General features: G+C 43.4%; 1 protein-coding gene and 1 long non-coding RNA gene across 2 annotated transcripts; both read left to right on the top strand.

Annotated features, from left to right (window-relative positions):
• The first annotated feature begins 27,844 nt into the window (after positions 1-27,844).
• Positions 27,845-42,337, top strand: LOC131479211 (rho GTPase-activating protein 20-like). Its single transcript, XM_058659759.1, has 8 exons — positions 27,845-27,977; positions 29,720-29,863; positions 32,002-32,043; positions 32,695-32,779; positions 35,859-35,936; positions 38,675-38,741; positions 39,275-39,454; positions 42,306-42,337. The coding sequence occupies exons 1-8, from the start codon at positions 27,850-27,852 to the stop codon at positions 42,335-42,337; spliced, it is 756 nt and encodes a 251-aa protein (XP_058515742.1). The 5' UTR covers positions 27,845-27,849.
• Positions 42,338-55,576: 13,239 nt separating this feature from the next.
• Positions 55,577-59,626, top strand: LOC131479210 (uncharacterized). Its single transcript, XR_009244774.1, has 3 exons — positions 55,577-55,617; positions 57,684-57,721; positions 59,456-59,626. It is a non-coding gene; the product is annotated as an uncharacterized LOC131479210 (long non-coding RNA).
• Positions 59,627-72,089: the final 12,463 nt, after the last annotated feature.

Raw genomic sequence — 72,089 nt, forward strand, 5'->3', positions numbered from 1 at the left:
CCTCTCCCAGTGCCAGACATTGCTCCGAATGATGGGTCCATGAGCCAGCCCTACTTAGTCCACCTCCTGTGCTAGCAGGAACAGTGACCTTTCTTGACTGGCCTTCACCCATTCCAGTTTTTACTTTTGGGTGTTACTGTCCAGCCAAGCCTGGTCCACACCTAGGCACAGCTCACACATGGCTCATCAGGGGCAAAGACTTAGCCCAGCCTGTCCCACGCCCCCTCCTGGTTCTCACTAGCACCAATTTGAATCTAGCCCTGTCTGGCACACACTAGACCCAGTCCACACGCATGCTGAGTGGCACTGCAGTGGTGTTCAGATCTGGCAGCAGCCCCCACTCTGGTCCTTGCAATTAGTGGGAACCACAACGCAGCCAGGGTATCCCCTTTGCTCTTTGTATAGGCCTGTTCCTTGCAATAGATCTTGTTCATGTTAGTGGTTGTTCTGATCCAGCTTAGTATAGCTCCACACCTGTCTTGGCCTTTGCCTTCTGGTGCTGTAGCCTGGCTTTACCTGACCTGACCTCAGTCCCAATTCTCACTAGTGAGTGCTAGAACCTAGCCCTGCTCAGTCTGTTCCGATCCCTGGCTCGTGAAACCAATAGATGTAACAGCCTAGTCCAGGATGAGCTGCTCTCCAGTCTGGTTTGTGCACTTGCCAATCAGTTAAGGTTTGTTTGGTTCTGCCTGGTCTGCACTCTTCCAAAACCAACCCATCCATTTGCCAACAGATGGAACAACCTTGCCCAGCATTCCTAACTCCCAGGTCTAAACCTCATGCTCACCAGCGGGAGCTATGGCCCACTAGGGGCATTTCCAGCAATCCCCCACTCGGCCCACTGCCACACCCAGATCTCACTCATGCCAGTGGGTGCTAGGCCCTTGCCTGGAATAGCCTGCCCCATCACTCTCCTGGATTTGTATGAGCTGGTAAAGGTTATGGCCCAGCCCTCCCCACACCCTGTTTAAGGATGCACATGTGGATGCTGCAGCCTGGACCTCCCCAGCCTTTTCCCAGCTCCAATAACCGTCAGTGCCTGCAGGTACCATGGTCACACCTAGCTCAGTCCATCTCCATTCCAAGTCTTGAGCTAACCAGTGGGATTTGTATTTTCACATGGTTGGACCCACATATCCCCCACAGAATCTACCTGTTGACCTGGTTCTCTTGCATGCTGGCTAGTGTCATGGCCCTGCCTAATGTGACCCATCCCTGTTCTGACATTCAGTCAGGCACTGGGCTCCCTGCTGGACAGTTCCACAGCCCTTGCTTTCATGTGGACCAGTGTGTGGTATCAGCGATGTTCCATGCTAACAAGCCCATCTCAGGACTCGTTGTGGGCTGATGCATCGTTCTGACCCATAGAGATCTGGTTTCTCCCCTCCAAACTCCCAGGTATTAGTCCCGTTGCTTACCTGCAAGTACAGTGATATTGTCATTGAGAGTCCTTCAGGATTCATTCCTCACCTACACTTACATTGGCCTTATCCATAGATGTCCTTAGACAGTAATTCCATATCCCCAAGTCCCCAGAGCACCACCAGGAGCCAGAAAGCAAAGCCCAGTGCCGTTGGTACTCTGGCCATCCAAGCCAAGGTTTTGCTGGCCACCAATAAGCAGCCTGACTAGGCTGTGTGTTCCCCTCCCCACAACTAGCCAAAAACAGCCAGCAGGGCAAGGGGTCCTGTTGTGTGCCAGCCTTCCCAGCCCAAGCCAGGATGTTGCTAGCTACCCCCAAGTAGCCCAGCTAGGCTTCATGCCCCTCTTCCCAATCTAGCACCAAACGGCCAGCAGGGTGAGGAGTCCTGTTTGCGCATCCTCTTTCCTGGCCCAAGCCGAGATGTCAGAGACTATCTGCAAGCAGCTCAGCCTATTTCTGATATTCTGATATTCTTTCTTCTGCAGCATTCATTTGTTGGGTGAAAGAACATTTCTATTGTGTTCTTTAGCCCTAGTATTTCATTTTGGACCCGTTTTATCTCTGTCATGATGTTATTCTTGAATTCCCTGAGTCCTTCCCACCATTTTTTATTGTCTCTAAAGTTTCATGATGACTTTTTATTTGTATTCCCTATGTTGAAGTTCCTTCATCTTGCAATTCTCAGACTGATGGGATCCTTTTGGTCAGTTTTGGGGAAAGTGTTAGGTCCTTCATCTGTATCATTTCTTTTCCTGCTGCCTCTTCCCATGTCTTTATGCTTTCTTGTCACTTTGTGTGTTTACCCTCTGATGTGCTGTTGAAAGTTTCTAGGATGACTGTGTCTGTCTGATGTCCTGGGGTTTGCCAAGGCAGAGGGACCCATGCTGTCGCTGCTTGTGAGAAGAGAGGAAGGTATCTCTCTGACCTGTCTTCTTTAGGCAGTGGATGGTTCTCAGGAATGCCTTTCAGTCCTCACTCACCAGTCAGAGGAGCAACCTGAATGGTGACCAGCTGTTGCCACTTTGTGGACAATCAGTGCACTCAGTCTCCTCGGCACCTGAGGTCCCTCACCTGCCCCTGTCCCCTGCAGGCAGGAGGGAGGATCCTACAGCTTCTGACTGCAGGTCAGCTAGTCAGTATGAGTATGTACTAGCCACTGCTTTGTGTGTGAGCAGCAGACTCACTCTCCACTACTCATTGCTTGGCATCAGAGGCCCCTCACCTTCCTTTGTCCCTGTGGGGTAAGTGGCTTGGCACCAGAGGCCCCTCACCTTCCCTTGTCCCTGTGGGGTAAGTGGCAATAAGTGTGGTTCAGCCACGGCTTTTATCACTCCAGGGTTCTTTACTTTTATTGCTTGACATCTGAAGATCCTCTGACTGAGGGATTCTGTGTGTCTCTCTCTCAGGAATTCCAGTCTTCCTCTTGGGGGCTCAGGGTTCAGAGCCTTCAGGTGTGGGTGGATTCAGATTTCACCTCACGTATCTCTGTCTCATATGGTCCACTCCCCAGCTGCCCTCTTCCCAATGGCATCCCCTCCTCAGGTAGAGGTTGCCCAGTTCCCATGCCTGTGGATTTATCCTCTGGCTATGTTTCTTTCACCAGTGTTCTGCCCTGTCGGTTCTTCTGCCTGCCTCTGTCCCCTATGCATAGATGAAGACTCTTTGGGATTCTCCCTGTGTTGGTTCTGCACTCACTAGGCTTTGTCTGAGTCCCTGTTTGCCCTGAATGACATCTGCATTCACCTTCTCAGGCTGCAGGTTACAGTCTTGGGTGTTTTGTGTGGCTTTTCCTTGCCTGCATGGCACCTTCCTCGATCCTGTAGACTCTAGGGTGTTTGGGACACCTTTCCCAGCAACTCTCTTCTAGCTCTTTGCTCCACTATATCCTGTCCCTATCTTTCCACACACTCAGCTACACCAGCCTTCTGTGATCGGCCATCTTGAGAAACCCTCCTGCCTTGATTCTTACTCTCACTTGCAGGGACAGTGTCATGATAGAGAATTTTTCCAAGCTCCTCTGTCAGGTCTCCCAGTTCAGATCTCATGCACATTGGTGGGTTCTTAACACAAACTGATTTAGTTTGGCTTGTGTCATGACGGGAATGGTGGCCTTTTATTGTTGGGTGTTTTTGCCCAGCCACAACTGATCCACACCCAAACACAGCTCTCATGTGTTTCAGCAGCAACTGAGACTAAGCTCAGCCTATCCTACACCCACCTTGGCTCTCATGAATACCAGTGGGTGCTGGAGCATAGCCTGGTCTGACATACCCCAACCTGTACACATCCTTGCTAAGGGACACTCCCATCATGTCCAGGCTAGATCAATGCCCCCATTCTGGAAATTGTAGTCACCAGTGGAAAGCATCACCCAGCTGGAATGTCCCCTTGGCTCTCCAACCAGGCCTGTTCCCAGCCATAGATTTTGCACATGCCAGTGCCTTTGCCTTCACCTGCTGCAGCCTAGTCTGTCCTGGCCCATCCCCAGTCCCAACTCTGGCTGGTGGGTTCCATTATGCTCACATCCCTGGTTCATGAAAATTGGCAGGTGTGATAGACTAGCCCAGCATGACCTGCACTCCAGCCTGGCCCTTGCACATGCCGGTATGCAATAGTTTCGCCCAGCCCTGACTGGTCTGTCCCACCTCCCCTCTCAAACCAACCCACACACTTGCTGACATGTGGAACTTGCCTGGCCTGAACAATACTCAGAGATGAAACCCATGCTTACCAGCAGGAACTAGAACCCACTATGGAGTTTCCCAAGGTCTCCCTCCAGGCCCACTCCTAGACCAAGTTCTCATACATGCCAGTGGGTGCTAGGTCTTTGCCTGGCATAGTCTTCTCCCTCTGTCCCAGCCTGTGTATGAGCTGGTGGATGTTGTATCCTGGCCAGCCCCACCCCCTATTCTCGGGTGTGCTTGTGGATGTGGCATCCTAGACCAGCACAGCCTTTACCCAACACCAATGCCCATGATCTCATAGGGTTCCATGGTAATGCCTAGCTCAGCCTGTCACTACCATTAGCTCTTAAGCAAACCAGAGGAAATTGCATTTCTACAGGGGTTGATACATGTACCCCCACAGAATGTGCACCCAGACCTGATTCTCATGTGATGCTTTCTCATGGCCAACCTAACATTATCCATTCTCTGTTACAACTCACTGGTGGGCACTGTGATGTAGACCTGCCAGTAGGCCCGCAGCCCTAGCTTTAGTGTATGTCAGCGAGTGGTTGTCAGTAGTAGTCAATGCTAACTATCCCAGCTCAAGTCTCCCATGTTGGTTGGCGCATTAGTCTGACCCTTAAAGGTCCTCCCATCCATACTGCTCAGTCTCAGCCCCCTTAGCTGCAAGCACAATGGCCTTGTCAAAGGAAGTCCCTCAGTATTCATTCCTCACCTACAACATATTCCTTCAGCAGTCCTCCCTTCCACACATCCATATACTCCCTCCCCTGGGCACTGTGTGCTCCATCCTCTACTATGGTATCAGATGTCCTTTTCAGGCCCCAGTGGACTGCCAGCCACATCCTCTATGTGCATGTGCATGTGGATATGATATCCACTGCTCTGTCTAAACCTCTAAGGAGGCGCAAATCTGCAAGGACAGTAGCCTTGTCAATGCAATCCTCTCAGAGGCCATTCCTTACCTGAACGTGAGCCCCAATTCTGCACACCCCCCCACCCGTGCCATCTTCCAGGCCTCCCTCAGTCCCGCATCCCCAAGTCCTCATGAGCACACCACCAGGCAACACAATAGCACCCCAGGCCATCATACCTGGGACATACACAGACTCTTACGTTGCTTTGTTGTGTTGATAGTTGGATGGCTTAAAGTAACCTAACAAGGGAGTTCAGCCTGAAAATTCCAGTAAAGATGGAAGAAGCACAGTGATGCCACTTGGAAAACCCAGAGAGAAAGTGAACAGTCAGGAGCCTGGAGAGTTAGGAAGAGTGAGCAGATGGAAAGGGAGACAGGATTTGGGCAGGGTGGATACAGGCAAGTGGTCCTGGGTTTTCAATTGCTTTCTTCTTCCTCCACTGTCTCCTGGCCTGTCCCACAAGGCAGATCTACACTGCAGGTGTGGTGTGAACACAAAACCCCTAGGAGGAATTCTGCTCATAGGGCCTGGAGGTTTTTGTTCCACGTGTGTCAGATGTGTTCTTTGCTATATCATGAGGTAAAGAAAGTAAAGAACATGCATTTCTTTTTTAAGATTTATTTTTTCTTATTGGAAAAGCAAGTTTACATAGATAAAGACATAGAGACATGTGCGGCACCAACTTGAGCTGAGCCAATCTGAAGCCAGGAGCCAGGAGACAGGAGCCTCTTCTGGGTCTCCCATGTGATTGCATGGCCCCAAGGTTTAGGTGGTGCTCCACTGGATTCCTAGGCCACGAGCAGGGAGCTGGAAGGGAAGTGGAGCAGCTGGGACATGAATTAGCATTAATATGGGATCCCAACAAGTGAAAGGTGAGGAATTTAACCATTAGGCTACCATGCCAAACCCAAGAACATTCATTTTTATGGGAAGTTATACAATTTGGCTTTAACAGACTTTCTCAGGATTATCTTGATAGTCCAAATATAGTTCATTTGATACTTGCTTCTCAGATTGAAGGACCAGGCACAATGAGTAAATGCTCACCTCGCAAGTGCCAGGATCCTATGTGGGTACCAGTTTATGTCCATGATGCTACACTTCCTATCCAGCTGCTTGCTTGTAGCTGAAAATGCAGTAGAAGATGGCCTTAGGACCCTGTACGCATTTGGGAGACAGAGAGAAAACTTCTTGCTCGTTGCTTCAGATCCACTCAGCCCCAGTGGTGAAAGATTTTTTCCTTCACAAAAAGGGGCTGTGCCTTAAAGAATCAACAGTAGGCCCAGCAGAGTAGCCTGGTGGCTCTAGTTCTCTCTGGCCATTTACCAGTTGAATCAACCCTGAGCATGTCGGACAACACCCGCTGTATGGGTTGGGCAGAAGACAGCTCAGGGTTGGCAGAGGGTGAGGCACAAGTGCTCTGCCAAAAGCTTGATGTGGCAAGAGGTGACAGGACAAAGCTGGTTGAGTGTGCCAGTTTGGCGCCAGCCTTCTTAGGTGTTGGAACTGGTTTCAGAAGAAAGGACAGCCCTTGGGTATACTTTTATAGGAGCTATTTGCACTCCATGCAAACAGCTGCCTCTCCCTTCAGGTATCCTTCCTGTGAGCAATCCAAAGGGGAAGGTCAAGGGCAGGCGGGAGAAGGACAAAGGGGTGTGGATGGTGTACACATGGGATGCTCTTATCCTACCTCCCTTGCTGACATTCTGCTTGTATTAAGAGAACAAAGGTGGTTAGATGGGACAAAGTCCAGGACAGTCAAAGAATGAAGCCTCTGCATGTGAACCCAGGCTGTGAACAACTGGGAAGACTCTGAAGCCATCGCTTAGATCAACTGTAAGTCAAGCACTCATGTGATCTTCCCTAAGGTTAGATCGGCAGCAGGGTCTTATGGAGAAGCTTGGAAATTGAAGCTGGCAGTGTCTATGAGGAGAAAAAGAGGGCTCAAGGCTGACTTCTCCTCTCTGATCATGCGGCCAAAGCATCCCTGACTGTGCTGGGCTTCCTTGGTGCTATGAGGTGAGGCTGTTGGTGTCCAAAGGGTCAGGGCACACCGTTCTGTCCACTGGCCTTCTGGAGTGCACCAGTGCGTCTTAGAATCAGCCTTGCCTTTCGTGTAGGGGCTCAGCAGTTGTCCAGTTGAAAACAGGCTTACAGAACACTTACAGTGTCCAGGCTGGAGAGCGTGTTCCCACACCATGCCCAGAACTGTGCTGCTGTGGTAATTCCTAACTGAGGATGTTGGCATCAACAGTTAAACTGACCTCAAGGACTGTCCTTTTGTGCCATTAAAGCAGCTTGCTCATGTCAAGACTTGGTCTGGTCCAGCATGCCACAGCTTTAGCTTGGAAGTATGTGTTTTAGGTTCTGGGCAGAGAAGACTCTGAGGTTTGGGGAAAGGTGCCTCTGGTCCTGTTGTTGTCCTGAATTCTTCTGGGTTGGCAAGGAGAGTTCATCACACATGTTTGTCCCACCTCAATGTTCGTGCCTCCTCCGCACACTAATCTCTGCTTGCCCTGTTTGTGCATGGCCAGCCACACTCTGTGTCCATGGAGCAGATTAAATTCTGTCTGCCCCAACCTGCCTGGGGCTGTCCTCTCCCAGGTTGGAAGTCCTTAAAGGAAAAAGAAAATAATCTACTCAAATACCCAGTAAGCATGAGTCCACAGATCTCTGAAGTGGGATTCATTGCTAAAAGCACATTTATGGTAGTCCAGACTCCACATTAATTCACTCTGTACCTCCCATGAAGTTGAAGGTTTCTGGGGAATTCTTCCTGGTTGGGGTCAGATTAGAATTGGCCACTGGCTCATCATGGTATTTCTGATATGTGACACCTCTAGCAATACAGGTGATACATCCTGTTTGATGTTAGGATCACCTGACCATGTTGGTCTCATCTAATAAATCGCAAGTGTCTTCATGCTGGAGTGCCAGCACCTGCCTAGCACAGTGTGTCCACTCTGACTCCAGTGGACGGGAAGAATTATGCCCTGCCAACTCCTTAGGAACCAGAGCATCAGGCCATGACGGGGTGGTAGCAGTGTGGCTGCAGCAATGCTGGCCAGGACTGCTCAGGTGGGCAAAGCTTTCTGTGGTCATTGACCTAGGAACCTGCTACCATTCCTCATAGATCGAAGTGGTGTGCAGCCTGTTTTCAGCTCACTTCAGAGTTCCGTGGTTTTCTGACTCGTATTCAGATGGAGCTGGGAATGGGGAGTATCCTAATTTGTACATTTAAAATGTTTCTTTAAATTTTTTTTCCCTCCAAGTCGTAGTCTTCAGAGAGCTCAGGGAGGTAGGCACACTCTACAGCTTAACTGTGTGGTTGGTAGAATTGCAGAAGTGGGAGGTGTGTTCTTCCCCATCTTGCTTTCAGCAGTCGCACACCTTTGAGATTCCCATCATTGGAGTTGAGATGTCAAGATTGGAGGATTCAGCACCATGGCCAGAGCCAGAGAGACAAGGACTGTGGACCTAAAATGTATCTTCACCATGGAATAATAAAGAGGATCTTTCAGAAGAGACTTCTGTCTTCCCCAACTCTTGTGGCCTCTGAGCCAAAACTCAGGTCAGTCAGAGAGGAAAGCTTGGGAGGCCCCAGCTCCATGTGGTGGTGGAGGCCACATTTGTGTCCAGGTACTGCCTAGAACCCCAGTCTAAACTCCTACTGAGGTCTTGCTAACTTCAGAAATATTTTTTTTTTCCTTTTCTTGATTTCCTTATGTGCTGATCTGCACCATGGAGGACACCAACTTGTGTCTCTTAGCTGTGTCCCTGTGAGTGGTGGGGCATCTTCCTAGACAGAAGTTAAGGGCTGACCTTCAGGGTTCTAGCCTGAGAGTCACTCCCCTGCCCTCCACATGGCTCTTGTAAGTGAAGGGCTGAGCTTTGCAGGTTCGACAGTTCTGGAAGGCAGGTGGCATTGGAGGACCAAGGGAAGAGGTGCCAGCATCCGCTCAGTAGCCCATTTCCCAATGCCAAGTGTGGACTTGTCTCGCTCTCAGCTTCACAGAGGGTTCCTTTCAGTGGGTGCACATAAACAGCCTTGCCGTGGCAGAGCTCTTGAAGTGGCATACAAAGGAACAAGGATTGAAGGCAGTTTGAAGGTACAGTCTGCTGGGAATAAAATCCTTAGCAGTTCTGTTAACTGCCCTTGCAAATAGAAATGCAAAACTGGTACTAAGCACTTAATTTCACAAATCCCACAAAATCACTGGGAAACATAAATACTATCATTACAATTTTTGAGGTTAAGGAATGGAAATACGGAGTGACATTGCATTGTGGCAGGGTAAGCCACTGCTTGCAACCACAGAATCTCACAATGCAGTTTGCTGTGGACTAGCTGGTCCACATCTAATCCAGCTCACTACTAATACACTCAAATGGAGTTCTGGGGTGCTGGCTTTGGCCTGGCCCAGGCTGAGCCATTGTGGCTCAACCTGTTTGGGGAGTAACCCAATGGATATAAGATCTACTTCCCTGAGTCTGTCTCTCCCACCACTTCACTCTGTCTTTCAAAAGCAAATACATATACATAGTTTTTTTTTTAAAGATTTATTTTATTTTTATTACAAAGTCAGATATACTGAGAGGAGGAGAGATAGAGAGGAAGTGGAGCTGCTGGGATTAGAACCAGCAGCCATATGGGATCAAGGCGAGGACCTTAGCCACTAGGCCACGCTGCCGAGCCCATATACATAGTTTTTTAAGTCAAGCAACTGCAGCAGCAAAACAAATGAAAATCTGGCAAGATCATTTCACTCAGGGTTCCACCATTACTAAGAAACAGGGCAGATCTGAACTCGGATCTCTGGTGTCGGTAGATTTCTGTGTCATCAGGGATAAGGAAAATCACATTAGAAGTTGTCTTGGATGCATAGTGGATGGAAATATTTTATAAGAAAAGTAAAAGCAGGCAGAGTTACTACACTCATCTGAATCTGTCACCCTGCAAGACAGGGAACAGAAAAAGATCAAGTTGGCGGCTGAGTGCTTTGTTCCCTGGTCTGCCCGCCCTGCCATGTCACCGCAGGGCATGCAGCTTCTTGCAGCAAGAGAACAGAGCACACACCCTTCAAGTGATTGGCTTATTTCAAGTTTAGAATCCGGTAAAAAAAAAAAATGGAAGGAACAGCACCATGGGATAGAGCACTAATTCTCTGCCTACGACACTGGCATCCCCGTAAGGGCGCCAGTTCTAATCCCAGCTACTCCACTTCCGATCCAGTTCCCTGCTTATGGCCTGGGAAAGCAGGGGAGAATGGCTTAAGTCCTTGGGGCCCTGAACCCTTGTGGGAGACATGAAAGAATCTCCTGGCTCCTGGATTTGGACCAGCCGATCTCTGGCAGTTGCGGCCATTTTGGGAGTGGGCCAGCAGATGGAAGAGCTGTGTTTTTCTGTACGTGTCTGTCCTCTAACTCTGCCTTGCAAGTAAAAATAAGATAAATCTGTAAAAATGAAAAAAAAAAAAAACAGTATCCAGGAAAAGTTGCAGGAAAGCTTAGACCAGGAGTACAACATGGGATGGAAATCTGCAGGGAGGAGATGCGAGACCTCTCTGGCCTGTGCTAGAAGCAGATGCCAGATTCAGACAGCAACAGCGAGCACTCGCCTGATAATGAGACACAGCTGCATCTCTGTTGCCATTGAGCTGATGGAGACACTGCAGGTGTGGTCTGCGTCCCAGGGGATCTCGGCATGGGGATTGGCAGCTGCAGGTGTGGTCTGCGTCCCAGGGGATCTAGGCGTGGGGATCAGCAGCTGCAGGTGTGGTCTGCGTCCCAGGGGGTCTCGGCTTGGGGATCAGCAGCTGCAGGTGTGGTCTGCATCCCAGGGGGTCTCGGGGTGGGGATCAGCAGCTGCCCTCCCCAGCACAGGCTCCCTCACCAGATGTGCTCATCAGATGGTTACTCACTGTCAGTTGAGTGTCTCAGGGCATTCTTCAAGACTCGGTCAACTTCTCCCTTTCTGGTCCACTTGCATGTCCCACATAGATGCTGCTTTTACAGAACAACTTGATCACTGTGGTCTCCCTGCTTCCATGTCCAGGCCGCCTCCTTCCCACCAGTGGGACAGCATTCGGCTGAGGAGTTGGCCTCCGATTGTGGCCTGGCCAGCCCCCGCCCACTCTGACCAGCCTGCATACCCTGCTGTGTAATCTGACCTTGAAAAAGGCAGTCATGAATGTGTTTATAATGTGAGACAGTGAGAGACTTAGCAATGAATGAGTGAGAATCAAGATTCCGTGTGCCTACTTGATCTCCAGTTCTAATGTTTTAGTTTTTTTTGTTGTTGAATTAATGAAAAAGGAGAAAAAGGAGTGAAAGTTACAGGGGCTAAGGTTGTGGCACAGAGGGCTCAGCCACTGCCTGAGATGCCAGCTTCCACATGAGCACTGGTTAATGTGTGGCTGCTCTGCTTTGGATCAGTTCTCTGCTAACGTGACTGAGAAAGCATCAGAAAATGTCCCAGGTCCTTAGGAGACTCGGATGGAGCTTTAGACTCTTGATTTCAACCTGACCGATTCCTGGCTGCTGTCACCATTTTGGTTTACTTGTTTGAAAGTCATTTATGGGGGAATCTCAACTGAACTTGAGCTGTGGTTATGCAACAAGGTGGAGGAATCCACCATGGTGGGAGGGTTTGGGGAGGGGTGGGGAGAACCCAAGTATCTATGTAACTGTGTCACATAATACAATGTAATTAATGAAGTTAAATAATAAATAATTTAAAAAAAAGTCATTCTCACTTCTGCTTTACTCACCTAATGGCTGCAGCAGTCAAGCCTAGGTCAGTCCGAAGCCAGGAGCCAAGAGTTTTCATCTGGGTCTCGCACATGGATGGCAGGAGCTCAGGAACTTGGGCCATTCTCTGCTACTTCCCAAGATGCATTAGGAGGGAACTGGATAACTCACATGGGATGCTGTTGTCACTGGACAACAGTGCTCACCCCACCAACCCAACCTTTTATAAATCTTAAGTTCTCTCTCTAAATGCTCAAAGTTGTGTATTTCTTTTGAATTTGGAGGAAAAAAAGCCATGCAACCTAATTTTGTTATCTGGTCTTTGAAATTCCATAGTAGCCTGTTAATGCTCATTATGATCAACTAGAGACAGACAAATTCTGGTCACTACTGGAATTAAGCATAATAAAACACACTAAAATGTTCATTACAAATGAATAGTCATTCGATCTCAGAAAAGGGAAGCTGTGTGGGAAGTCTGTGGAGTAGATCAGTTAGATTGGTAACAATCCTTGCGCATGATGCAGCATATTGGCAAGGCGGTGAGGACCACAGGTCTCAGCCTACTGCCGGGTGGGTGAAGAGCCGCTAGGTAGTAGAGATTTCCACTTCCAGTGAGCACACTGTGTGTTCCACAAGTGCACACGACACACACTTGTGCAATGTCCTCCTGCAATGCTGTCTTCCATCATAACTACTAGGGGAGCATTGGTACACGTTAGGATGGCTCCACTGCTGTACCAGCAGCCAGAAGACAGCAAAATGAACACGTACGCCAAATACATGCCCAAATGCCATGGGCAGACAGAGGATGCTGTAATGGGCTTACCAGGGCCAGAAGTTAAGATCTCTGGACTGGTGTACATTGGTTGATACTACATTACATTGCAGCTTGGGATAAGCCATGTTAGAATAATTTACAACAAGGAAATAGACAAAAGCTGCATCCCTGTCCTGCATGGCCAGAGCTAGTTGTTAAAATTTACTCAAATATGTACTAGCACGTCGACAGATTTAAAATCAGTACCCCTTAGCGAGCTGCATTGCACATTGTTTTGGAAATGATCGGGCGGAGTTAGCCTGAGTTGTCACAGTTAATAAGTTTGGTTTTCCTCCTGTCTTGAAGACTCTTTCTTAACCCTAAAAAGGCAAGATAAAATTTACCTGTTAGGGAAGTCAGCTAAGAGCAGGATGCCACATAGCACGTTGCAACCTGAAACACATTCAAGAATGCAAGGGGACAATTAGAAAAACTTATTTTATTTGAAAGAGTTATAGAAAGAGGAGACCCACACGTGCAGAAGGAGAGGGGGAAAGAGAGGGAGAGGGCAGAAACATGTCATTGCAAGGCCGCAGCTGGCTGGCACTTCCCTATGGCATGGTGACAGGCACTGTTTCACCTGCCGGGGGTGAGGACTGCAGGGACAGCACTGTGTAGGGGAGCAGGGAGCAGACCTTCCCTGTAGCCGTGGCAGGATACTGCCTGTGATACAGGGACGGAGTGGAGGGCCCATGGCAGGCAGATCACAGTGAGGGTGAGGCCAGGATGATGCAAAAGCAGAGCCATGCAGAGAGCTAAAGCAAAAGCAGTTCTGATTGAGGCACCCAGCCTTGGAGAGGGACTGAGTTTGGAGCACAGTGGGGGCTGGTGAGGAGGACTGTAAGAGACAGAGTGGTCAGAAATACAATCAAGGGGGTTGGCAAATGCCAGCGTGGTAAGACTAGACTGGGATTAAGAACCTGAAGTCTATTCCCGTGCTACCATTGGTGGGTCTGGACAGAAGGATATCACGATACCAGATGCCTTTTTTTTTTTAAGATTGTTTGAAAGAGCTGCAGTAAGAGAGAGAGAATCTCCCATCTGCTGCTTCACACCCTCCACCCTATCTGAAATAGCCAGAGCTGGACCTGTCCAAAGGCAAGAGCCCAGATCTTCTTCCTTGTCTTGCACATGTATAAAGCTCAAATGCTTGGGCCATTCTCCGCTGCTTTCCCAGATCACAGGCAGGGAGCTGGATGGGAAGTGGGGCTGCCGGGATTAGAACCAGCATCCATATGGGATGTTGGCATTGAGGGCAGCAACTTTATGCTAGCTCTATACAGATGAAGTTTTATGGAGACATTTTGCTATGTGGAGCTGTGGAACCACAGAATCCCTTAGAAAACTTGTAATAGTGAGAGAGAATGGAGTTTCTTGCAGGCAGGGCCGTTCCAAGTTTTGTAGGTACATCTGACAAAATCTGCAGAAAGATGGAAAGTAGGGTGTGTGAGGACTGCTTTCTAAAGGGACAAACACAAACAGGTGTGAATGGCGTTTAGCTTCAGGTACCTGTTAGACACCCAAATGGGGAGGGGATGTGCCAGCTGGGAGGGAATGTGCCAACTGTCTGTTTTCAAGCAGCTCTTTTGTCAAAAAACTAAATAAAATTCAAGATCACTATGAAACCCAGCAAACTCACTTGTAGGTATATACCCAAAGAAAGTTAAAAAGCCAGGCCCAGCGCAGTAGCCTAGCATCTAAATTCTTCACCTTGAACGTGCCTAGATCCCATATGAGTGCCGGTTCCAATCCTGGCAGGCCTGCTTCCCATCCAGCTCCCTGCTTGTGGTCTGGGAAAGCAGCAGAGGACAGCCCAAAGCCTTGGGACCCTGCACCCGTGTGGGACACCTGGAAGAGCTCCTGGCTTCAGATTGCCTCAGCTCCAGCTGTTGTGGCCACTTGGGGAGTGAGTCAATGAATGGAAGATCTTCCTCTCTGTCTCTCCTCCTGTTTGTATATCTGACTTTGCAATAAAAATAAGTAGATCTTTAAAAAGTTAGAGCAGCCTCTTGAAGATGCCTGTACTCCCCTGTTGATCACAGCTCTTTTCAGTAGCCAAGACATGGAATCAGCCAAAGCGCTGGCAGATGACTGCATGAAGTTACATACACACATGCAAGGGAAGCTTATTCTGCCATTAAAAACCCGCAAAATCTTGTCATTTGCAGTCACGAGCACGGGACTGGAGGACGTGCTAAGTGGAATAAGCCAGCGGCGCCGCGTGCTTTTAAGCAGGAAATGTTGCTGCTGAAAAAGGAAAAAAGAATTGTGGTTCCTAGAATCAAGGATGGTTTAGGGAATATATAGATAGATTGCACAATAAATACCAAAATATGTCAGTGGAATACATTCTAGTGCTAACACAACACAGTAAGTTGCTGAACTTAAAACAGCAATGTGGTTTTTTTTCTGTGGAGAATCAGGAAAGAAGAAATTAAAAATGCTAAATAATAAATATTTGACCATTACATTATATATATATATATACACACATATATAACACACTGCACTCTTAAAAGTATTTTAAATTTTATAAACAAAATCATTACCATTCCAAAAGCTATAATATCACTTTAAAATTAGATTTTTTTCTGATTAAACTTGGATAATCAAAAACATTTAAAGATCATTCGACAGTGAAAATTCCATCAAAATTAATCTAAACAAATAACTTGAAAATAAGTATATAAGATATTTAAGCATTATCTCTAAAACATATTAGGCATAAGTAAAAGGGACATTTTTAAAGTTACAAATGAACAAAAATGAAGGTCATAACAATGTGGACAAAATATTCTTAAATATTATTTGTCATTAGAGAATCAAAGTATAACATGAATATGTAAATATGCCCACATAGTGTACCACTCACTGGATTCTCACAAAGTGGATATGCCCTTGCAACTATCAAACAGCTCAAAATCCAGTATTAGCTCATCAAAAAACAAGCAGTTCTTTCAAGCCAACGGAAGACGGTGGTGTTGAGCTGTGAAATACAGGCGGCACCTCAAATCCTCAATGTCAACTACTCTTCCAGAAAGGAAAGGCTGATTCCAATCCGTGGGAAACAGACAGCTTTAGAATTCAACTATAGAAAGAGTATGTGGAGTAAAAGTCAGCTGGTGGCAGTTTCTTTCCACAGAAAACAGACCAGAAATGGATGCACATCACTGGCCTGAATTAAAATGTTCTTAAATATTTATGGATATGCAGAGCCACATTCCGAATCTTGGATCAGGACCAGATAAGAACCACACAGCAGCCAAGTCACACGATCTGGGAGAATATAAAATGAGGATCTTGCAGTAGCAGTGGGAGAAATTTGTACAGATTGTCCTGCAGATCAAAATAATAGATCCCATTGACAATAGAAAAATCAAATACTGAAAGGCACTAGAGAATAGGCAGAGGCAGAAGTGAGAGGAAGAAGGGAATGGCATCAGTGTGCAAGTTCCTGTCCGACTTTGTGGAGTCGGATAGAACTTTAGTAGCAACGCATGATCTTACTGACTTGAAGAGTTAACAGAATTGGCCACCACCCATGATGCAGCATGCTGTATGGGATCACCAGTTTGAGTCCTGGATGTTCTGCTTCCCCATTCCAGGTCCCTTCTGATGCATTTAGGAAGGCAACAAAAAATGGTCCAAGTACTGGACTCCTGCCACCTGCAGGGGAGACCGGCTGGAGCTCCTGGCTCCTGGATTTTGCCTTGCCCTGACCCAGCTGTTGTGGCCATTTGGAGAGTGAGTCAGTGGGTGGACATGTGTCTCTCCCTCTCTTGGAATCTCCTTTTAATCATTTTACTTGCTGTTTTTAATATTATTTACATAGTTGAGGTGGGTCTCTGGTTAGGGTGAGGAGGGTTGAGATATGGAGGAAAGTGGGTGGATAAATGTTTCAGTTGTTTTGTTTTTGAGCTGCTGGGTGGTGGGGCAAGGAGAGATCTTCAGCCCAGTGGTTTACACTCCAGTGCCCACAGTAACCATGGCTGGGCTTCAGGACTGAGTACTCACTCTGCAAGGAGCGAGGAACAGAGGTGTTTCCGTACTCACTCCTGCTGTCACCAGCTGCAGCTTGCTCTGGGGTACGGGCAGCTCTTCCAGGAGCCCCCTCCTGTTACTATGGCAGGAAGCCTCTCTTCTCTATCCCCTCTCTCCTTTCCCATGGTCATCTTCCCCTGCCCTGCTTTCTCCCACTTACCCATGGTTTTGCCTTTCCCACTAGTAGGAACTGTTGGGTTTAAATTTGGGGTTCAGAACAAGAAATCCACACAGAATAAAAGTTCAGCTCAAAGTAAGGTATATTGAGAGCACTCTCCAGTGAAGTTCACCGTCTGGCACAGTGCCAGGCCAGAGAACTCGTGCCTGGGGGGTTGTGGGGAGGAGATGGCAGATAGGTGGTGGAAGGAGAGAGAGAGAGAGAGAGAGAGCCTGCTCCCTGGTGGGAGACAGCCCAGGACCACATCCCCATGGCGGGGTGACCCATGAGGGAGATGGCCGCCCAGGCTACACAGCACTGGGCTGTTCTACGTCTCAGATGTGGGGGATGGGGAAGGTGGCAGCTCCTGAGTTCATGCATGCTTGTGGCCTTGGCGTGTCATCATGACAAGTGGTGTTCTGTGCAGACCTTTTCCTTGGAAGCATTTCTGGACGACAGTGTGCTTGACCTCGGCAGAGATGGAACTAAAGCTAGTGAAGCTTTTTTGTTTGTGGCCAGAGGGAGGCAGCAAGGAGAGACAGCACCGGGATTCAGTTGCTGCTGGTGTTCCAGGGTAACCAGTGTAGAGTTGAAAACGAAATGGAGTAAGATGGCTCATCGCTCACTGCAGTACTTTTCACTTTTACAATTTCTGCTTTGCTTGCTTGGCTGTGAAACTGTGTGAGACTGTGAACTCACAGATTGAGCTGTCTACATGACCTTCAGCATGAATAGTTCTCAGTTCCCAGGAATCGAGGTCTGAGTCTGGTTTTCTCACAGGTGGCTTCAAGGCCTAAGTCTGGTTATCTTGACTACTAAGCCAGAGAAGAGCCAGGCCCAGGCTCCAACCACAACAAGCTTTAGTAAACTGTCCCTATAAACACTCTATGAATGTGCTGCCCGGGGCTGCATTCTGTTACGGGGTGTTGGTCCCACTTGGTTGGTTGCCTGGTTGGTCGGTCGGTTGCCTTGCCTTGCATTGTAATAAAACTTGGTTGTGATGGTCGCTGGTGACTGTAACACTGTTTTGGCAGTGGAGTGCATGCAGCACCAGGGGTTCCTGGCTTGCCCTTTGATGCACGCAGCGCCTTCAGGAGCTGCTTCTGCTTAGCCTAACAGAAACATCACTATTTTGTCTTGTTTTTTGTCTTCTATGTCATGGATGTGCATGAAAGTCATGATTTATTCCCTTTTACATTATTGTGCGGGTAGTTTAGGGAATTCTCATGACATAGGTCTTAAGATTTATTCCTGTTTTTGTGGGGGGCGATGAGTTAATCACAGCAAGATGTTAATTTTCCTAAGGAATTGTTATTAGACTTCATTTTAACGGGAGTGAGAAAGTTCAGTTCAGATACAAACACATTACCATGCTTTCTTTTGGCAAGGGTGCAGTGCAGCCAGACTTGCCAGTACAGCTGGGTCAGGCCCTTGTCAGGGTCCTTTCTCTAGTGTGGGGCACGAGACTGGCCGGGCATCGCCATGATTGCAGCCGGTGCTCTCAAGGCCTGAGAGCAGCCTGAGCTTGCACAGGCATTAGGAGAGGAGTCCAGGAAGACCCTTCCTCCTCAGACAACATCTATTCTTGTATACTACAAATACAAGTCTGACTCTGAGGGTTGTTTTGCAACTCTCCCGGCACCTAGAGTAATACAATGTTGCAACATCAGCTTCCCTGGAACATCCTGTGAAAAACGGCTTGATTAAACTTTCCGATTTTCTGGGGCCTCTACCTGTGCTTCCTTCTTGCCACGAACCCAAAGTCTCCCTTTGAACATAAGCTGTCAAGGAGCTATACTTTTTAGCTAGCTTTGTGGGTGGGGTGTGGACGCCCCCCCAGAGGAGCCCTGGATGACCCCCACGTGTGGGGAGGCACCTTCATTTCCTGCCTCCCTCTCCTCCTTCCTGGCCTGCACCCGCATCCCTGAACAGCTACCCCCACCTGCCTGAGCCCATTCCATGAGCTGCTGCCCTCCTCCAGTTGAGCGGCCCGCCTGATCCTGAGCCCTTCAACGTCCGCAGTTCAACCCACTTTCTGTTGGTGACATGGTCTGGGCCCCATGATCAGCCACCTCTGCCTGGCACCACCAACCCCGCAGCTGGCATGTCTGCATGCCACCCATCGCCCACATCGCCTGTTGCTGCCAGCACTCTTCAGCCGCTGGAACCACTTTAAATGTCTGCTCACAAAGGCCAGCAGCCAAGGCTAGAGCCGCTACCGGCTCCCCTGGCGGGATTCCAACAGGCTCCCTCGGCCCAGCCCTGCTGCTGCGCGGCTAACTGCCGCCCTTGCTGCCCGGAGGTGCTGCGTGCTGCCAGATGCTGGCCCTGCCACCAGCCTCTGGACTCAGCCCGCACCTTCAAGGCTGAGTTAAGACACCTCTGGCCGCCGCCAGCCGTCTGCACCCAGCCTCTGGCAACCTCCAAAAGCGGCTGGCGTGGCCCCGCCGCACTTAGCCTCTGCCGGTGGCCACCAGCATCCAGCGCCTCCTGCCTCTGCCTGCATGCCTGTCCGCCTGCATGCTGATGCTGGGCACCACCACAAGCCTCTTCCGCCCCTTGTCACCTGTTGGTGCCAGATCGCTCTCGCTGCTTCGCGGCACTTTAAGATGCCTTTGCCTGCAGTCAGCAGTCACTGGGGCCCAGAGGCCGCCTGCTGCCCGCGCCCGTTGGCGGCTGCCCAAAACTCTCTAAGCCGCCTGTGCCATCGGACATGGATGCCAGCCCCGCTGCCCATGTCCACCTGCTTGCTGGGTGGTGCTTTAAGCCGCCTCTGCCCACTGCCACCTGCCACCCCAGTCCGTCCGCTGCGCGCCCCGCCCCTCGCGCCACGCGCCTGCTTTAAGCTGCAGCTGCCGGCTGCAAGCAGTGCCTTCACTTGTGTCCCAAGATGGGTTCTGCCCTCTACGTTCAGGATACCACCTCAGGAGATCCATCGCCAAGGTCAAGGTAGGAGTCCTGTCATTGGAAAGGAGAGGCAGGGGAGAAGTGTGGGGGCCTTTGTTTGCATGGCTGTGTGACTTGCACAGGGCTGGGAGGACCCTGAGTGGCATCACTCTGATAGACCGGGGGATGGTGTTGTGATGGAGGCTGGGGGTCCAGGTTGGTCCTGGTCGGTCCAGGTTAGCTCAGGTCTGAGGCCCAACAAGCCCGTGGTCCTGAGGGATCTGTGTGTGCACTCCAAGTTTAGAGACAGAAATGAAAATGCTCTGAAGTTCAAGTGCAACCCTCCCTGACTCAGTTCATCAGGCTTGTTGAACCTGCTGTTGGAGAGTCCTGGAGTTTCCTTGTGGTGTCTAAGAGCACAGGTGTCAGGAGGATTTTTGTGGATATTTGATAGCTTGTGCCTTTTTTTTTCCTTAGCCCTGCTTCTCAAAGTAGGAAAATATGACTTGAGTTGAGGCAAGACGATCACATAGACAAGTCAGTGCACTTGGAATGCTGCTTTCATGCCAAGGTGGGGCGTCAGGCTAAGTTGTTTCCACTGCAGGTGATCTCTAGGCGTGTGTACCCTCATCCTGGGATTGGGAATGTTCCGGTTCTATGTAGATTTGATAGGATGTGAGAGGAGAGCCATCCAAAGTACTGGCTGGAATTGGTAAGATAGAATACTTTCAGAGAGACTGACCTATTGTATCCAATTTGTTGATGAGTTTGATGCTTTTCAGACATGTTTTCTGTCTCGACTGTGAATCAGGCTGAATGACTGAATAATGAAAATTGTCAGTTTAGTCTTCACATTCTTTGGGTCAGGCATGCTTGTCAGGATAACACGCTTTGATTCCAGTTCACTCTCACAAGTGTTGAAGAGGGAAGGTGGTTTACTGCTGGCCTGAACATCTGCATAAATGCTTATGTGCACCTGTTGTTCTAGTTACCCTGATATAATGGCTTTATGTTTTGCTTTGAAAACTTTTTTGTTTTGTGTCTGAGGGAACTAGAACAAATAATGTAGGAGTGGGTCCCATGTCCTTTAGAACACTGTCAGCTTGCATGTAGCCGTGACTTTCTGAGTACACGTTTAGCATCTTAGTGAATAATTGTTAAAGTGGAAGACACTTGTTTTACCTTTGTGGATTTCATGACCTCTGCCTGCATGTTGGAGAGAGCCAAGAGAGCCCAGATAGCCAAGGTGGTAAGAACAAAGCAATGCTAGTTGGAGATGCCATGCTGATGCTAGATGAAGAGGAGGCTTGGCAGCTGCTGGCTGTAATCATGACTTTGACTGTTGCAGTAACCATTTCGACACTGGTTGTGTGCTTCTGAGTTGGTCTTCCAGGGTAGCGGTTAAGACACAAGCTCTGCCTCTCTCCTTTGCTGATACTCAGATTGGCAGGGGAAGTGTGGAGGAGGGCTTGTCTCTGGGCAGAGATGAGGACTTCAGCTGTGAAGCCTGGGTGTGTGGAGGTGGAGGTACTTCCAGAGGAGCAAAGAAGGCTGGGTCTGGGGGAAAGCCACGGTGTCGAAACTGAAAGGACTTAGCCACGGCCAAGGGGCAAAGTCTTTTTAATGTCATGCTGTTGAATTTGGAAATACAGAAGTGGGGTTGCTGCTTATGGCCTGGGAAAGTTGTTGAGCCTCTGCACCATGTGGGAAACCAAGAGGAGGCTCCTGGCTTCAGATTGGCTCAGCTCTAACCACTGCAGCCATTTAGGGGTTGAAACAGCAATTGAAAGATCTCTCTCTTGATATTTTCCTCTGTAACTCTGCCTTTCCAAGTAAAATAAGTAGATCTTTAGAAACAGTTGTGGTCTGCCATGCTGGCCTCCCGTACGGGAGGTGGTCCGTCTGCTGGCTGCTTCAGTTCCAGTGCAGCTGTCTGCTGTCAGCCCAAGAAAAGCAGTGGAAGAAGGTGCAAATGCTGGTGCCCTGGCATCGTCTGACAGTCCCAGAAGCAGCTCTGGGCTCCTGCCTTCTGCCTGGCTCATCCCTGGCAACTGGTGACGTCTAGGGAGTAAATCTCTGTCTCACCCTTTCTCTGTATCTCTAAGTTACAAACCAATAAATACTTTTTAAGCAAACCATGATTGATTTTGCAATCAGTGGATGAGAAAGAATGAGAGAGATACATTCCATCTGCTGGAAATTCCTTCCTTCATTCCTCAAAGAGCTTCAATTGCTATTGTTCCAGGCTGAAACCAGGAGGCTCTTTGGGTGTCTCATGTGGTGGGGATGACACTGAAGCACCTGCTGTGTGTTCCACTGGTTTCCTAGGCACATGAGCAGGAGCTGGACCTGAAGCCGCAGCCACTCATGGATGTCTGGCATCACAGTCAGAGGCTTAACATGTTGGGCCACAGCAGTTGCTCCATCTCTTCCGTGCCTTAATGACTTATTTTCCCTGAAAAGGTATTAAGTAAAGTTTTTCTGTAACTCCCAAGTATGAAGTTTCTGCGTTTCATAATGTACTGTATGAGATATTGCATGTTTGGTATGTTCACTGTTGTCTTAGTCTGCCTTTGTCTCTTTCTTTAGCAGGGTGATGCTGCACGCTCCAGGCCCAGGGCCCACCAGCAGGTCCTGAAGCACCTTTGTCGGTGCCTGGGCCTTGAGCACCGTGACATTTTCTGCCTGCCCAGGCATGATCAGCTGGTGTATCTCCTTGTGCTTGAGTAGCTCCAAGTTCTAGTGGAACCTGTGGACAAGGTAGCTCAGACGCAGGATAACCCGCCGTGTTGTGAGCTGTGGTGGTGTGCTAGCACACAGTGCTTGGAGAAGCCCTGCCACACTAGGGGTAGGCAATGACCCTCATATATGTGGCTGCACCAGGCCTTGGTCTGCTTGGAGCACTGTGGAAACTATGGCTACAGAAGGCACAGGACAAGAAATTCTTGCATGGTTGATGGACAGTGGCCCTTGAAGCCGTTGCTGCACAGCAGTGTGGCTTCTTCTAAAATATGTCGTTTCAGTAATGGCGACTAGAACACGTGGAGCACACCAAACATAATTCCCACTTCTCTCTTTCCCTGGTTTTCTTGCTTTAAAAAAAGTGCAGCTTTTGATTTTAAAGAGGAAAGAAAATTGGATGTCAGTACCTTAGGTAATTACTTAATTTCATAATTTCCCTGACAATATTGTGTGGTTTTTTGAAGAATCTACGTGCCCATTGAGGGTAGAGAATTTTGCTGTAATCTACATTTTCCTTTGTAAGGTTTCAGGCTAGTATTTTTTTACATGCAAATAAACCTTAGCAGAGGTTAACTTGGAGCAAGTTGTGTGTCAAAAATAGCTGCAGATGTGACACAGGCGAAGGTGTAGTTATTATCATATTTTATATTTTAATGATTAAATAAAAGAACTGGTTTTAATAATTACGAAAATGTAATAAATGGCCTTTAAGACACATAGATACAGATAGTCCTAGGTAAAAGTTAAAGAAGGAAGTTGTGTGTTGAATACCTTTGTTGATAGTCTGCTTGTCATTATGAATGCTGTTTCCAGGGAGCCTGCCAGAACCAGGGCCATGGCTCATTTGGGGAAAGAAAAAAGATGTCTCCACTTGGATGGTGTGACGTTTGTAGCAAATGGAAGGTTGCTTGCTGGCTATATCAGACCAGACACTGGGAAACATTGCTGGCCAGTGAAGATGCAGGAAGCATTTGTGACTTGGCAAGGAGACTGAGAGTAGCCGCGATAAAGGTAAGTCACATTCTTTAACTTTAACAGCTGAGGGACTAGTAAACCCCACGTTCTGACTACAAGCTGTGCCTTGATAACAATCCCAGACAAGAGACAGTGTCCAGTTCCTTGTTCCTTGTGTTGCCAGTTGGTTCTTGGAAAGCTTGCTTACATGCAGCTCATAAGGGAATGTAGGAATCAGAAGTAGGACTGCAGACCGAAAAACCACTTAGCTCTTGAGATTCTGTAATCCCATGTATTATACAAGTTATATAAAAAAATTGAAACCACCTGTTTGAAAGGCTTACAATGTTTTCTGTAGCTTGAAATGCCAGTCATGTTGTCGCAGACCCGAGGGGTGCATTTTCTGCAGTGTCTCTGAGCTGGCATCATCATTGATGCCAGAACTTTACTCTGTGCTTCTCTTTATATGTGCTCTTAATCATAGTACACTTCTTCAAATGGTAACTAGGTTGATAATGTGACGAATAAGCTCATTAGGAAGATTGTTTTTCTGGGGACTTCTGGATTTTTAACTGCCTATAGGAACAGAAACCACTGTAGTGCAATTGGAGCATTCTTGCATTTGATTTTTTTTTTTTGTTGATATAGCAACTTGACAAATTTTCTGATGAAGAAAAACATTTTACAACTAAGATATAAGAGTGTATATAGGACCTGGTGCCATGGCCTAGAGGCTAAAGTCCTCGCCTTGAACACGCCAGGATCCCATATGGGCACTGGTTCTAATCCCGGTGGCTCCACTTCCCACCCAGCTCCCTGCTTGTGGCCTGGGAAAGCAGTTGAGGACGGTCCAAAGCCTTGGGACCCTGCACCCATGTGGGAGACCTGGAGGAGGTTCCTGGCTCCTGGTTCCTGGCTTAGGATTGGCTTAACACCGGCCATTGCAGCTGCTTGGGGAGTGAATCAACAGAGTGAATCAATCTGTCTCTCCTCCTTTGCATATCAGACCTTCCAATAAAAATAAATAAATCTTAGAAAAAGAGTGTGTATAAATGTTTATAGTGTGTGTGAGTCTTGAACAGTTACTGGGAGTCATATTGAGGCATTTTCTCTTAAGGTATTAAACACCTCATTTCTCTTCAATTTGTGCTCCTTATATAGACTTGCACAAAGATTTAAAACTGTTTTGGATTTTTCAAAAAATTTCTTAAATGTTGCTCATGTATGTAGTTACTTTTGTATCATATTCTCAAATTTGGTATGTTAGTATTCACTCATCTGAATGAAGTTGCCAGTCTGATGCCAACAGCCTGGGAGGTGAAATATTACAAGTAGTTCTGGACAGCAGAGGGCAGTAAAGAGCAGTGAGCAAATGGTACTTGACATCAGCTGATGGGGATCCTTTCCTTGGTGGAGGCAAAGATACAGACGTCCAGAGGGCCAGCTGCAGGAAGGATCATTGCAGTGACAAGGGCCCAGGAAGGAAATCAGGGTAAATGAGATGTGTAAAGGGTTGACTTATGGAGCCCTAGCTGAAAGTGTTGCATCTGCCCTTGAGGTGGGCAAGAGTAGACATCAGAGAAAGCACAGATTAGAACTCGCTGTTTTCTGATTGCTATTCCAGTCTGTTCAATGCCAGGATCTGACTGCTTCATGTAACAGGCCTCTAAAGGTAGTTCTGGGAGCTAATACAAACTGGCTGTCTGAGAGTTAGCAGAAAGCTTCGCACGAGGACTGAGGAGTGCAGAATCAAGGCTGTGAAGAAGTTGTTGGAAATGAGCGTCATATGCAGCTGCAGAAAGTGGAAAAGCTGCAGGTCAGTGTCAGGAATATGATCTTGCCACCTACCTGAGCAGGGTGTGATTTCACGCTGGGATGGTGATTTTCCACTTTTATATCTGGGAAAGCTGCTTGTTTGTAGGGAAACTGTGTGGATTAGAGATTAGACAGTCCTCGTTCTACTAACTCTAAGTCTCTGGTCCCCATGAGGCACGATTCTCTTTAGCTTCGTTTTCTCCATTTGCAGATTGTTCCTGTCTCAGAAGCTGATGTTGAGGCCATGAAACACTGTCTGTAAGGTGCCTTGCAGCATCTTCTTGTTTGGTGATTGCTCATTGGGCTGTAGTGTGTGATGTATTCTCCAGCATTTCTCTTTGTGCTTGGACAAACATCCATAGTATTGTTGATTATGTCAAGACTGTCTTCCTGTCTTCAGTAAGCATACTTGAAGCTACTAGGAGAGTGCAATGTGAGTTGGCTTGCTAAGTTTTCTATTATTTTACACTCATGAAAGTCCTCTCAGGTGCTTAAACTGTCACCTGTGCTTTGGAGTGGAGACACTGAGACTTTAATAAAATTGTGGATTTTACCAGTGCCCTGTACATGGCAGATACTGAATAGGGGTTCAAGAGTCACATGGTTTGATTGCCACGATCCTGCCATGACCACTATGCAACCTTCTCTCCTATATAGACAGTTCATTACTCATCTAAGAACTGAAGAGTAGAAATAGGATAAATAAGTATTTTATGTTTGTGATATGCTGAAATAATATTGCAGCAGCTAGGCATCATCTTTACGCCATTTCTTCTTTTTGGCATTTAGGGTGGAAAGTCCAGAGTTCAGTGACAGAAATGAAAACAGACTGCTGTGGGTTGAGTCCCCCACCTCGTTCCCACTTTGGAGCCCTGATCTGTCTTTCCTTGCTGCACAAGGACACAGTGTGAAGGTGCTGGACCTTGAACCGGGAAGAGCAGCTGAGTCAGTGGGGGGAACACGATCGCGGACTTTGAACCTTCAAAGCTGTAAGTGACATGAACTTCTTCTGACAATTCACCTAGTGCCAGGGAGTAGAAAACGGGGTTAAACATATGTTGCTTATACTAATTGTTATCTACAGTATTATGTAATTTCACTATGAAAATGACACAGTAATAATATTATGGTATAGTTTAGGGAAATATTGACACTTGGACAAACTGAATGAAAGGTTTATTCATCTATATTTCTTACAACTTCATGTGCAGGAATGATTACCTCAGATTAAATTGGAGGAATCAAAAGTCAGGGCCCAAACACAGCAGACTGGTGTGTGAGTTTGTCAGTTGGTCAGCTATGGCATGAGCCTTAGAACTCTGACATCACAGTGGTGGGCTGGCCTGGCTACTGCAGAACCATCACTTGTCCTAGTGGTGTGCCCAGCATCTGTGTGCTAGTCTAGCCACGTCTCTCCCTACGGCCAGCATAGGGAACGGGAATGTTTCTAGGAGCCAAAAAGGACTCCACTCCTGGAATTCGTCCACAGGCCCATGGTTCTGGGTAATCTTCTCATCCTCTACTTGTGATCACCCAAGCTGACTAGTAGTCCAGGAGGAGTTGTGAACTTGTTAACCCAGATGGCGAGTAACTGGTCATTTTGTTGTTGATAACATGTGAGGATACTCAGGTTCTGCTGATATGGCACTGCTGACCTCCAGAGCAGGCTCTGTATCATCAGGGAGACAATTCTTTAGCTCCATGGGAAGCAGTTTCCCCCTGAAAAGCAATCTACAGAGGAGCTTTCCTGTTTAGGAAAGAGTTTTGTGTTATTCCCAGGCCATAGGTTTAACTTTTATGGCCACATACACCTGTTAGAGATGGTCCTAACTCAAGTAGTTCACATCTAAACATGGCTTTGTGTTAAAATTTAGATACTTGCAGTATGATCTGGTGCTTTTTAGCACTGCCACACTGCCTTAATGAGAATACTGATTTAGGTAAGATGGGGAGCCTATTTAGTGTATAAATAATCATGCCAACCTGAGACCCAATTGTAAGTATGTCTTGACAAACATCATTAAAAAATGCTGGATGACAGCTCTGATCTGGAGATCCCACTTGATTAGCTTAGGCCTACTAGGGCAGTCAACCCTATGTGAAGGTTTTTCACACTTTTTCAATCTGTACTCTCTTTTTGCAATTGACATATTCCTAGGTTGTCATATAGTGTTTAAGACTTACGTTTTGGGTGGGTTGATGGGGGGACATTCTGCCTACCAGCCTATCTAGCAAGCACTCCTTCCGTCACTCCACCAACGGTTGTCCAAGGTTACCAATGGCCTTCGTGTTACTGAATCCGATGATCAGTGCCTGCTGATCTCACACCACACCTTCCACAGCATTTGATGTGACCAGTGGCTTCCACCTTTTCTTTCTGCTCTGACTTGCTGTTTTCTGGTTTCCCCTAGATTCTCCCTTGAGGGTCTTCCCCATCTGTCTGCGTCTCTGACCTCTGCTCTTTCAGGCTTTTAAACACAGAACCCCATTACATTTAGTTGGAGATCCTTTTTTGGGAAAGTGAGGCTATAATTTGGTCATGTGTCACCCCAAATGTTTGGCATAAAGCTCATTCTGTCAGTTGTTTTATCATGGCTCTGTGGTGTTTGATGTTGAGCAGGCCCAACCGTGGTTGTAAAACTGATGGCCCAGCAGCCATGACTTCACCGGAGCCCCCCCAACGCCGCCTCCTGCTGCATGGACCTGTGAAGCTGGCCAGTAATAACCAGGTCAAGAAGCGTCATGCCTTTCTGTACAGTGATGTGCTGCTCATTACAAACAACAAGTAGGTGCATTCCAAGCATGCTTTCCTGGTTTAAAATCATTTTTGTGTACTTTCTCTAAGTAAACAGAGTGGTTTAGTTTGGTCTCTGCAAATGTTTTGGGCTTCTCCCTTAATTATGAATTATTCTGTGAAGATTTATTCTGCATCTTTTGCTTGTAGAGAATGCAATCAAGAATAGGAGGGTCAGGGTTCCTCTTTTCTTGGGATTCGTACATATGATAAAATAGCAAGCAGATAATTGAAGGTTCTGGCAAATGTAGACTGTGTTCTTATAGGAGGATAGACGTGGTGCAGAGAATAAGGTAAAGTGTCAGAGAGGAGTCCTTGCAACATTTAAACTGCCTTTGGCATGAGAAGCAGCCGCCTGTTCTAGACTGAGTGCCCCAAGCTGCCTGACTCAGGTGACCAGAGGCCCTGCTGTGCTAAGGCTCCTTCCTCCAGGATGTTATGGGTCTTTCCACACGAGGTCTCCTGTGTTGCATGATTAGATGGACTCCAAGAGTCCTACACTGCTGTGCCCTGAACCCTGAGCATCTTTCTTCAGGCTTGTCACTGCTTGCTTCTATAATTCACTTGAAAGTTAGAGTTGACAGTGAGGAAGACAACATGTCAAAGTGAAGCTGGGTTGGGCCACACCTTTGTCCAGCAAGGACACTGCTGAAGCTGCTGATCACCCTGTGACTGTAGCAGAAAAGTGTGAGCCGTTTTCTGCACTTACTCATCACACTCTGAGCACTCGGCTCGGATGCATTTTGCATTGTGGTTGTGATTTGGCTGTAGACTGTCGGCTATGGCAGTACAGCCTTAGCCACAATCGTTGAGGCACGTTGTTTGAACCAGACCTTAAGAAGGGAAATTTGAAATAAGCTATGGTTATTACAGCGGTGAAGAAACTTGTTTTCTGCCGGGGGCCATTTGAATATTTATAACATCATTCATTGAATGAGTCAAAGTGCCAACATTAAAAATTATGAATTTATTGCATTTTGAATCCAGCCTGCAGTTGCCTTGACCAAACTATCCCAAATGACTTTTCTGTCCTCATACAGCCTGGGAACCAGATGCTCCCCACTCCTGCTCTAAAAACTCGAGATTCAAATGTATTTGAAATCTTTCCGCACTAAAGCTATTCCAAGACTTGAGTCTGTCTCTCTTATTTGGAAATAATTCATGTAGTATTTAAGGATTTTTTCCAACTCCCCACAATACTGTTGAATTCAGTAAGATATAGATAACCAGGGAATGAGTTTAAAATGTAACATTTTTTAAAATGTAACATCTTTAAGACAGAGTTTGCTGTGTACTTACTGCACTCAGTATTAAGAAAGGAAACCACCCAGCGATGGCCCATCTGTGTTGTAGGTGCCCTGGGTCATCCCTCACTTAGGACACACCCAGCAATGGCCCTTCTGTGTTGTAGGTGCCCTGGGTCATCCCTCACTTAGGACACACCCAGCAGTGGCCCATCTGTGTTGTAGGTGCCCTGGGTCATCCCTCACTTAGGACACACCCAGCAATGGCCCATCTGTGTTGTAGGTGCCCTGGGTCATCCCTCACTTAGGACACACCCAGCAGTGGCCCATCTGTGTTGTAGGTGCGCTGGGTCATCCCTCACTTAGGACACACCCAGCAATGGCCCATCTGACCCTCACTTGTACTGTGCACTAAGAGGGAATATGTGGGAAAGAGCTGTCCCCATCACATTTAAGAAACAAACATCTCATTTGATAATCTTTCTCTAGGTACAAAAAGCAGTTCAAAATCAAACTCCGGGTTCCAATAAACAACATATGGCTTGCTAAAAATACTGTGGAGCATGGTGACAGTCCTGAATTAAAATCACTGAAGTTGGGATGGCCTTTGCAAAATTTTACGGCTAAGTTCTCGTAAGTACCACTTCTGAATCCTGTAATATCACTTTTTTTTATGAATAGTAGTAGTCATCTTTGCCTAGCCCAGGAAATATACAGATGTGTAATTAAATTCCCCACAAACGTAATTTTGGGAAAAGGAAATATTTTGATCTGATTCTATAATTACCACTGACTTGCAATGCCTTCAGTCATGGCATTTGTGTGTCTTCTACTTTGTCAAAGTTTTTTTTCATTCACTGGTGTATTTCTGAATGCCTTTAACAGCTGTGGCTGTGTCAAACTGGCACCAGGCCTCACAATTCCTTTTAGATCTCACTTGTGAGTGGTGGATGTACAAGCACTTATGCCACCACAGGCTACTTCTCAGATGCATTCATAGGAAGCTGATCGAAAGGGTGGAGTAGCCAGGACCTAAATTAGTTGCCTTGAAGTGAGGTGCATTTATTTCATCATACCCCCACCCCCTTACACTGCTTTATTCATTTTAATACAGCTGTCAAATTACAGGCAATGTATTCAAAATTGGATTGCGTATCTAGGTTAACAACAGTGATTTTAAAAAACTACAAGATGAGTGTTTAGCCTAGCACTTAAGAAACTTCTATCCTACGTTGGAAAACCCAGGTTCCACTTCTAGTTCTTACCTTGACTCCGGTTTCTTGTTAATGCAGACCTTGGGAAGCAGTGGTGTTGTCTTCAGGCACTGGGGTTCGGCTACCCACAGGAAGAGCCTGCATTGAGTTCTCAGCTCCCAGAGACATATTTGGTAGTTGTGGACAATCAGGAGGTGAACCAGCAAATTGGAATTCTGATTGTCTCTCACATTCTTTTTATTACATTTAAAAATTTATTTTGTTTTATGATATAGACACAGGCTCTGGGGTTGCCTGTGCCCTTCCCCAAGGTCTCTGTCTTCCCCATTGATTTCCCCTCTAGTACAGTGGATGTCATTCATGAACAGTCACAAGTCCATCATGCTGTTATTGAAGTGTTTCCCTACAATGCAGGCATGGACATTGTCAGCAAGTCCATCAGCTTACTGTTTGGATGTATTCAGTTCTTTCACTGGGTATCCATCTCTGGTCTGTATGCACAGAGACACAGAGTGCTTTGTCTCCATATCTGAATGGATCAGTCCCCACTACACTTCCATTATATATCCCCTGAAATACAGAGCCAGTGAGCACAGTCCACAACAGGGGAAAATGATAAAGTTTCATCAGCATAAAGTTAAAAACACATGCTGCAAAAATAAACATGCCTCTCAAGATTGGTGAAAATGGGAATGGAAAACCCTCTTGTAGGTATAGATGTTAGTGCGTGACGCTTGTGGTGCTGAGGGAATTACATGATGTGGTGTAGGATCTGGTGGCAATGGGGAATTGGGATGGCTGCTTACTGAGTTCAGAGTTTATTCTTGGGATAATGAAAATACTCTGTAACAAAATATTATTACAGAGTTTTGCATGCACAGGATGGTGAATGTACCCAGTCTCACAAGTGCTCGATTTTATGTGATCTGTAGTTAGCCATACCTGTTCTGATGCTAGCAATTTATAAATCCATGCGTGTTTGATCCTTAGCAGATACATCCATGATATTTCAGAAAGGATTTTAAGCATTTGTCTTTTAGCAGTAGGAGAGCTGACATTCCTCACACATACTTCTGAAAAATGTTTCCTATGTATTTGTTTAACATACGCTAATTCTACAATCCCTATGAACAATTACAGTAATATGGATTCCACACGCCCACCCCCCACAAGTTATATCCTTATTTCTGAATTGAGTATTCCATCCACATGGTAGTTTCTTCATTTGGACTTAACCTGAGTCATAGTGTATTTTACATTTATATAACACTTCAAAATACAAGAGCACTCAGGTTTAATTAGTGGAAACTTTCCTGTGGTCACTGAGTAAGCATCCCACTGTTGAAACTCGGGCTTTAGTTTCAGATCAGTTTCTGCTGTGGAAGAGCAGAATCCATCCAGAGCCCACGTGTAGAGGCAGGGAAAAGTAGCACTTACACCTGAACTACTGTTGCTGTCGAATGCCTGCTAATATATTTATCTAAATTGAAATTCTAAATCACATGGAATCAATTTTTTTACATAGTGTAATATTTTCTCCCTCTTCTCTGTTTGCAGGTCTGTGGAACTGAAGGATAAATGGCATCGCTTTCTGGAAAGGTATTTCTGCAGGATACACATTTTGTGTCTTTAGTTTGTGATCAGAGAACATAATCTCTGGAAACAATGCCACCACATGAAACCTCCTTAATAACACTTCAGATCATCTTCAGACTGTTTCTCCCTTGGATATATTCATTGTTGAGGAAGTTCTAGATGCACCCCTCATTCTTTCTCTGCCTAAAACCTTTTGAATGAAGCAACCATGGTCCTCAGTATATAGTAAATTCCCGTAAATCCAGGCTGCTGTGCTGGGTGAGTCTCACAGCAACACTGCCTGTTACCCTTTTTAGGTCGTGTGTTGGTGATGTCAGTTCCTTCAGTGCAGGCAAGAATGCTCAGTTGACATATCACAGAAATTATTTTCAAGACCACATGTTCCTTTCCCAAATTACTTTCCTACCCATATTTTGACCTTGGTAAGGCACTCTAAATGCAGATGTTTTCCATGGATACATCTTATAAGAGTAAAAATGCTACAGATATATGAGCATAGACATGCATAGTCTACAAATATGTGTCTTCAATAACTCAAACAAAATTTTCACATATAATGAATTATATATATATATATATACATATATATAAACATGGGTTGATTTGAAAAGAATGATTGGCTAATTTATTTGTGTATTTTATGGATTTTATTAGATCAATCACCCAAAGCCAGAAGATGGATGGATTGCAGAATACTCTGGTTAAAATCACTACCAGTAATATTAATAATTCTTCCAGTGTAAGTATGCTTTTCACCAAAAAAATTTAAACTACAATTATATGACTTAGCCATAATGAAAGAGACACAGGGATAGGAGGGCTGGAGAAAGTGACAGGAGTGAAAAAGAGAGAAGGGAGGAAGAGAGGAGAGGAGAGGAACTGGGAGTGTTGGAGGGTTAGTGAGAGCGTGATAGAAGAACCTTGTATTAATGTATCTTCAGATGTACATGCAATACTTCATGTGTATCAAGTAAGAGATTATGTGAAGCAATGGAATCTGGTGATTCAGTGCTTGTGCTAAAAACGAGAATCTCCTGTTGAATATCCATAGAATTTCATTCTTAAAAACATTATTTTTCTAAGGCAGTATTCTGGGAAATAAATCTTTCCCTCTGATTTTTACTACTTTCAGATGATGATTTCATTTCCAGTTTTCATGTTTGTTAAAATACTTTCATTTATTCTGATAGAATATTTTAAGAGAATGCAATGTACAAACTAGAGATGGGTATGCCATGCACCGTATAGGCTGTAACCCAGATGTGCCTGTTTGGTTGACATTTTGTCCTGTTTGGATTTTTAAAAATTTCTTTTCATTGTCCCTCTAGATAGGTGTCTTCATGTGCCTTTTCTGAAGTCAGTTCCATGTGGTGTACCCTTTAATCCTTGAACACCTGCACAAGCCTAAATAAAATCATATTCTTGTGCAGCCACCGTCCAGTCCTCACCTGGAAATTGAACACCAATTAAAACAATGCTTCCACCTGTTTTTCATATTCCAGTTGATAGTCACTTTGTGATGCTCCCTTTCTGGGACAGGACCCACTCCAGGGTCAGCTGCTGCTCTGAGCTACTTACACCTAACTTCTACTTTGCCAGAACTGAGTAGAATTCTGAAGGGATGAAGCATTTAGGAGAGCAGAGTGTGTCTGCCTCATTTTTTTGAATGCTGTTGGAAGGAGCAGTTTCAATGGGATCACACTTGATTTCTGAAGTTAGGGTACACTAGCCAATATGTCATTGGGTGTGACCAACACAACAGATGTACTCTGTGCTTTATGCCAGTGTCAGATCACACAAAATGCCATTGCAGGGGAAAAAGATAGTTCAACAGAGTTGTTTGCAGCAGATATTCATACAACACCAATGCTACTCATTCATATTGGGAGATCTGTTTCCTTCTAATGTTCATTAATTTTATCTCACAGAAACAATCGTTTCCTATAGTACATTCCAGTTCTAGTGCATGTTGAGTTCCTAAAGTTCTTTCTCCTGAAAATGGATGTTTCCAGTTCACTACTGAATGGCACTTTTTGACGAATCTTGAAAAAAGATGTTTTAGCTGATATTTTCTTCTGCACACGTTTTGCTCCACTGCCTGTTGTTCCACATGCTTTCTGGTGACTAGTCTAAGCCTCCTCTACTGATCACCTGTGTGTACGTCTTTCCTGCTTCCCATCCTGTTTTCAGTATCTTCTGTTTCTGGTGTGGAGTAATTCAGCAATACTGTGTTAGAACAGTCACAGGGTGCTGAAGCTCACCTCAGGTCTTTGAGTCTCCCCTGACTGCAGAGAACAGAGTGATTGCCAGCACCAGCAGCCTATGAAGGCCCTCTCTTGGTATCTTGTGCCAACGGCCTGTAGAAGGGTGTGAATCTGGGCACCTCACAGTTCCAGACCTGTGCACCACCCCCTTCCTGGCCACTAGCCCAGGTTAAACACCAGTTGGGGACCTGTCCTCTTGACAGAATCAGAGAATTACATTCCTCTGTGTAGAGTAAACTGCTTGTGCTTAGTGAGGCATGCATTAGAGCCACCACAGCCACCATGAGATGCTGGTCCATCCCCTCCAAGTTCCTTCCTAACTAAACGACAGCTGGTCCACCCCTCGCATCTAAATGTGCCTCGTGCTCTCTGGTCCAGCTGCTTTGCGGATGAATGGGGAAAACTGTGCGCCTTCCCTGCAGTGACCAGCCAGGAGTTTTTCTTCCTCTCTGGCTGCAGTCTGAACCCAGAATCAGTGGGTGTGCAAGACTTCACATCTGATAATGTCGCCCGTGATTCCGGCTGCCATGGTCTGCTCCCATCTCGGTCTCCGTGATTCCGGCCACCATGGTTTGCTCCCATCTCTGTCTCTGCTTCTGGCATTTCCTCCAGTTTCCAGCTTTGTGTGTCCTCCCACTGCTGCTTGACCTCACCATCCACACTGCTCTGTGGTGTGTTTGTGGCTTCTGCAGAATTTCTACCTCAGGATTCTAACCAACTCTCATCTCCTTTGCTAACCTTTCCTAGTCATCCATCTTCACCAACTCTTTTACTTGAATTTATTTTGTTTACAAAGATATCAAGATCACAAGGAGAGGCAGGTATCCTGGTAATGATTATTTTGAATGTAATGCTTCTGTATATCATGATAAACCATTATTTTATGATCTGCGTGTTATAAAAAGATGATTCTCCTTCAAAATGAAGGGAAATTATCTGTAAATGGATAATGCAGAGCTTCAAATTTCTGTGGAAGGGCTTTCAGGTAGCTCAAAAATAGGACTTAAATATTGAGCATTTTTGTTCTTGAACTGTGGATTCACAGTGTCAATGAATATGGGGAGTGAAAATCTAAGTAGGTGTGATGCCTGTCTTTGTGAGGGCGCTTCCTACAAAGTGGTTTAGTAAGAATGTCCTCCACAGTCGGTTCTTAACCTCACATGACCAAGACTGAACATAAACAAGCAACCAGCCAGGGAAGGAGAGGGACCAGCCCTTCATTGCAGAACAATTCCCTGTGAAGGAAAGAATTTTTGCTGCAGAGAATCAGTCCCTTTACGGGTCCTGCCTGAATTGACATTCTTTCTCTTTGATCCTATGTTATGTTTTCCATACCATATTAAACTATTTCTTATACTTTAATGAAAGTTTTTCTCCTGGCTCTGAGTTATGTAAAGTGATGCAAATAAATTATTCAGCATTGACACTTTCTATTTTTTATTTGATAGTCCTCAAATTTGTCCTTTAACTGGGTAAGGATTTTATAATTGTGTAATCATATGCTGAAATGTTTCTCCATATCACCAGTTTATATTCTCCTTTTCTCTTTTACAGTCTGCCATTTTAGCAGGTCACAATTTAGACACCATCAGGGATGTTATCAACATGGCATTGCCAGGGCTAGGATTAACTGTAAGTAACCTGAGAACTGCTTTAAAATAACAACTTTGATCTTTGATAAATGTATTTCCATGTTGCTACTGGTACATAGGTACCTACAGTGTGTATGTTTGTATGATGTACTATGAGGCATAAGGGACCAACTGCATATACAATGTGTATTGCCCATAGAAACATGAAATCATGGGGTAGAATGCATTAGGGATATTTGTGTATGGTCATTGCTCTTATGTTTTGATTTTAAACTTTGCATGAGCTGGAAGGCATAGTTTAATAAAACATGGGTATAATTTCAGATGACTATTTCCACAGGTTTTAATTTGAATCTCATAAAGGTAAAAAGCATTTTGTCAGCTTTCTAATGTCTTAATAAGAAAATAGTAGACGTGTGTTTGGATTGCTGTTTCTGTACACTGTGATTACCCTGATTCCATAACTGCTGACCCTATTGCTCTATCTCATAATCTCAGCATGAAGATCCCTAAAGTACATGTCTGATTTTTTGTTTGTTTTGAGAATCAGAGTACATACCAAGGCAGAGAGGGGGAGAAAGAGAAGCAAGCAGAAAGATGAGAGAAAAGCAGATACAAGGAGCATTCTCCCTTCCATTGGTTCAGTCTCCAGATGGCTAGAGTGCCCTAGGATGTCCTGGAGCCAGGAATATAACTGATGAACCCCGAGTATTTGAAAGGACCTGATTACTCGAGCATTTTCAGTTACCTCCCAGAGTGTACCTTTGCAGGAAGCTAGAGCTGGAATTGAAGTCCAAGTGTTGTGATACAGTTCTCAAGGATCTTATCCACCTGCTAAAAATCCTCTTATTGTGAATGTTGACATAAAATATATGAATAGAGTCGTGCTTTAGATACTGGTCCTGAGAATGACATGCCCTGTACCTGTAAAATTCAGTAAAGGTAAGGTGTGAGTGAAAGCTGGGCTTCTGGGGAATGTGTATAGACACCTCTTGTATGTTTTGTGTTTTAATTTCCTTTGTTTGGAACAGAGACACACAGGCACACGTAGTCGAGAGTTCACTACTATGGACAACCTCCACAAATGCTTAGCATAATAGCAGGGCTCATTCCTGGAGCTGAGAAGCTCATCCAATTCTCCTGTGTAGGTGGTGGGAATCCAGATACATGGGCCATCAGTGCTGTGTTGGGATGCACATCCTCAGGATTCCGAGAGGATCCAGTGGCAGTGTCCCGGGTCCAGTGTCACGGCTTAACCCCACACCCTCTGTTGTGGGTAGTGAGTTTCCTATCTGATTTCTAACCCATTACTTTTCTTTTTTAAGTGATTGCATCCTGACAGATGCATACATGTGGCCTTTATTGTTGATGTTTTTCCTGATAGAAATTAGCAGATTTTTAATATGTATATGTGGTATTTGAGATGAAGTGAAAATTCCACACAAATGAGAAGTGACTAAAAGCCAAGGATGCAATGGCATTTATATTGGGACCATCAGAATCCTATCCTCACTATCACTGAAGAGCTTGCCATTCTATCAGCAGAAAAATAAGGAACAATTTGATAGTATGGGTTCCTGGAAAATGTTCCCTATAACTGTGAAAGCTCTATACTGTTCTAATATTCAAGATTTTTCTAATGTATTCAAGTCTCCTAAAAGCTGCCAGGGCAAGCAGAGTTGGTATAAGAAACCAATTATTTCACTGCAGCACAAATGAGTTATACATTTGAAAGAAGGATGAATTGCTGAGTTTCTGTGTACTGAGTAAAACATACACCTCTGCACTGAAGTCTAGTGAGTAATATATGTGAACTCTGAAGAAGAGCTAGGCCTTGGAGGAGAGTGAGTTGTTATATGAATGGGGTTGGTGACAAAGATTTGACTTTAAATATAGTTGATTTTATCTAATGGCCAGAGTTTTTCTTGGAGTCTTATCAGAAAAAAAGGAATTTCAATTTACAGATAAGTGGATCCCATTTGTATCTGTATGTGCCAGTTAAGGCACTGCAGCATAAGGGTTCCATACCTTCAAGCAAGAGTTTCGTTAGATCTTCCTGCTCCTGAGTAATTTTTAGGCAGTGAAGCTATGTGTATGTAAATGGATATTTGTGTGAGAGCCTCCATGCCTGCTAGTGCATTTCCTGAATAATCAAGGCTATCATCAGGCAATGAACGATTACTCCTTGTGAATCTCATTTTGGCTTGCTCGCTCCTGAAAGGAATTAAAACATTGAACAGAAACATATTGATGTGCTCATTTCAACTGGCATTTCTAGAGTTGCGTGGGTAATCACGTTCTTGTGGCCTGCTTTTCCAGCTGAGAACCCTGCTTTCTACCATCCCCACAGTAAGAGTTGTGGGAATGGAAGCTGATGGGTTAGTTCTGCTTTCTCTTCCTTGCCTTCTGGTCCTGTGCCTGTTCTTTCTGGATGGCTGAGCTTATGATGTCATGTAGGTGTCACCTTGTTTAGGCAGTCCTGGCAGACAGTACTTGTACATGAACAGAGTCATGGAAAAGAAAATCATACCATTCTCCTAGGAGTCTGCTGATGGCTGAAAGAATGATCAGGAGTAGACTTGTCTTCGTTAGTGTAATAGCATAAATGTGATTCCTTAACCCTTAGGCCACTTTGTTGAGCAGAATTGTGGATCAGATAGTATTGGCCCTGGTCCCAGTTATTTTCTTCTTTGGAAATGCAGAAATGCTCTGGAAATACATGTTTAAGTATTCTCTGATGAAAACATGTTTTGAGGCCAAGTCCTTTTTTTCTCCAAGGGCTCAGAAAGAGATTACCAGCTGTGGGTCCATTATGGTAAGACTGAGGCCCCATTCCCACTCATGGGTAAGTGTTCTGGAAAATAAAAACATATTAATTATTTCAAAATTGCACTTAAAAAACCTGTATATCCATGTTTGCCCAAAAGGTTAAAAGCTCTCATAAAGGAGACAACCTCTTGCAATCGTCATTCACCCATTTAAAAGTGCAGTGCCACATGCTCATTCCACGGCAGACACAGGTGCCTGATCTCTGACTTCATACACTGGTTTTTAATATAGAAGGAACAAAAATAAAGTTTGTCACCTGCTTTTACAGGTGCAGATGAAAGTTATTTCTTGGACTTGTTCCTTTGGTATGAAATGAAAATTGAATCGAACTTCATTTTCTCAAGCAGATGATGGATACATATGTCATTTAAATTCCCCATTTCACCTTATGTTCCATAAGACACTTGTGTGTTTTTCTTTTCATGATGCTGTTCCATAGGCAAAGGGGAGCTTGAGTTGCACCAGTGCAGTGCCTACACTGACAGTAAGTGTGATTGATTATACTTCTCACCATCAGCCTGATATAAAATGAGATTCTTCTCTGCCTAGGCCATGAAAATCCATACACAATTCAGGAGCACTATTATCGAACTTCCATCCGTCAGTCCGCACTGGGGAAGCCCACCTCTCCCCATATCCTTCTGGAGTCCACCCCAGAGATCTTAGCTGATGGAAAACTGCAGTTTATCCTGACATGCCAGGGCAAGCCAAGACCCCAGCATAGAGGTGGTGAGTACTTTTATTAGATGCAATGCCCTGCTCTCAGGACATATCTGCATTCCTGAGAACAAAATCAGAACACAAATAGATTATAACACCAAGGTGTTCTGACACCAAGGTCTTCCCTGTGTGGGAGGATGAATATGAAAAAACAAAACCAGCTTGAGAGAAATGGTTTGAAATCAGAATCCAGCACAGTTTAGGATTATGCTTGTTCTAATGTTAGAACTTCTGTCAGCTCTAGATGTCCTGTGCATTTTCCCAATAAAATTAAGCATGTATAAACCTGGGTATCTACAGAAATTGCCTTCTGAGGGGTAGATGTAAGGGCACAGTGAGTTAAGATGCATCTTACAGTGCTGGAATCCCGTTGTAGCACCAGTTTGACTCCCAGCTGCTCCAATGATAATAGACCTTGCTGGCGGTGTGCCTGAGGTGGCAGCAGAGGGTTACCCAATCCCTGGGCCCCTGCCTCCAACGTGGGAGACTCAGGTGGAGTTCCCGTCTTCAGCCACATCCCTTGATGTGTGGCCATTGCAGCAGTGAATGAGTGATTTGAAGATTTCTTGGCGTGTCCTTATGCATTGCAAATAGATCTTTACCAGAAATCACATCACTTCTGAAGGTCCAAGAAATGATGACTTCCCATCTCAGGTGGGAGATCTGAAGGAGAGTTAAAAGTTTTGGCACTGAATTCAGATTGATTCTGTTTGGGCTGAAGTGACTGTGGATAGTGTGCTAAATTGATTTTTGTTATTATGTAACAACATTTTATGCTCAATGGGTGTGTTAAAGTCTACCTCTCCTCCAATTCTGGCCTTGAGATCTGACTTCTGAATCCACTGATTAGGCTTAGCAGGATATACATACAGTCCAGTGTGGGGTGTTCATGATTCAAAGGCAAAAACTGTTTGAGAAGTATCGCTGCCAGAAGAATTGAGCTTGAAAAGCATCCTCATCCTTAGGAGATGAGACACAAAGAGCAAGACACATGGAGATAGATGCTTCCTGTTCTTTTCTTCACTCCATAAATGCCATGATTGTGCCAGGGTCAGGGCCGAAAGTTGGGATCTTACCCATGTCACCCTTGTGAGAGGCAGGACTGGAGCTGGAAGTTGGGGACTTATTCATGTTGTGTTTGCTAGAAGCAGGAACTTAATTTTGTTAGCCAGGGCCTAGATTTGTAAGAAGTTGGAATTGGAACCTGGAGGACATCAGACTCAGGTACTCTGATATGGGCTTCAGGCATCTAAGTCAATAAACTAAACACCTGCCTGGCACCTTATAGGTAATTTGGAGGAAAATTCATAATGCCACATGGATGTAACTAGCTAATTCAGGTGGTATTAACTTGTATGTGGAAAGGACTCAGTTCCTCTCTTTTCTAACCCTGACCTCCCCCTCAAAAAAAATCTGTCAAATGGAAAATGTAGAAAGAAAATCTGTCATTGTAGGTGTAATCTAATCAATTTACTTTCTCTTCAGCATTTTTCAGAAATTATTTGTCTTGCCTGGGCGCTGCAGCAAGCCAGGACGGCCTGTCTCTGGACACTGATTCTTCTGCACAGCCGGTTAGGCTTCAAATGAATGATCTTACAGCAATCATTTTGTTAGGTATCATTATGATCGTTATGCCTCCTGAGCGCTGAGAACCTGAGGTATTAAGTGTCCTCTTACAACTGTTTCAAATGTGACAATCATTTGTCAGCCCTTGGCTTTGGCTGACTGGTTCTCTTATTGTGACCTCAAAAACAAGCACAGTCTGATTAGGAATTGCAGTCTTACTTGAAACACAACAGGAAAAGTGGTAGTCGATCTCACTGGTTTCAGCAGTGTCCTCCAGTGACTTGCTCACTGACGTAGGAAAGGTGCATATCTGATTCCCTGAGTCCACAGCCCCTCATTTGCAGCCTCTTGCTTGAAGTGTTCCTCTACTCCCTTTGTCTAGATGACTCAGACTTCTCACACAACCTCTCTCACATGAGTTTGGTTTGTATTTAAAATGCTTAAACACATTATTCTCAAATGTGTTCATACTTCTATCATAAGAGAATGTGTTGAATAAAGGCCACAGAACTTGGCCCTGTTATTTCCAACAAGGATTTTTAATAGCATGCACACTGGTTGATTGCCCAGTGTATCTGTTTGTTCTCTCCTGTGTATAAGGAGATACCTCCTGGGTGGGAAGGAATTTATCAGACTAGGTCCATCTTGGACATTCTCCCAGACCTTACTCCATTCACAAGTTCAAGGAGCTCCCAGGGTCCTGATCAAGATGATGTCATCAATGGGTGAAAAAGTATCAGGTAATACATTATGTTGCAGGCATAAAATATAAAGAGCCTAATAAATGACAAATTCCCTGTGATATTTGTGAAACACGTCTTGCTCTATTGGCATTAAGATGTAGAAGGCAGTGAAAATCTGGTATAATAGGCATGCAGTCAAAGAAGGCATTCTGTCATATGTGGGCCTTCACCCTGGTTTTAGATGAGTGTGGGCAGCCACAGAATGTAAGAATGCAGCCCGTAGTTATTTAGATAAGGATGGGCTGATGTCAATAACGGTGGCAATGATATCTTCCTAGTTGGGAAAAACAGGTTTTTGGAAATAGTAACAGCAGGGTAGATGATAGAGATTGATTCACTGGAAGCTTGAAGAAGAAAACTTTGGTTTAAAAGTTTGATTTCTTGGAAGAGGAAGATGAGGTTAAAATCAGCATTCAAAACCATTCAGTGTATGGGCATTGGTTAGATGGATGACTGGAAAATATACTTAGAGGCACTGAAGCAGATTTCCTTTCTTCCCATCAATCAGCTCTTGCCATGTTAATTCATGCACTGTATCTGTTCCTCTGCAGATCCGGCTCATGTTCTGGGCTGGTGGTTGTGAAACATCCTGTAATTTGTTTACGTTTTATTCCTCGCAGGAGATGCTTCGCTTTTTAAGGCAAAATGGGCCATCAACAAAGGGTGTTTTTCAAAACATTGACAACATAAAATCATTTCTGTGTCTCAAGGAAAGAATTATGTTTGGAAATACATTAAATTGGGAGAATGAGTCTCCATTTGTCGTGGCATGTCAGGAGCCATGCACTATAGCCACACTGAAGCCATTTTGAATATAGACCTATGGGACAGTGGAAAACCCCCGGTTGGCTAGATGCTTGGGAAAGAAGTTATGAAACTAATCACACGCTTAGCTTCAATTGTTCCTAGCAACTGTTTCAGAATGTGATTGATGCTGTACTTACCGATATCTTGTTACTGATTACCTACGCTATTGTCGATATGTTGGTTACTATTGTTGATATGGTGGCTGCTCAAGAACAATTGGTCTTGAGACCATGGCTTGCGTCCCAGTTTCTCTTTCCCTGAGCCTTAGTTACTGAAGAATATAAAAACCCTCAGTTGAAATCAATAAACTGACAGCTTGATCAGACCTACTGTCTTGCTGTCCATTCTTTGTGTCTCTTGTCCCTTCATTCTCTCCTAGGTGGCTGCGACCCCGTTGACTGTCCTGCTGGACAGGACAAATTGGCGCCCAACGTGGATGTGTGCAGACCACCGACAGAGAGAACGCCGTGCCATCATTCATGGAGAGGCCTCTCGTCAAAAAGGAACACCGGTTGAGCAGTTTCACGGTTGACCCGCTGGAAGTCGAGCTCGTGGGAAATATTCACGGCGCAAATCTTACGGAGCCAAGGTAAGATGGGACAAGCATTATCATAACATGACCTATTCTTGCAAGGTCTTATAGATTCATTCAAGACACGAGGAATTAGGGTGAAAAGAAAGACCTCAAAACCTTTTTGGATTTTGTTGGTCTGATTTGTTCCTGGCATCCCCAGGATGGTTCTATTGATGAGAAAACTTGGTGTAGAGTAGGTGATTGTTTTAAAGATTATTGTGAGGTTTTTGAGCCTGAGAAAATTCCTGTTACTGCCTTTAATTATTGGACTTTGATTTATGATATCCTAAAGATTGAGTCTCAGAATCCAGATTTACAGATTTTGGCTTCTGAGGGAGAATGATCTCTTAAAGAAAGTCACTCTCGGCTGTCCACACCTATCCCCTCACCTTCCCCTGGTTCTCGACCATCTTCTGTCATTATAGATATTGAGGCAGAGTCCAGTGCCAAACCCCTTGATCAATCTGCCCCAGAAGCTATACTCTCTCAGAATAATAGTCAATCATGACGCCTCTCACCCACCTCCACCTTATGCTTCAGAAGCAGCAGCTCCTTCAGCCCCTGCCTCATTACTAGAAGAGGAGCCTGTAATAGAACCCCGTAAGAGTGAGGCTTCAGATCTCCCCAAGAAGAGTGTAATATGCTGCCCTGTTATTCAGACCCCTGCAAGAGGTGGTGGACACCACATCACAAACATCAACCTCTGCAGTTTAAAGATCTAAAAAAATATTAAGCAAGCAGTGAAAGATTATGGTACTCAGACACCTTTTACTCTTGCTTTTATTGAGTCCTTTTCAGGCATGCATCTCCCACTTCTTTACCCAACCCCTTAGCTGAGAGAGGCAGGGTAAGATAAGCCACTTAAGGTTTATTAAAAAAAAAAAAGAGAGAGAGAGAAAAAAAAGATAAGAAAAATGTGTTCTGTAACTTGACTTAACAAAAGTAATCTGATATAGAGTGGTCCAAATCCACTGTTAAATTAATTTAAAGCATGAGATGAACCTATGTGTGCTTGTTTTACAAAATATCTCCAGGTTAAAGTGTGTCGAAGAAGAGGTTGGAAGTTGCAACAGGTTTGAGAGTTATATGTCTCTGTTCTGACATGTTTGGTGTTTGTGCTTATGTTTTGTCAATATTGTTGGTGTTCTATTATTTTTGTCCGGACAAAACTAAATTTTGTTTTAATATTCTTTCTCCAGTTGTGTCTTTGTCTTGAATTGTTAAGTTGTTGTTCTTGTTCTGAATTGGGTGCGTGTGTGACTGACAGACGAGATGGGACGGACCATGACTAGCCCCTTTTCTCTCTCCTGGTAAATAATTTTAGAGAGGTCTAACAAATTTAACAGGACCTGGCCAAACCAGACTCTCCACCTCCACTGGGGAAAAAAATTCGTGTGTCATTTTCTTGCTGTTTGGTCTTCAGATTACAGTGTTGTCCTGGCATTGATTAGGTCTAACAGTATTCAACATGTTCAGTTAAATGCTAAAGGTACTTTTTGTTTAAATCATTTAGGCCTCTAAATTCTTCAGAGTTCTAAACCAAGTCTCATGACTTTGAGGGTTCTAGTAGGATACCTGGAACTCTCAAAGATTGAGATAAAATTTAAATAATGTACTTGTCATTTAAAATAATTTGGATTATAATCTCACAATATTACAAAATTATGCTAAATTTATTGCATCATATATGCTATTAAAATAGAAGAGCATTTATGTTCATTGGTCAAAATGTTTCCTACTCATGAAATTGATCCAGATTGTAAATTACTTGTGTTCTTACTTACAAGGAAATATGTGAAATTTTGACTTGCAGGAGAACAACGAATTCTTTAAAGATGTATAGTAAAATGGGTCATAATGTGTATGTTTTCTGAATGTTTGCCTTTAAAACAATGGAGTTGAAGTCTGATTCTTTGTGAAAAACAGTGTTTTAACATCTTCTTTTAACTAATTTTCATCTTATTGATAACCAAACCTGTTAACTAACTTCAATAAATTCCAAGGTAGTCTCTCAAGACAACAGCTAAATTTAAGTTTTTTCAGCTCTCTTGACTTCAATAAAACAGAAGTTTAGGGGAAGCTCCAGGCCCATCAGCCATAAAACAAGGAAGGGACATGCTTGGAGTCTGCCTTTTGAAAAATTTGGGACTTTGACTTTGTCGCTGTTGTGGTGATTTTTATCTGCCTTCATTTTAAAAGGGAAAAATTTCCAAATCAGCTAGAAAAAGACTGTTTGAAAAAACTTCTCTTTCCTGGTTTTGAGGAGGATTTGTGCTAAAATGTGTTTCCATGAATTAGGAGAAATGATTGAAATTTGCTTAAAGCCATTGTATTTAAAAGTTGGTATGCTTTTATTAAGAAAATGTCTTAAGAAAAGTTGAGGAATGAATCTTGTAAGCTTTACATATAATTGGCTATAATTTTAAAGATACTATTACAATATTGTGTAAGTCTTTAACATTGATACCTAATACATGCTGACGTTAAGATTGATATCTGTGTTAAAAAAAAAAAAACAGTTTTTGAAGTGTGCATACATAGCAATGCTAGTAAATGCCTAAAAATAAAAATATCTTCAATTGTGAAAACTGTTAAAAAATGTAAGCATTGAAGAAAAAAAAGAAGAAGAAGAAGAAATTGAAGTATTGAACTTTAAATAGCCTCTGTTTAATTGGTGACTTTGTCAATTGCCTATCCAGCTTCAGTAAGCTCTATTCTTGTTCCAATCTTTAAATTTGTTAAAGTTCTTAAAGTTATGAGTTGATTTTATGCACTAATCCTGTGTTTAAGGTTATATTTCCCTTTTGGTGACTGACTAAGGAAATACACATTTTGCCTTTCAGTTGGGTAATCCCTTGTGTTCTGTATATTGTCTTTGTTAAATTCTCATGATTTAAAAGAACTGTGTTTAAGGGTATTTTCTGGTATGTGTTTATTTTGAAATGTTTGGGTGATCATTTATAAGTGATAAAAATTTTTTTTTTTGATCTGTTGCTGTTTGAATCAATCTGACTAAATGAATGGATATTATAGTAAGGAATCTTTGACCAGATACTTTAAGGCCTCTTGGCATATTTAATAGGCTTAACTCTTTTGGTTCTGGGATTTCTAGATAGGCCCGACAGTCTCAAAGTCAGAAGAATGTGTTTCAAAAGTTGTATCTTTCTGCTAATGAAGTTAATTGTGGGACAAATAATTGATTAAATCTAAAAAAAAAAAAAATTGGGGGTGAGAGGGGATTGCAGAAAAGACATTGGGAAACCTTGCCAGTGGGGAACCTTGCCAGTGGGGAACCTTGCCAGTGGGGAGCCAGGATGGCTAAGTCTAAAAAGTACAAGAGTGTGTAAAATCCTACAGGTGGTATCACAATGCTAAACATAGATATTTTATTTTCTAGGATTCCAGCAAGCCTATTGTATCCATTAAAGCTAAAGTTTAATTGTAAACTATAGGTATGGTTTATTCAGATTACTAAAAGCAAAATATAACTCTAAAGAATTGGTAACTTTTACATATTTAAGAGAATTCTCAAATAGCTGTTGCAAAAGCTGTTTTGTTTTATGTGTTACCCGGTACACATGTACATGTTTATGAATGAGAATTGCTAAGCTAAATCCTTTTTTAAATTATGTATAGATGCATAATTAAGCTCTTAGAGAGTCATGTCTGTTACTGTATTCTTAGGACCTACAAGATCTGTTCAGCTCAATAGTTCTACACGATTTTAAATGGACTTACTGCTAGCGTACAGTTTCAAGATTGGCCATGGGAGCCCAAATCCTCAAAAGTTAGATGGAAAATATATGGGTATATGTATGTAAGTGCTTAATGATGACTCAGATGTCAGAAAATGTTAAAATGCTCCAACATGGGAAACAGCTCTTACAGCAGACTAATAGACTGACAATTTTGAGTAGCACTCAGTGGCCTCAGAATCAGCCCAAACGCCATTCTGGTCTGACAGGAGAGCCAGCAAGAGAGCAAGCATATCAGTGTGGAAAGCCAGGACACTGAGCTAAGAGTGTCCCTCCGTGAAGGAGCTCAGTGGTCCACGCCCCAGTGCAAAGAAGCAACCACCGAGGATGGTTGTGCTCTTCTCTCAATGGAAGAGAGAACTTCCACTTTGTGTGTTGCCAGGTCTAATGGGGTTGTTGTTGATTCAAGAGGCTTCCACAGCCTAAACATTGCGTGTCTGGAGCCTCAGGTGATCACTGACGTCACACATAAGAGTGCTAATTTGTTAAATCCACTAGAGTCACTGTGTACACTGGCTTCCCATGCAGGGCTGTATATTCAGAGTCATAGTAAAATTAATAGTACACCTTGCTGTATTTTAGTATAAAGATTTATCATCTCAGTTTCTTATTATGTCTGAATATTTAACTCTTTTGCTCTAAGAAGTCAGCTTGCATTTACCTGTCCTGTGATGGGCTTATATCCTGATGCTGTATGCTAATCATTACATTGTTACTGTGCCTTCTGATTGATCTAGGTTAGCAAATTTATGCAGCTAAAAGAAGTTTCATGTATTGCATTGAGCTCATTGAATATGTTCCAAAATTTGAGACTTAAAGGAGTTAAGTTAGATAGATGTAAATCTAGTCCACAGTCTTAAAGTTTACTCTGACAAAGATTGAAACCTAACAATTCTTTTACATCTAAGTTCTGAAGCTCAAGTATTCAAACTGCTAACCGAACTCACAACCTGCTAGGCTGGGAAAGTTAACTATGTTATGTCTTGTTATTTAGACTTCAAGAAAGAGAAACCTTTCAAGTGCCAGGATGTACATCGAACACCTAATGACTTCTGCCTTCTATCAGGAACCACTAGATGGATCCCCTACAGCTACTGTTACCCAATGGCACCCCCCTCTCAGCAGGAAGTAGTTAAGAACAGATGATGCCGTCCCTTTTCCCTAAAAGCAGCTGGGGTCCATTTCTCTGTTTGGAAATGTAGGAGCTAGATGGAATAATGGGCAGTTAGGGTCTCCAGTTCCTGGTAAAACTGTCTTGTATACATGTAACAATGTTAGCACTATGAGATTCTTAAATGTTAGTATTTTCAACAATACTTATATATTGTTAAGTATGTCCTTTTGAATCTCACCAGCTACTCCCCAATATACCATCATATATGTGTCACTCCAGTAAAAGTCCACAATGTTTTGGCCAGAGTGATAAAAATCAATCAATACCTCCAGGGACAATGGTCTAGCACCTTCCTAAATTTCACCAGTTAGCCACCAGTATAATTAAAGTAAATGAGACCCGAGTACCACCCATGTCAGGAGAAGTTATTCTAAATGGCATTAAATTGGCAGCTTGCATGTTCAAGGAATGGAACAGGATTATGGCCTTAGAAACCTCGATGGTTGCTGCACTAGTAGTTGCCATGCTCTTCCTGTACTGCATGCACAAACAGCAAACCTGGGAGCAAGTTGTCATTGGACAAGCCATGATGGCACTGGCTGTGGAAAATCCTAGCGCTCAAGTTTGGCTGAGCGTTATGTGTTAATAGGTGATCAGAGACAGATAAGATCTGACAGGACTCTCCAAGTGATAACCCCCCACTTCATGCCATGCGGCTCCAGTCTTCAAAGAGGCTTGTTTAATATAATGGAGCACAGCCTTTGCCAGATAAGTGTTTAGCCAATGACGGGCACCTTTCTGATACCCTGCCAACCTAAGACAGGGAGCGCTGGATGACTGGCAGGGCTGCCCAGAGACGGGTAAGAGCTGAGGGTCCCTCAGAATGAACCTAAGACAGGCAGTGCTTATCTTGCTTCACAAACCTTTCTCTTTTTGCCGCTTTCACTGATATATAGAAAAAGGGGAGATGTCAGGAGCCGTGCACTATAGCCACACTGAAGCCATTTTGAATATAGACCTATGGGACAGTGGAAAACCCCCGGTTGGCTAGATGCTTGGGAAAGAAGTTATGAAACTAATCACACGCTTAGCTTCAATTGTTCCTAGCAACTGTTTCAGAATGTGATTGATGCTGTACTTACCGATATCTTGTTACTGATTACCTACGCTATTGTCGATATGTTGGTTACTATTGTTGATATGGTGGCTGCTCAAGAACAATTGGTCTTGAGACCATGGCTTGCGTCCCAGTTTCTCTTTCCCTGAGCCTTAGTTACTGAAGAATATAAAAACCCTCAGTTGAAATCAATAAACTGACAGCTTGATCAGACCTACTGTCTTGCTGTCCATTCTTTGTGTCTCTTGTCCCTTCATTCTCTCCTAGGTGGCTGCGACCCCGTTGACTGTCCTGCTGGACAGGACAGTGGCAGCCGCATTAAAGGATTGTCTTTGGATCATAACTGGAACTCCTTTTACAATGGAACTCTACGATAGTTCGCTTGGTGTCCTTGATGAGGATAAAGTGGAAATCACAGAAATCAAAAGGTGGTAATATCATTCACATCTAATCCAGACATATCTCCAAATATAGCCAACACAGTTAGAGAAAAATATTAGCTTGTGCTTTAACCACAACAAGCATGTGCGCTGTGAAGAGGATTCATGTAGTCACACCAAGACCAGAATCAGAGGAGAGGTAGACTTTACCACACCCACTGGGTTCTTATTCACACCAAGTAGTATTGGTATGGAATTATTGACCACTGTACTGAATGTCACATGAATGGAGTGGAGACTTACTGATCCCAGAGATATGCTGTAAGAATAGCTCTTTGTTGATCTCACTATCCACTTGTCAATGCTAATTAGGTGGATAACTCTGTGTATGCTGAAAGAATCTGGATATCTGGATATTAAATTCTCCATTTTCTAGACACCATGCATTCCAATTAGAAGTTGAATTTTTACTATTAGATAGAAAATATGGTATTGCTCATTGATACTTCACTTATTTCACTGAGCAGAAAGGTCCATAATTGGGATCACTTAGTTGCTAACAATATGACTTCATTCTTTTCGACAGCTTAATATTCTAGGGAGTGTATGTGCCACAGTTTTAGCCACTCATATTTGCAAGGGCATTTGCATTTTTTCTGTCTTTGCTACATTCGATTATGCAGCTATAATATAAGATTACCGATGCAATTCTCAGATCTAAATTTATTTTGTCACAAACTATTCAGTTTATTTAACTGCACTGTCAACACCAAATAGGAACACAACTAGGAAGTCCAAGTAGAAACTTTCCTATATTCTTCAGCTTTTGCTCTACTCATACTTATCAACAGCCTCCTGCAACGGGAGAGCCATGCACACAGCAGCCAGTGTCAGGACTGAAAAAGAAGAGGTTGACATGAATCACTGGTGTAGCTCTATCCTTAAACCTATCTTTCCACCCCTGATTCTTCATTGAACAGAGCCTAATGCTATCCTAAAGATACCTAAGTAAGGCCAAGGAGTCGCTGGTAGGAGAGAATGATGCCTGGGTGGAGTTGAAACTTGGTCTGCCATGAAAGGCTGTGAAGAAAGACAATTCCCAAACACTCAAGCAACCCCAATAGAAAATCCAACCTACCAAGAGAAGTTGAATGAGAGAAGTGCCTTGGCCCAGTCTGGGTGACATGGAGCCACTCTGTTCAACTAGGAAGCACTGCTCGCACTCTTTATGAATGAGCTTCAGACATCTCACGGGTCTCAACCTCAAAGCTGATGGCAGGAAGATCTGTGAGACTGTGTGTTGCTGTTTGCACGTGTCACTTTGGGTGTGTTTTATGCAAGTAATCTGAGATGGATTGTTGTTTTGTTTCATTTCAAACCCATCCAAAGTGACCGATTTGGCTGTTTGTGCCGATTCAGGTAGGAAATAAGAGCCAGGACTCCCAGGGGAACATAATGCCAAGCTGAAGATTGTTGGAGCACTAGGTGTTGCTGTTTGCAGTTGTCACTTTGGGTGTGTTTTATGCAAGTAATCTGAGATTGGTTGTTTTTTTGTTTCATTTCAAACCCATCTAAAGTGACTGATTTGGCTGTTTGTGCTGATTCAGGTAGGAAATAAGAGCCAGGGCTCCCAGGGAAACATGATGCCAAGCTGGAGCTTGTTGGGGGCACCTCTGCCAACTGTGGCCTTTCCTGGTGTGACTCAGGTGCCCTTTGCAATGTGTCTGAGAATCCCCTTTCATGGTCAGTGCCAGGTCAGCAACAGACCTCAAAAGGTCCCTGTGTCCTAGGAGATGGCCCAAATTCCATCCATGGGATGTGCAATTGCACTGAGACTAAGGACACATGGGTGACCTCGTCCATGGACCAGTTGGACGACCTCTGACACAACTTGCAAGGGCACTTAGCTTTGCTCAGACACAATGAGATCTGGTTGGCATCTTTGCATGGTGCGTGGCATTGTGTGTTTGAGGGTACAACCAACTCTGCCAGTGATGCGTTGTCGTGGCCAATGGGGCTTTGTTTGCTGGCTCTTGGTGGCAGTGAGCAGATCGCAGTGGCATCTGAAGTGCCTTGGCCCAGTCTGGGTGAAATGGAGCCACTCTGTTCAACTAGGAAGCATTGCTCGCACTCTTTATGAATGAGCTTCAGACATCTCATGGGTCTCAACCTCAAAGCTGATGGCAGGAAGATCTGTGAGACTGTGTGTTGCTGTTTGCACGTATCACTTTGGGTGTGTTTTATGCAAGTAATCTGAGATAGATTGTTGTTTTGTTTCCTTTCAGACTCATCCAAAGTGACCGATTTGGCTGTTTGTGCCGATTCAGGTAGGAAATAAGAACCACGGCTGCCAGGGGAACATGATGCCAAGCTGGAGCTTGTTGGAGCGCTGTGTGTTGCTGTTTGCAGATGTCACTTTGGGTGTGTTTTATGCAAGCAATCTGAGATTGATTGTTGTTTTGTTTCCTTTCAGACTCATCCAAAGTGACTGATTTGGCTGTTTGTGCCGATTCAGGTAGGAAATAAGAGCCACGGCTGCCAGGGGAACATGATGCCAAGCTGGAGCGCTGTGTGGTGCTGTTTGCAGATGTCAGTTTGGGTGTGTTTTGTGCAAGCAATCTGAGATGGATTGTTGTTTTGTTTCCTTTCAGACCCATCTAAAATAACCGATTTGGCTGTTTGTGCCGATTCAGGTAGGAAATAAGAACCAGGGCTGCCAGGGGAACATGATGCCAAGCTGGAGCTTGTTGGAGCGTTGTGTATTGCTGTTTCAAGATGTCACTTTGGGTGTGTTTTATGCAAGCAATCTGAGATGGATTGTTGTTTTGTTTCCTTTCAGACTCGTCCAAAGTGACAGATTTGACTGTGCCGATTCAGGTAGGAAATAAGAACCACGGCTCCCAGGGGAACCACTTTCCTAAAGTGGTAGAGAGACAGTTTCAGTGGCATGTGTGGTGGGCAGCCTTCCTCTCCTGGGTTTACTCCCTGTAGTTGTGCAGGGTAGACCAATTTCTTGATGGAGACTTGTTTTTGTGTCCTGGAAAGCAAGGCAGTAGTCACCTGTTATATCCTTGATCCACCACAGCGTTGAGTGGGCACTCATCTGCCTCCCAGGTTCCCTAATTGCCTGTTACTTTTCTTTGTGGAACTATAAGGGGCAGTTGTTAAAACACAAAGCAATATCAGTAATGAATTCCATCTCCAAAAATTATTTGTATGTGAGTGTTGTGGCCCCAAAGTGGTTGACATCTCCCTGTCAAACTCTCATAGAATGCTTTGAAAAGGCTTTTTATCATGGAACCTTGGAAATGTCTTAAGTCTCACCATAGGATTCTGTGATGTCTGGGTGTATGAATATTTGTGATGTTCCCAAATGTGGATATGGGTCTTTTTTCTGAAAAATACACTCAGATTTTTGTTTTTTTATTTCTCTTCAACAGAGATATTAAATTTCACAATGGGTTCGACATCAGACTCAGGTATGGAATAAAGTTTGATTTCCCGATAAACATTGACCCCAAGGTTGAGCTAGGCTTTTATGTCTGCCACAATTCTTGTGCATGACCCTTGTGGTTCTTTTTTTTATAGTTTGTCTAGATTTTTTACCACCAATGTCTTTGACATCCTCAATCTCTCTACCCCAGAGGGATAGATTTTTCTGGACGGTGACTTGCCCTGTTGGCATTTGTACTGAGACCCTACAATTACCCAGTTACTTATTCCGTTCTGCATGGACAACTGCCCACTGAATAGTTACTCTGCGTGTTACCGGAGCCTTTCAGGATTTCCAGCTGTACCCTTTGTTCAGATCACAAGGGTGTTTCAATGCTGGACCTATGCATGTTGCTCCAACAGAATGAATTTCAAATGACAAGTGTCTACTCAGAAGCTCTATTACCTCTACACTTTGTTTCCCACATGCATTTTACATCACTGATAATTGTTGTTCTCATACAGTTTATCACTCAATAGGTTGATGCTTGGGTTTCAAAGAACTTATTTTCATCTGATACTGAGTCTGTTTTCTGCAACTCTATGAAGACAGACTAACCTTTTTTTTTCAGTTAAAAAGACAAAGGACAGCAGAACACAAATGGGATACAGCATCCAATAGTATAAATGAGCAGAATGCTCATGTGACCACGTGTTAATGGGCACCAAATCCAGGTGCTAGTTTGGCTCATCCTGCATCCTTTCCTCTCTCCTATGTTGCTAGGGAGCCCCAAGAACATGCCTCCTCAGGCTTCCCTTTCAATGCCCTATGTCATCATGTACCTTGTATGAAATTCCCTTTTGATACAAGTTCACATGAGGTTTTATCTTTGCTGCAATCTGTTATGAGCTGTGCAGGATGAGTGGTGATCCTTTGGGGAACCGTTTGGGTACTCACTTCACTATGACAACCACGATTCCATTGTCTCCCTGCACACCATGGCCCCTGATCTGATCGTTTCACCGTTCTCTATCCTAATGCCTTCTGAAAGTGTCCTTGATATTCAGGAGATAGTGGTGACACTCATTGGCCAATTGAAATGCTCTCAGAAATAACATACAAAGATGTCTATATGTTCTTACACTCAATTCTATCCGAGCACTATTCTCCCTTGCTACATGATTGTATGAAGTACAGGATAGTCAAAATTCTTCCAGGAATATGTTTTAGGCATGGATTTTGTGTTGTTGTAAGCAGTTTTTATTGCCTGCCATCTGAGGGCTGTTGACTCTTGCTTGGAGCTCACATAAGGCGTGTTTTGTTTCCCATTCCACCTGCAGGAAACCTGGAATGATGTGTCAAATAAGTCCGGTCAGCCAGAGGCCTATGATGCCAAGCCTGAGTTGGTTATGGGCCCCAATTATTTTCTAACCTGTGCCCCCTATTTCATGTGTTTAATTAGCCAAATCCCTTGTTCAAGCACCTTATGTTCTCCACTCACACACAGAACAAACAATAAGGGATGCTTTTTCTGCAAGACTGCATTGGTGCTTTCCAACATTCTTTCTGCCTAAGAATTGAACTCCTGAGTGACAAGTTCCCACAGGGCACATGCACTGAGGGAACCACTTCCTTTCCTATGGTGCTAGTGTTGTCTCTCAGTAGCACACTCAAGAGGCACTTCCCAGGACACCAAGAAGTTTGTTATACTTTTTATACTTTAACTTCTGAAAGGGGTAACTGCGAGGCTCTGAAAGCCACTGCTTGTGAATCAAAAATACACATCTGACAGGAATTATGAAAGAGTTCGCTCAACATTCAAATGGCTCCATCGCTGCATTCTATCTCATGATCTGTGTTTAAGTTTGGTTGTGTTGCTGAGGCTAGCCTCACTGAAAACCCCACTTTAGGTGATGTTGGGATGGCAAATCTCCCATGTGTGCTCTGATCCAGAGGTGAGACAGTTTTCTGAACATCCACAGGCATCATCAGTTTTTCTGCTTTGTCATCATCAAACCCACTTGGGAATGCCACCCAGTGTCCAAGTCCATGAGTAGAACTGGACCAAGTCCTCTAAGCATCAGTGGATGGGCACCACTACAGCTTGGAAAGGGGTGCACCCATATCAGAAGCCCTCTGTCTTCTGAGGGACTTAATGGAGTAGTCTGCATGGTTTCTTGGATTTTTTTCTTCTTTCTGCCCTATAATTAGTTGAAATGCCCACTAAAAACTAAGTTGCCAGAAACTGAGTAACCTTCCTCATCTGATGAAGTCTTCAGAACTGCGCGGATCAAGCAGAATGATGACTTGGCACTTTTCTACTTCCTATAACCTTTCCTTTTCTATGTATTTATCTTTGTTCTTTAATGATGTAAACTACACTGGTAAAGACATAATTGGACTGAGAAATATTAGAAAGCTCATGATGCATTTAAAATTAATACTTGTGTTGCTCTGAGATTTTCAAAATTATAAACTGTTATTATGGATAAGTTTTCATAGAGTGTGTTGTATGCTGGCAGTCTCATAAACACCCACATTGTGAGAATAAGTCTGTGGTGAAAAATATTGTGTTGCAGTTTTCAGCTGGTTAAATGATATTTAAAAACACACTAAGAATTTTTTTTATCTCCCATTTTCAACAGGTGATGTTCTATCAGGATGGAGTCTGATGTCTTGTCAGGTATGTTGCCTGAACACATTATTTCAATGCCAATTGGTGACTTCTGTCCCTTGATCTCTTAGTCACTACAGAGTCGAGTCAGCCTACTTCCTTAGCATTTTCTTTGATTTTCCTTGAGCTTGCTTTAATGTAACTCAAAAGGCAACTCCATCAAAACCTGCATGTTTGAGTTCTCTAGCTTCATTTGAAATCTGCAGCTTACACATAAGGAGGAAGGGGTTCTTCGGGGGAGAATCAGCCAAGAGGCAGCCAAACTGAGATCATGCTGTAGTTTAATGTTTTCCTATCACTTGTTATGGAACACTAACAGCACTGTCAGCTTCTTTATCCCTTGTCTTTTGCTTTATCAAAGTGTGGTTGTGATGCCAAGTACAAAAATGCTATCAGTGACAAAAATGTAAAATCTAAAAATAAATTTAGCATACAGGCGTTTTTCTCTCAAAAGTATTCAGACTAGACATCAAATTTTCATCAAGCAGTAACTGTGTAAACTTATCTCTGTTGTGTCTCAGAAGCCACATGAGTCCCATGGGTTTATCAGGTTTTGATGTTTTTTTTTCATTGCCACTCAAGGTTGAAATGAGTATATTGTCTTCAGCTATACTGAGAAAACTCCAGGCTTTGCTTTAGCAGAAGAAGTGATACCAGCACTGCCATCAAGATCAGTGTCACATAGAATGGCTGACCAGAACTTTTGAGTGGGAGCTGACACCTGACCTAGGGCGTGGGCCCATCCGCGTCTAGTGTGTTCTGATCTCCGGAAGAGCACAGTTGGCATGTTCTTTAGGATTTTACTTCTCAGTCACTTCCTTTGACCTCATATGAGGGACTACTGGTTCTCAAATGCTTGCATAGCATTTTGCAAGCATTGCTGTAAATCCTTGTCCATGAGGAGTGGATGGGATTCCATAGGAACACGTGCTGCAGTGGAACGTAACCATTTTGCTTCAGGCTGTTCCGTCGTTGTCTTACAGTTGCATACTAAATGGACACACTCCAAATGACCAGATGCACTCGGCTTATCTGTCTTTATCCTTCTTTGATATTGTAGTGTAACTCCAATTCTTTCTGCACAAATGGTATTCAAAGATAAAAATAACACATGTTTAAAAGGAATCCAGAATACAAATATACTTTGTTAAAGAAAAAGCTTAAATCTATCTATCGTAATGTGTACTACCCTTAATTTTTTGGCCTGAGGTCTCAAAACTCTCATGAAAATCCTCAGTATAAGTGCATAATGCTGGGATTCAGAATATTTTACCACTGTCCAATACTTAGATGAATCTATTTCTGTAAAATTTTTAAATAAAGTTTCATTTTCCTGCAACAGAATAAATAAATACACATTGGAACACCACCCATTGTTTAATAACACTGATTGTACAAGCATCATCCACTGAGGGAGGAAGCCAGGCCTGCGCTTCATCTCAGGAGGACTGTCCATGAGGCCCCTAAACAAAGACCGTCATTTTGCCTGCATGCTCTTCTGTCCTGAGCCAGGGCCTGCCTTTTTCCCAAGAGATGCCCTCCCAGCCTACCTACCAGGAAGGGAGAAGCCTCTTGAGCCCAGGCAGGCCTAGGCCCAGCTCACCACGTGGTCACGGTGGCTGCAGCCAGGACCCCAAACATGGAGTCTGACCCAGCCCAGGACCTCTGAACGGCGAACAGGCTGCTGCAAGTTCCTTGAGCTCTCAGTGGAACACCAGTGGACACAGCACTTTTCCGATTATCAGACCATTTGGTTTTTCTTTACCTTTTGTTCCTGCTGGAGTAAGTGTAAGTCACTAATACCAATGATAGTCAAGAATGAAAGAAAAAGAAAAGAATGGGTGAATTATAAACATTTTTTTCTCAAAAGTTATTAAAGCCATGATCCTTTTTTTTAGTATACATATTTTAATAAGCTAATCTCAGAAAATAATCAGAAAAGTATCAGTATGCAATAGGAACTGGTACTGCATGGATTTTGAATAAGTTCTTTCAGTGCAGTCAGATATGGAGTTGGATATGTGATCTACAAGTATTTTGACAATTTTTGTTTTGTTTTGTTTTTTCTTCAACAGATCATGTAATGTAGCTGCCAGAATTGAGCCCGAGCCAGGTATGTTGAACGACCAAAAGCTCCCAATGTCAAACAAGCCTAGCCTGATTCTGTTTGATCTCACATATGTCATCTGTTGGCCCTCTGTGGTACTAAAAAGCTGGTTTAGCATAATTCCTGGATACTCTGTGTGCCAGTCAAAGGATTACTTTTTCAGCATGTTTCATTTTTCTAACTTGGCTTGAAATCTTAAGTTTCTTAAAGTGGTACAGTGTCTTGGCAGAGAATTGTGCATGTGGCACCTAAACTAAGACTCCTGTTACTCCTCATGTCTCTCATCCTGGTGGTCAGTAGAACACTGAATTTGCAGTTTACAAGCCACTAGTTTATTTTTTTTTTATGTCCTCACTCTGGCTTTTCCAAGGAGTAGCTCTTACTCTAGGGATACAATGTTACATTTGAATACAAAATGTTAAATGTGTGAAGAAGTATGCAATAGGGGGTCACTTTGGTCCAAAAGGTATCAAATCATTATCTTCTCATAAGTTGTAGTTTTTTCATCAGCTTGTTTCCATGGTGAATTGGAAACCTCCTTAAAATCCTCATCACAAGTATCATGGGTATATTGTATTTTGGTCAAATTGTTATTTTTTTTCCTGCGCTCAGATGTTGATACAAGACTGTTGCTTGAAAATATACTAAGAAAATGACTTGTTTTTCTTTAGCAGAGGGAATTAAGCTACACATGCAAAACAGAGAAGCTCAAGTGTAATCAATGACCAAATTATACAGTGAGAGATGGTGTCAGCCTGAGTGTAGCGTAGGCCCACCCCTGTCTACTGTCCCCTTCCTTCAGAGTTACTGAAGACGGAAGCTGAGTTGGCATTGTTCCCTATGTTTTTAAATTTGCTATGCACATCTTTTAACCTCACACTAAGAACTACTTTTTTTCTAGAATGATTGCATTTAAAAAAAAGTTTGCTTGGCATCTTCTGTTTCTGTCCATGAAGAATGAATGCAGTTCTTTGGACAAAATTGAGTTACCAAAACTAAAACAACCATTTTGTTTCAAGTGATTCATTGTCTCACAGTTGAGCATTGAATGTTAACATGCTGAGCTGCCAGGTCCCTTCAGTGTGAATGCTTTCTACAAACACAGAATTCAAAGATAACCTATGTAGTGTGAATTTTGAACATGAATTCATTTGGGATCAGAAAGACTAAGTATCCATTTTTTTCTCACAACTTGTATTTTTCTTAAATGTTCTGAAACCCCATGAACATCATCATGATGAGTGTTATGGCTGGATTTATAATAATCTATTTTTTCACTCTTTGACACTGAGACTTTTTATGAAACTGTGTCACATAATACAATGTAATTAATGAATTAAAAATAATAAATAAATTTTTAAAAAGTCATTTTTCTTGAATGGATTAATAACACCACTCCCAGATGTGATCCACACTCAGTTTCAGCGATTTACCTGGGTTTTCTATTTGGAGAGGATCCCAGGAGTGATCCTGGCATGCTCACCGCCATGTCTCCTGTCCTTGTCTTGTCAGTCACTGAAGGGTTCATTTGGCATGATTCCTTAGGACTTCTTTCTTTACCTTCCCTGCAACAGTTCTAACACCTACTCCTCAAACTGCTGATTATTGGCAATGGTTTGATAGTCCCTTCATTGCTTGGAGGAAATCTTTGGTGAAAGTCCTTAAAGCAGGATTCAGGGTGCTTCCACACTGTGAGATGATTATTAACCAGAACATTCTTTCTGGTTTTTTCTTCAACAGAGAAACATCCTGGCAACTTGGAAGACCAAATGATTGGCAAGAAGGCTCAAGAAATCCTACGGACAGAAGACACATCTAGTAGAAGGCCACACAGCTCTTCTGTTCCGCCTATTCAGTTTTTAGTATTTTCCACACTTTTGTATGTCTAATTTTCTAAATTTCAATATTAACCCAAACTCTGTTTTTAAGAAGAAAATGCAAAAATTCAAAATTGGGATGAAATTTATGCCCAGAAATAGCCAATTTTTTTTTTTGTTAACAACATAGGAATCACTACAAACTCAGTTTTTTCTTTTAGCATTGAGAGACTTTAAACAGCACACAGAGTAATAAGCTGTTCCAAAATATCAGCTCAGTTAATGTCACCCTTCAGTTTTCATCGTCATTACTCAAGGGGATTTCTAGTTCCTACATAAGGAATGTTTTAAGATAAAGTAAAAACTGTAAGAATGAATTTAAAAAGTGAGCTGAGTTGGTACAAAAACTTTAAATCTATGCATAGATTTTTTAGTATGTATTTTGATAAACTTTTTTATGAGATTGTCTCTGTTAATATAAACATAATATTCAGAGATCTCAGAAAAAATTTCATGAAAATATATACCAGAGAAATATATGCATGGATGTAATTTTTTTGTGCCAATACCAACTCATGTTTAAATTCATTTTTATAGTTTTTAATTTTATCTTTTTTTGTTTATTTTGAAATATCTGTTCATTTGTAGGATTGAAACAAATGTGCTTCTATACCATTAATAAGCTGGATGTTATCCCCAGGAGAAATGATGGTTTTAAAATTCTGTAGAAACTGAAGATTAAATATGAATTTATCGAACACCTATGACAATGTTATTAGTTAAATACTGCACACAATGATGAAGTGATTCCTAGCCCTTGTTGAAAACATTAGCTGAGTAATTATAAAATTGAACATTAAGAGTCAAAAGATTCGATGCATAGGAAAAATCAAAAGACGTACTTTCTATAACAAAAAGCCAATCAGAATTTCATCAAAAATGTCTTCTAAATTTTTAATTCCTGGAATATATTTATCAATGCAAAAATCATTTCTCAAAAATATCAGCTACATTGCCTTCTCATATGTCCATAAGTCTTCATTATATCGGTCACAACAAAAAACAATTTTTTTTCTGAAACATGACTTTTTGGCAATCTCATAGTAAGTCACAGAGATTTTGTGTGATAATAAACAACTTATTATCGAATATTCATGAACTTCAAAAATCTGAATGACAGAGTAATAGTACCATATTTATTGAAAAAGGGTACTGTTCGCTTATACTGATATTGACATATATACCAATTTTGACATACCTAGCTTGACCTACTTGGAAAAAATGATTTTAAGAGCTCATATAACAACTAAAAGCTGAATTACAGTTACTCTTAAAATCTTGCGTTCTAATGCCTGATTTTACCGAATTACACTACCTGTTAAAATCTTACGTTCTAATGCCTGATTTTAATGAATTACACTACCTGTTAAAAATCTTATGTTGTAATTCCTGATTTTACCAAATTACACTTACCATTAAAATCTTACATTCTAATGTCTGATTTTACCGAATTAGTTATTCTTAAAATCTTACGTTCTAATGCCTGATTTTACCAAATTACACTTACCGTTAAAATCTTATGTTCTAATGCCTGATTTTACCGAATTACAGTTACTGTTAAAATGTTATGTTGTAATGCCTGATGTTATGACTTAAAGAAATAACCTCTACATGAGACAACTGTTTAGTAGAGGAAGACAGATGACCAATTTTCGACAAAAGCACTAAGCTATGTATACTGTAACTACTTGAAATATCATATGTATGTATCCCATGAATCTTACAGATCTATTCTTTTATAAACCTAACTTACTGATTATCCATCATAACGATGAATGTATTGATTCCATATCATATCAAACTCTAATTTTACAAAGTACATTTTTTTATTATTGAGAAACTATTTTCAATGTTTCCCCCATGAAATTCTAGATTTCATTATAAAGTTCATTTGTCCACAAAATAAAAGCATTTGATGACTTACTGGCTTTGATCATTTTGTTTGCTCGTGAGTACAGCTTTACTGGGGGTCCAGCTCAGTTGAATATTTCTGGTCTCACTGGTCAATCAAGTCCTGTAGTCAGCTGACAATGTCAGTGTGGGGATGTTTTGTTGGTCTTTCAGCTGCCTCTTTTTTAGTCTCTTTGGCGACAGCAGGTAATTTCTGCCTCTGTCTATGGAGAAAGAGGAGATAGGAAGGGGCAGAAAATGTCACTTTTCACACCTCTACTTGCATCACATTTGCAAATCTCCCATTGGTCAAAGTTCAGAGGTGCGTGGTTGAGCTAAGGTTAACTTTTACCAGAAAGAGACAATCGGCCCCTCTAATTGCATTATCCCCACTATTCCACAGTGCCATTCTCGTAGATTAAATACCTTTGACCAATCTCAGTCCAAACTTAAAATGCGAGGTTTAGAAATATTTTTAATTTTGATTTTTTAGTATTTTATGTTAAAACTCCAGACTCTTGCATTTCCGTTTATTCCTCCCACCACTGATTCACCCCAGATCATTAAAATATTATAGTTCTTCATAAACAGCCATAAGTCCATCATTCTGCCCTTTAATTTTGTCCTGACATCATAGGCATAGACAATGGAGTCCAGCGTCCTATTGTCCAATGTATTTAATACCCTATTACTTACTGTACATCCCATTAAATGAATTATCAATCTTTTGTCACATTCTGAGTTGTGCGACAATTTTCATGCAATCCAGCTCTGGACTGGAACATGAATAATCCCTTTATGTCATTTACCTACATAATATGTGTTACCCATTCCCCTCTGGCTTAGTGTACAGTTTGGTTTTTCACTCAGCCATCAGGATATTTTTGTACTTATATTGTGGAACCCCCACTTCACAATGCCCACAGATTGCATGAGTGGAGATAATGCCATAATTAAAAATGCCAAAGAAAAGACAAAAAGGTGTACTTAAAACAAAGTGATGAAAACACCATCTTCATTTGGAAATCACTACATTCACATCAGTTTAAAAGCACCCCAAAACGGGAACACCAATGGGATCGCTTCAGAAACAGCTGCATGCTCATATGAAGGTTCTGCTGCACATCAACACTTGTGGAGTAAAAGAGGCAGAAATAACCCGCCTTCACGGTGCGTCTGTGACTTTTTGATCATAAAATTTCAGAAGGAGACAATAGGAAATAGAGGAAATCTGATATCCAAGGGATTTGCCAATTGCAATCCATGAGCACCATTCTAACCATAAGAAAACTTTTAATAATCGGGGTTTTCTTTCATCTGCTTGATGAAGGTAATTTCTTCGTTTTAAAGGGATATCCTAAGACCTGAACTGCTCCAAACTTGAACTTAAAATGAATGTTATGCAGTAACACTGCCAGATACATGTCTTTCTGGCAGATAGGAGAAAGATAGTATAATCATAGGTCTATGCTTAGTGGTGTAAGATGGAACATGTTAATCAGAGAAATAAAGATCCTTGAGATATTTATTGAAAAAAACATCTTCTAGGTTACCAATGCTGAAGTTCTGAGATCCATGTGTATAAGATTTACTCATGAACAGTGTGCCTTAAAACTTGACAAATATATTTTAAAGTTATTTGCACAAAGATAAATGCATATTTTAATTCACTTCCAAAACTTCTTTGAATGTCGAGTTTACACACAAACATTCATTTACTTTCTGCTGTACAAAAGCAACACAACAGAACCTGGGGAAATGGAACAAGCACCATTTTCTTCGCAAAGCAATGGGCAATACCATTTTAGGCAAATAGGCCAATACTGTGAAGATCAGTAGTAGACAGCTGCTTCTTTCATTTCTTTTTCTTCTTCTTATGCTTAATTTGTCTGTAGCTTGATTGATGGAAGGTAAATATAATTTTGCCTTGGCTTTTTTTGCCTGTAATATAAGCTAGTACTTTGGTATGCATAGGTCTTTGAAAGAATGAAAGCATTCGCTGAATAACAAAAAAGAAATACTGCTGGCAAATGGTAATGTTTGTAATTTTCTAAAACTGAAAAAGGAAAATAAATATGTTCCACAAGTGGCAAATATGTAACAGGTTGAGAAAGAACACCAAGTACAATAATGTTGGATAAAGGTTAGTTCTGTGTGGGGGTGGGAGGCAATGGACTAGAGTAATACAGAAGTAAACCAGACATGCACACTACAAATGCATTGTTATAAACTTCAGTTTATTTTATCAAAACCTTTTAGACAGTGATATTAAAAAAACTACAAAATGCTGTTGTCTGCACATGTATATATATATATATGACATGATAACAATGCTTGTAAATATTTACAAATGCACACATAGCAAAAGATGCCTGGAAGTGGCCAGAATTGTAGTGCAGCAGACCAACCTCTGCCTGTGAAGCCTGAAGCCTGAGTGGATATTGATTCACGCCTAGGACTGGTCCAGTTCCCTGAGTGTGCACCTGGGAAAGAAGTGGGGATAACATATGTGCCACCGATGAGGGACACCTACATGAAGCTCCTGGTTGGGATGGTCAACCTCTGGATGTTGTAGTCAGTTGGGGAAGGAACCAGCAGCTGGGAAATCTCTTTGTTCCTCCTAACTAACTCTGTGATAGAAGTAAGTGCAAACAGGAAAGTAAGAATCATACAGGGAATGTGTGAAGGCCAGCATTGTGACCTGTGACTTAACTGCCACCTGCAAGATTAGCATCTCAGTTGCAGCACATATTTGAGTACCAGTTGCTCTGGTTCTGGTCCAGCTCCCTGCTCCTGCACGTGCAAAAGCAACATGACACAAGTACTTGGACCTTTATCAGCCATGTGGGAGAACATGTTAGGCCATCAACCACTGATATGTTGGGAGTCAGCCAGCCAATGGAAGCTCTCAATTGCACTCTGTCTCTCCCTCCACCACTCTTCAAGAAAATAGATCTTTCTGAAAAACTAAGTTTATTTTCATAGGCCAGGTTTGAAAATTCATGCTTTTTCATCATATTTTCCATATACTGACTGACCTTTTTTTTTTTTTTTTTCTTTTTATCCAGCGGCCTGCTCCCCTCCTGGCAAGGAATGGCCGCCTCCTCGATCCCCATTAGTCCAGGGCCGAGTCAGGACTGGAGACTGGGCACTGCAGTCCTCACGGGGACCTGCCGCACCCAGCCTCGGGGTTCGCTCTGGCCGTCGCGGTGGCCCACGCTGGGCACTGCGTGGATGAGCTGTGGATGCCTCTTCATCGCCCCCGCCCTGTCTACCTCTGCCCTCCGCTTCCGTGGAACTGGGCTCAGCTTTCACCAAGCCCACTCCCAAACCTCCAGGGCCCACTCAAGGCCACTCCCCTTGCCCCAAAGACCCCTGTGGTCCCCTCGGACCTCCTGTGGGCAGCCCTCTGGGCTGGACTCCCAGGCACTCAGATTTGGGGCCTCCCACCCTGTCACTGCTCATGGCCTTCAGAAGGCATGTGTTACCCCATTTCACAGAAGGCCCTCCCCGAGACCCGCCTGGGAGGGCTGGGTGCCTGGGTTCATTTCTTAGTGGACACCCAGACACCCCCTTGAGAACCAAGGAAGCCTGGCCCTGAGAGCTGGCCCATCTTTCTGTACAGGAAAAGCCCAAAGCCCTGCCCGGAAGGATACCCCTGTGCAGGTGTCTGCGGGGCCCTGGAAGGCTTCTCTGGCTACAGCACCCTGTTCCCAGGCAGGTAGGTGCTTTTCCGCTGCGTGGACTTTTTAATAAACATGTAACATTCAGTTGAAAGTGAAACCAGGGATTTTTTACTTTCAGCAATGTTGACCTTTTCTGTGACATGCATTTCTGTGAGTTCTTCATACTAACACCTGTAAACTTGATGAATGTTCAGGCCTTCTGTATGAGAGTGTTCCATGCTATGAATGATGCATTGTTCTCAGAACTAATTATGATCTGAACCAAACTTCCTGGGAACTTTTGATTTCAAAAGATCAGTTTATTAGCTCCCAGAGGAATTTTGATTTTCAAAAGCATATCCATTTTCTTTGCTTTGTTTGCTAATTCATATTCCATTTTTTAACTTCTGCTTTAGCATCTTAATGCATTTTTAGTTCATCAACCCACATACTGTATTCAGTAATTACATCTTTTTCCTTTTTGAAGATTCTATTATTTATTTGAAAAGCATGGCAAAAAAATAAAAACAACTTGATAAAAAAAAGTAGTACTGACTTCGGATGAAATCTGTTGTGCTGTATACTAAAGCCAGAAGAGTACCAAGACAGGCGGTGTGAGCGAGCTCCCTCCCTGTCACCTGAGTTCCTCCCTGACCAACACACATGTCCAGGCAAGAGACTCTCAACATCGCTCTTTATTGGCTTGGCCAATGAAAACATATGAGAAAAGTAAGAGACAAAGGTATTCAATAATTTTTTCATTGGTTTACTGGTATTTGACTGACACTGAGTTTCATCTCTCCTCATCTGTTTGGCCGACTCCGAGGCCATTGAAGCGTCTGTGAGTATGATAGCATGAGCACCCTCACATTTGCTGGTCACCAGGGAGAAAATAAGTTACAACCAGTATGAAGTCGTTTGAAAATATTTGTGCTTGTTTCAAATGCACCTCCGTTGCAATCAGCAATGCCATTTTAGAAATCTGTTAAATAGAAATCTGCACAGATATAAAGAGAAAATATTGGAGGATTTAAAAAAAAACACAGAAATAGGGGTTGGCATTGTGGCATAGTGGGTAAAGCTGTTACCTGCAAAGCTGGCATCCAATTTGGGTGACAGTTTGTGTCTCAGCTGTTCCAGTTCATATTCAGTTCTCTGCCAATGGCTTGGGAAAACAGTAGAAGATGAACTACGTGTTTGGGTCCCTACCTACCACTCACATGAGAGATTGAGAAGAAGCTTCAGGTGCATGGCTTTCGTGTGCCCTAGCCCTGGCTGTTGTCGCCAGAAGATGGGAGGTTCTCTCTCTCTCTCTCTCCTTCCCTCTTTCTCTCTCCCTTCCTCCTTCCCTCTCTCCCTCTGTGTGAGTGTTCATCTCTCTGTAACTAAGGTTTCTGAATAAAGATATTTTTAAAATCAATAATGGAAATAGAGTAAAACTTAGATGTTCAACAGTTAGAGAAGGAGACAACTTCTCTGAAAGACTAAGTAGCTGCAAACATCGACAAGCCTCGCTGTATTAAAATACCCAAACTGCAAAAGATCGTTCTGGTGAGAAGAAAGTCTTTGTGTGGGGAAAGGGAAGGTGAAAAATGAAGCTGGGCTTTCACTTCTTCAGCTGATGTATTCTGGGCTACTGCAATTGCATTAGTGAGCATGTATCACTCCTGTGTGCTCAGAGTACCACTCCCAGGATTTAAGAGAGTGTCCTGCACATTCAAACACCTGAAGAAGAAAAAGGTAAAAGGAAAGCAATCCATATACAAAAATAAGTAGCACAAAGCAAACAGAGGGGGGCACTAAGCACACTAACAGAAGACACAGCATTATCATTGTAATAAAAACTATAATATCAAAGGTAACACAGTTGTCAAACATACATTGACATACGTAAATAAGACATAATTATCTCAGTGTATGTAGAACAGATACAGTAAGCAATATGTCCTAGATGGAAGAGAACATTTTAAATGATCACAGGTGCAATTCTCAATGAAATAGTATATGCCAAATAACAACATACAAAATTCTTTAACAATGATTTTTATAAATTTTAAGGTGAAAAAAAACACAGAAGCCCGTTGTATCAGGGTGATACGGTTAAGCTATGCGATTTCAATGACAGCTGTGCCACCTACAGGCTGTGAAGATGGACAACTTGCATTTTCCTCTTAACTGTCCCTGGGTCTAAAGTGAAGATGCTAATAGAACCCACCTTATGGAATTGCTGGGAGGATTTCCTTCTATAGCGAGGAAGAGCACACTTAGAAATCAGTCAGTATGTGTGGCATGCCATTACATGTCAATATGAACAGCTAGAATTAAAATGTGAAAACATAATGCTATTTGTATTAACACTTACAAGTTATGAACCATTTGTAAATAATAAAAAAATTAATTCCTTGAGACAACAAAACTGTGTTGAAAGAAATCAAAGCGCTAAGTAAACCGAGATAATCCATACTCATGGACAAGATGATTCAATATTGCTAAAATGTGAATTCTTACCAATGTACTGCATGAATTCAATGTAACCAAAATCAAAATCCTATCAAGTTATTTTCTGGCTATGGACAAGGTGTTTGAAAGTTTGTATGTAAAGGTCAAAGACTAGATAAGACTGAAGAAATACTGGAGAGCTGCCAAAAGACTGACACGTCAGACATCGAGACATCATGTAAAGTTTGCAGTAATCATGGCAAGGTGGCTTTGGTGGCAGAACAAACGAATGTGCTAGTGGAACAGCGAGAAACCAGAAACAGACCCATACAAATGTTATCAACTGGTATTTGACAAAAAAAAAATAAGGCAGTTTATTGGAGAGAAGACTGTTGGTTTCCATTAGGGCATGTTGAAACAACCAGGCATTCACATATTTTTAAAAATGAATCTAGACACAAATCACAAACATCTCATAAAAATTAACTCAGGATGGACGATGTACATAAGTGTAGCATTGGCAATTACAAAACTTTTTTTAAGACTTTTTGTAAGATTTATTTTTTTTTTTTGGAAGGGCAGATGTACAGAGAGGAGAAGAGACAGAGAGAAAGATCTTCTGTCTGATGATTCACACCCCAAGTGGCCGCAACAGCTGGTGTTGCGCTGATCTGAAGCCAGGAGCCAGGAACCTATTCCGGGTCTTCCACATGGGTGCAGGGTCCCAAGGTTCTGAGCTGTCCTCCACTGTTTTCCCAGGCCACAAGCAGGGAGCTGGATGGGAAGTGGAGCTGCCGGGATTAGAACCAGTGCCCATATGGGATCCTGGAACATTCAAGGTGAGGACCTCAACCATTACACTTTTGTGCCAGACCCCAGAAATGTTTTAATATGATGTTAAATCTGTGTCACCTGGGCTGTCCATGCCTTTTAGTACAATATCAAACACACAGTCTTTGAAAGAAAAATGTTAGTTGGATTTTATTGGAGTGTGTGTATGAATGCTCTGTGGCATGCACAGTGAGTTAACGGAGAAAAACACAAGCTAAGAGAACCATGAAACCATGTGAAATATACAGCTAAAATATATAAATCACTTTTAAATCCAACAATAAGAAGGCAGACAACTTAATTTAACAATGAGCAAAAGACATCTTGCCAAGAGAAATACAGACAGCAAGGAATCAAAAACAAAAGGCACAATTGTCTGCTTGAGACCGTTGTAAACCAGAACAGCGAGGCACCTCTGCGCTGTGAGAATTGCTAAAATCAGAACACCTGTCATGGACCGAGAGCGTCAGGCACTCCGGCATCACAGTGTGAGTGCAACAGTGGGACCACGTTGGGAGCTTGGCAGCTTCTCACAGAGGCAGTCTTACAGTCCAGCGTTGTGCTCCCAAGCAACTATCCAAACAAGCTGACGATGAATTCATTCAAGTATGTATAAGCAACTTACCCAGACTTTTCATAAAATGGAATAAGCCAGGATCCCCTTCAGGAAATTAGTGGGAGAGCTGTGATACATCCATACAGCAAAACACTGTTCAATGATAAAAGAAAAGAGCTTCCAAGCCACAAAAAGACATGGAAAAACCTTGAACATATTGCTAAATGGAGTAAGCAGCTCTTTTTTTGCTTAAACTATGTGCTTTGTAATTATAACCATAGAACATTCTGGAACAGAACAGACTATAGAGATGGGAAATTAATGTTTGACGCAGATTTGATGGGAAAGAGACAGAGAGAGAGAGAGAGAGACGTGAGCGGGAGAAGTACAGAAGCTCTTTCGGATAGGTATGATAAGGTGAGTGCTGACATTTTGTCAAAACCCATATAACCAGTGTAAATTAGACCATGGGAGCTAACTTTAGGTCATAATGCATCTATTCAGCTATTAAAAAAATACAAAATGCAGTTCTTTGTGGCCAAATGGGCCAAACTGGAAACCATAATGCTAAGGGAAATGAGCCAATCCCAAAAGGTTAGATACCACATGTTTGCCTTAATTTAAGATGATATGATGTTATGCAAAACATGTAATGCTATGTATGTTATGTTATAAGTTGTGCATAAACTAAAATTGAAATGTCAATGAGGTGGTCACAGAATGTGGTTAAGAACTCACATTTATTTTTAACATATTGGTTACTCATTGCTATGCCAACTAATTCCATAATGATGTAAATTTTTGCTGATGGTATGTGGGAAGGGTCTCCCTAAGAAGCCGTTGAACTAGGCCGGACAGCAAGATGCTGGACTCTATGTTTGGTATATGCTTGCAGTGAGGGAATCTCAACTGAGCTTGAACTGTGGTTATGTAACAAGGTGGAGTAACCCAGCAAGGGGGGGGTTGGGGAGGGGTGGGAGTATCCCAGTACCTATGAAACTGTGTCACATAATACAATGTAATTAAATAAAAAAATATTTTGTCAACTAAGACATAAAGCAAGATGTTAATGACAGTGATCCTGTGCTGGCGTAGAGTATGCATGGGAGCACGGAACTATTCACCCGGTTGTTCTGTAAACTGAAGCTGCTCCAAGCCAAAGCCTACTAAATTATTTAAAAGAAAAGATCAAACATTTTAGGAATAGGGTTTTGATCAATGATAAAGATCGCAATTAGGAGACCCACGTTGGAGTGCCTGGGTTTGATTCTGGGCTCTGACTCGCCATTCTATTTCCCAGTACCCATAGTAAGAGGCGAACTCAAAAGAAGTTCTCTGTCCCTTAGGCCTGGCACTGGGCCAGCAGGCATGTGGGTAGAATGCAGAAGTAAGAGAGAGAGAGAAAGAGAAAGAGATTGCCATCCCATGGCCTCCTCAGACCTTGGGCTACTGTTCTGAGGTCATGGAATCTCCCCACTCTCCCTTTCAACAGCAAAATTAGCCTCCTCTTTGCCCCACCCACCTGCCAGGGGCAGCTGTGCCTCAGGGTGCTGGAAGTTGGTCACAAACAGGAGTGATACGACCACCACCACCTAAGGGCTGTTCTGGAGCAGCCCTGCCCAGCCAACAGACCTTAGGAAACCTTGCTGTAAATAGCCAGGCAGAAAAATACATATCTGAGCAGAGGCGAGGGGTTTGCAAGCCTTATAGGCATTTGTTACATACTCATTTTCCTTTGCAGCCCATTTTTAAAGTTCCTGGGATGTACTTAACCAGGACTCAGCTTGACAGCCCTTGTCCCCATCAGTTGACTTGTTACTCACATTAAAGGATTAGTTGTTATATGGGTTATGGAACAGCATGTTGATGTTTTCTTTTCCTTTTTAAAGATTTATACATTTTTATTGCAAAGTCAGACACACCGAGAGGAGAGACAGAGAGGAAGGCCTTATGTCCGTTGATTCACTCCCGACTGAAGCTGCTCCAATCTGAAGCCAGGAGCCCAGAACCTCCCCAGGGTCCAGAACCTCCTCTGGGTCCCCCAAACATGTGCAGGGTCTCAAGGCTTTGGGCCATCCTTGACTACTTTCCTAGGCCACAAGCCAGGAGCTGGATGGGAAGCAGGGCTGCCAGAACACAAACCAGCGCCCATATGGGATCCTGGTGTGTACAAGAGGAGGATTTTAGCTGCTAGGCTACCACACCGGACCCATGTAGACATTTTCTTTAGCTTTCCCTGCTGCATGCACCCGGGGTCTCTGTGAAAGACCTGGCACATGCTGGGGCTCGCACACAATAAATAGGTGGACAGTTAGCAGCAGCATGGGAAGAAAGTATTTTCCAAACAGAGGGCACCTTGGCTCCCACTGGTAGGAACTATGGCCCTTGAAGGGAAGACCCTGACAGTGCAGCTGAGGATGCTGGGAAGGGACAGTGTGTGGAGACCCTGCCCTGCAGGGACATGACTGGAACTCAGGGAAAGAATGGGTCACAGGATGGGACATGAGAGTGAACAGGGCTAGAGTGACCGAAAGACTGCTTCTTTCCCCAAATATTTACATGAGACAGAAACAGAAAGTTTTCTATCTGCTGGGTCATTTTCTCCAAAATGCCCACAATGGCCAGGGTAGGGTCAGGGCTGTGTCCCATGTGAGTGTTGGGGACCTGAACACACCAGTCATCACTGCTTCCTGCAGGTGGGCATCAGCCGGAAGCTGCAGCCAGGAATTTCTAGAACCTAGGCATCTTAACTTCTGGGTGGAGCACCTGCAGTCCCCACCCAGGCATTTGCTTAACCAATGGGGCCATCTAGTATTTATTCCAAGGTAACTTCTTTGTATCTTAGCAGTAAAACCCCAGGTGTCCAGACTTGTCTGTCCCTTCCCAAGTAAAGGCTGTGGATAGCCTCCAGCAGAACTGGTGGGAAGATACGCATCAGAACAAAGAAATGCGGGAACTGCTGAGGAGCCCAGCTAGAGGCAACACCGCCAGCGGACCCTCAGGGCTCTGTGCTGAAGGTTAACCGGGACTGCCACCCTGCGTACCATTCAGAGTTCAGGAAGCCCCGACACTTGCACACCTTCTCCCACTCCTCCACATTCATTTCCCTTTGGGGG

The sequence above is a fragment of the Ochotona princeps genome, unplaced genomic scaffold, assembly GCF_030435755.1.
Source record: "Ochotona princeps isolate mOchPri1 unplaced genomic scaffold, mOchPri1.hap1 HAP1_SCAFFOLD_101, whole genome shotgun sequence".
Classification (NCBI taxonomy): domain Eukaryota; kingdom Metazoa; phylum Chordata; class Mammalia; order Lagomorpha; family Ochotonidae; genus Ochotona; species Ochotona princeps.

Excerpts from the sequence above, each read along its gene's own strand:
- LOC131479211 (XM_058659759.1), top strand. The coding sequence starts at position 27,850 with ATGACTTCACCGGAGCCCCCCCAACGCCGCCTCCTGCTGCATGGACCT. Across the intron at positions 29,864-32,001 it reads AATTTTACGGCTAAGTTCTC|GTCTGTGGAACTGAAGGATA; the intron begins GTAAGTACCACT and ends CTCTGTTTGCAG. Across the intron at positions 35,937-38,674 it reads TGCCAGGGCTAGGATTAACT|GGCTCAGAAAGAGATTACCA; the intron begins GTAAGTAACCTG and ends TTTTTCTCCAAG.